The sequence below is a fragment of the Hyaena hyaena genome, unplaced genomic scaffold (assembly GCF_003009895.1).
Source record: "Hyaena hyaena isolate Hyena2069 unplaced genomic scaffold, ASM300989v1 scaffold_1224, whole genome shotgun sequence".
Classification (NCBI taxonomy): domain Eukaryota; kingdom Metazoa; phylum Chordata; class Mammalia; order Carnivora; family Hyaenidae; genus Hyaena; species Hyaena hyaena.
Window position 1 is genome coordinate 118544 of NW_024081846.1, and position 72089 is coordinate 190632.

At 35.8% G+C, this 72089-nt stretch overlaps 3 protein-coding genes across 3 annotated transcripts in view; 2 read left to right on the forward strand and 1 right to left on the reverse strand.

The window, feature by feature from the left end:
- Positions 1–2231: 2231 nt before the first annotated feature.
- MMUT (methylmalonyl-CoA mutase) lies at positions 2232–38360 on the reverse strand. Its single transcript, XM_039222907.1, has 13 exons — positions 38223–38360; positions 34504–34928; positions 32636–33003; positions 28070–28227; positions 26144–26315; positions 24659–24907; positions 21694–21805; positions 20525–20640; positions 16925–17040; positions 13682–13813; positions 12059–12206; positions 8128–8295; positions 2232–2558 (listed from the first exon to the last, which is right to left on the reverse strand). Exons 2-13 carry the CDS (start codon positions 34886–34888, stop codon positions 2430–2432), a joined length of 2253 nt encoding a protein of 750 aa, XP_039078838.1. The 5' UTR covers positions 34889–34928; positions 38223–38360; the 3' UTR covers positions 2232–2429.
- A 120-nt stretch (positions 38361–38480) lies between these two features.
- CENPQ (centromere protein Q) lies at positions 38481–53254 on the forward strand. Its single transcript, XM_039222904.1, has 10 exons — positions 38481–38563; positions 38949–39069; positions 43090–43231; positions 43982–44030; positions 45028–45148; positions 45707–45775; positions 49861–49990; positions 50799–50918; positions 51054–51128; positions 52365–53254. The coding sequence occupies exons 3-10, from the start codon at positions 43130–43132 to the stop codon at positions 52494–52496; spliced, it is 798 nt and encodes a 265-aa protein (XP_039078835.1). The 5' UTR covers positions 38481–38563; positions 38949–39069; positions 43090–43129; the 3' UTR covers positions 52497–53254.
- Positions 53255–63382: 10128 nt separating this feature from the next.
- The window catches only part of GLYATL3 (glycine-N-acyltransferase like 3), a 15438-nt gene continuing 6731 nt past the window's right edge, over positions 63383–72089 (forward strand). The window contains exons 1-3 of the mRNA XM_039222905.1: positions 63383–63460; positions 68188–68295; positions 69030–69156. Coding sequence (XP_039078836.1) covers positions 63383–63460; positions 68188–68295; positions 69030–69156 — 313 coding nt within the window. The remainder of the gene's footprint in view (positions 63461–68187; positions 68296–69029; positions 69157–72089) is intronic.

Consider the following 72089-nt stretch of genomic DNA (forward strand, 5'->3'; position numbering starts at 1 on the left):
GCAGATTCCACACACTGAATACTCAAGGATCAAGAACCTTTTTTTTTTTTTTTTTTTTTTTAAGATTCTGTCCTTAAAGAGATTCTGTCACTTCAGTCTTCCAAAATAAGATCTTATCTTCTCCATGTCTGTCGTCTCCGAGCAGCACCTGAGCAAGTAAGTTTAGGTACTGAGAATTTCCCTATTACATTATTCTAACAGTCTTCTCTCACCTCCAGTTTTGTCCCCATTAAAAGGCATCTTCCACACAGCTGTTGTGCTAAACACAAACCTTATCAGATTATTTCCTTAGTGAAAACCCTTATAAGATTCTGGCTTTATCTTCAGGATAAAGTTCAAATCCCTTACCTTGCCTCCATACACAATCTGGCTTCTGCCTACCCTCCCAGCTTCATGCCTTACCATTCTTTTTCAACAATAGTAAAACTACAATAACAATATTAGTAACATTTGTAAAATATGTACCATATGGCAAGACTGTCCTAAAAACTTTTATTTCGGTAGAATATACATAAAATTTACCTTCACCATTTTTAGATGTACAGTTCTATGACTTTAAGTTCATTCACATATTGTACAACAATTGTCATCATCCATCTCTAGAACTTTTCATCTTCCCCAGCTGAATCTCTAAAACCATTCAATTCCCTAATACCCCATTCCCTCTACCCAGGTCCTGGAAACCACCATTCTACTTTCTGCCTGTATGAGTTTGACTGTTCTAGGAATCTCATATAAACAAAATCATTTGTCCTTTTGTGACTGGCTCATTTCATTTAGCATAACATCTTCAAGCTTTTTCTATGTTGTGGCATGCATCAGGATTTCCTTTTTAAGGTTGAATAGTAATCTAAGTATACACTACATTTTGTTCATCCACTTATCTGTCAAGGCTACTTGGGTTGCTTCCACCTCTAGGCTATTGTGAATAAAGCTGCTATGAACATGGGTACACAAATATCTATTTAACACCTCACTATCAGTTTTTTGCATGTATACCTAGCAGTGAAATTGCTGGGTCATTTGGTAACTGTTCAGTTTTTTGAGGAATCATACAAGTTTCTAGTAGCGGCAGCATTGTACATTTCCATCAGAAATGTACAAGGGCTCTGTGATAATTGAGGTAATAGGTACCTATACTAGGTAATCAATTTGACTGGCTAGGGGGGTCTTGATTACATATTACTTCTGGGTGTGTCTGTTAGGGTGGTTTCTGGATGAGATTAGCATTTGAATCAGTGGATTTAATAAAGGTTGCTCTCCCCAACATGTGTGAGCATCTTCGAATCTATTGAAGGCCTGAATAGAACAAAAGGCAGAGGGCTGCCTGGGTGGCTCTGGTCATGATCTCCTGGTTCAGGAGTTCAGGTCCCACGTCAGGTGAGCAAGAGCCTCACTTTGGGTAAAACATAAGCCTTGCTTTGGGTAAGTCCCACTTCTCTCTGTCTGCCCCTTGTGGGATTCTCTCTCTCTCTCTCTCTCTGCCCTTTGTTCACTAGGGCCCTCTTTTGCTCTCTCTCTTTAAAAAAAAAAAAAAAAAAAAAAAAGGCAAAGGAAGGAAGAATTCACCCCTTTTACTTCCTGCTTCACTAACTGATTTGGGACACTTCATATCAGCTTCTCTGGCCCTTAAGCTGTGATTTACACCATGTGCTTCCTTGGTTCTCAAGCCTTAATTAAGACTTGGACTGTACCATTAGCTTCTGTACTCCCAGCTTACAACATCATTCTGGAGAAAGCCATATATTAACAACCCAAGCACATTCATTTTAGGGAATATTCATAAACATCCACTTTCCTGGGTCTTGAGCCAAGCCCAGCAATGACAAAGTCACATGTTCATGCCCAGGAAGAAAGTAAAGTCAGATATGAAGCAATATTTTGGCCGTTTCTCCCCCATTTCAACCTTTGGGTCTAACTTAATATTCTTATTGAAATATTCAGGTAGAGTTTGGTTGAGGACCACAACCACAATATGCTTCTCCACATAAATACGCTTCCTTATTTTTTCCAGGATAGCTGTAATTATTTTATTCATATATCGATTTTATTTTTTCATGCTCAAGTCAATATAATGCTAAACTGAAGAATGGGACCAATCAGATATTTTGGGGGGTAAACTTTAATTTTTTTAAATAAAAAGTAAATATTTTTGTAAGAAATCCTTCAAATAAATATGAGTTTTTAAAAATAAAATTGTCTAGAGTTCCTGATGAAGTATTAAGCATGTATTAGAGTTTTTAAGCATATTTAATTTTTAAAGTGAAACTGTACATACACACTTATCACAAAATTCTTAAGTCAGGCATTTTAATATAAAGTTTTAGGAAAGTACATATCAGGCATTGAATTAAACTGAAGACATAGTTTTACTCTTTGATCATCAGTGAAAGACTATTCTAGAAAAAAGCTAACTCAAAAAGAGGATGTTACATAGATTGCTGCTTCTTTTCCAAACACTTCTCAATATCACCAAGCACTTGAACGGCAGCCTTTGGAATTCGAGTCCCAGGACCAAATACATTGGAAACTCCGACTTCAAACAGAAATTCATAATCCTGTTGAAAGAATTTGTTTAATTAATAGAAGAGACAATATTTAATTTCAAGGAAATGAAACAAAAGGACAATAAATGCTGCCCTTTCTTCTTTGTCCCTGATGCCCCCGACTGTTTCAACTGGTATACTACTGGCATCTGGGGTTGAAACATTCTTCTTTCACTGGGATTGCTAACAACAGCCACTAGCATGCCTTTTACTCTAAGTCATTAAAAGAATAAAGCACACTCCACCCCTTTTCCAAATACCCCAGTGTGTAGTATGTGGTAGGAAGTTGTATGGCCCACTGATTGAGAACTTCTGAGCCCTAAGCCATATAATTTTCTCTTAAATTTTTACTACTTGTCATTATTTGTGTTAAATTTAGTATCACATTATACGCTTGAGTTTACAAGGCTATTTATTTACTCTAAGGTATTTTGTCTGCAGCTAGTGAACGGTGATACTTTTCTTTTGGAGAGTGTTTTGTTAAGTTGACACACAATTTATATTAGTTTCAGGTGTACAACATAGTGATTCAAGTTTATACATTATGCTATGCTCACCACAAATGTAGCTACCATCTGTCCTGTTAGATCGCTATTATCATATTATTGCCTATATTCCTTATGCTGTGTCTTTTATTATGCTGACTTATTCATTCCATAACTGGAAGCCTGTATTTCCCATTCCCTTTCACTCATTTCACCCAACCCCTACATCCTCCCCTCTGGCAACTACCAGTTGGTTCTCTATATTTAGAGAGAATCTCATTTTGCTCTTTATTCATTCACCATATTTTCTTAGATTTCATATAAAAGTGAAATCATATGGTACTTGCCCTTCTCAGTCTGACTTATTCCACTTAGCATAACACCCTCTAGGTCCATCTATGTTGTCATAAATGGCACAATCTCATCCTTTTTATGACTCTGTAATATTCTGTTTTTAATAACACACACACATATTCAATATAGTTTGAATCTTTTTCAGTGACTGCAGCCATATATTTCTCTCGTAACATATTTGCATATAAAAATATTTAGGTGTCATAATCATTTCTTTTGAAAATGAAGCCCTTCACAGCCCACACCTTCGTTATCATTTCATCAGTAGACTGACACTTATGTTGCTTGCATATCTTGGCTACTGTAAATAATGCTTTAAGAAACACAGAAGTGCATCTATCTTTTCTCATAAGTGTTTTTCTTTTCTTTGGGTGAAGGATGCTGCTTTGAATTTGGCTTTGTGAAGAAATCAGATTTCCTGGAAACAAAGATTAGCTAATTAAAAAAAAATTCTCCCATGTTGCTATTGCTATTGTTGGTTTATTTTACACAGTCTGAGTGAAAAGATTCTCAGGGCACAAATACTGCTCCAGGCTGTACTCTGTTTAAAAGCTGGAGTGTCTATAGCTATACTATTGAGTTTTAGGACATGCTCTAAATCCCTGACCCCCATCCACAAGGGTGATCACATGTCCTGGGACATTCTGGTTTGTGCTCACTGCTGCAGTACCCTCTCTGTCTTTAGAAGTCCTTTTTCTGTTGAGGTGTAACTGATGTAACATATTGGCACTAGGCGTACCACATGAAGATTCAGTATTTGTGTCCATACTGAAAAGTGATCAGCACAGTAAGTCCGGTTAGAAAACTGTGCATGTATATTTGTGCTGAGAATTTTTAAGATTTACTCTTAGTAAGTTTTAAGCATACCCTACAGCATTAGTAACTATAGTCATCACGGTTTATATTACATCCCCGTGACTTAATTATTTTTATAACTAGAAGTCTGTAGGTGTTGACTACCTTCGCTCATTTTGCAACTCCCTTCCCCTTGCCTCTGGTAACAGCCAATCTGTTCTCTGTATGTATGAGCCTCAGGTTTTGCATTTTTTAAAGATCTGCATGTAAGTGAGATCATATGGTATTTATTGTTGTCTAACTTATTTCACTTAGCATAATGTCCTCTAGTTCCATCCATGATGTCACAAAGATAAGCTATCATTCTTTCTTATGGCCAAATAATATTCCATGCTGTATATATACCATATCTTCTTTATCCATTCATCAGTGTAGATGGACACTTAGGTTTTTTCCATATGTTGGCTATTGTAAATAATGCAGGAAAAAACAGAGGGGTATATATCTCTGAGTTAGCATTTTCTTTCTTTTAAAAAAATTTAATATTTTTGAGAGAGAGAGAAAGAGACAGAGTATGAGCGAGGAGGGGCAGAGGGAGACACAGAATCTGAAGCAGGCTCCAGGCTCTGAACTGTCAGCACAGAGCCCGAGACGGGGCTCTAACTCACAAACTGAGAGATCATGACCTGAGCTGAAGTCTGATGCTTAACTGACTGAGCCACCCAGGCGCCCTGAATCAGTGTTTTTATATTCTTTGGATAAATACCCAGAAGTAGAATTGCTGGATGCCATGACAGTTCTATTTTTCATTTAAGGAACCTCTGTACTGTTTTCCACAATGGCTACATCAGTTTAGATCCACACCAACAGTGTACAAGGGTGCCCTTTTTCCACATCTTCACCAATATTTCTTATTTTTTTCCTTTTTGATAATAGCCATTCTAACAGTTGTGAGGTGATATCTCATTGTGGTTTTGATTTGCATTTCCCGGATGCATCTTTTCACGTACCCACTGGCCACCTGTATGTCTTTGGAAAATGTCTATTCAGATCCTCTGCTCATTTTTTAATTAAACTGTTCTTGCAGCACCCTTTTTAAAGCACCCATATTCATTCTCAAAAGTGGTCACATTTAGGTGATAAATTACATGGTCATGCGAATTATCCCCCAACAACTTTTTTTGCTGTCTCTATTATTTCCTTATAATATTCTTATAATACTATAATTCTGCAATGGCACTTAACACATCATATCAAACTTTTCTTAAGTCTGAACTGCTATGGGCAGAGAACATTTCTAATGATTTTTTTTAAATTTTTTTTTTAATGTTTTATCCATTTCTAGGAGAGAGAGAGAGAGACAGCGTGAGCAGGAGAGGGTCAGAGAGAGAGGGAGTCACAGACTCTGAAACAGGCTCCAGGCTCTGAGCTGGCAGTCAGCACAGAGCCCGACGCGGGGCTCGAACCCACGAACCGCGAGATCATGACCTAAGCGAAAGTCGGACGCTTAACCGACTAAGCCACGCAGGCGACCCTCTAATCATTTTTATAACCTTAATATTTGACACATTAAAGTCACCTCAAACATGTCATTATTCTTGGGCAGAAGCTATAGACTTAAGCGTTATAAGAGAATTTGATGAAACAATAACAATTATCTCCAAATTGATAAGTTATTTCATTCTATCTTTCCTAGTAATGCCACGCACCACTTGTTATCTCACCTGACTTGTGGTTTTGGAAGGTGAACTCACCGGGAAGAGGACTGTGAAATGTTGCAAATGGAAAAGGGCTTTTTGACTTACCTCAGCCTTAACATAAGCCTTGTAAAATACGCTTTAGTGAGGGGATAAAATGTGAGAAACAAGTAAATCTGAGTAAAGGGTATACAGGTGTTCTTTGTACTATTTTCATTATGTACCTTATCTATTAGTTTGAAATTATTTTCAAATAAAAAGCTGTTATTTTAGGGGCGCCTGGGTGGCTCAGTCAGTTAAGTGTTGGACTTCAGCTCAGGTCATGATCTCACAGTTCCTGAGTTCAAGCCCAGCGTCAGGCTCTGTGCTGACAGCTCAGAGCCTGGAGCCTGTTTCAGATTCTTTATCTCCCTCTCTCTCTCTGCCCCTCCCCTACTCTCTCTCTCTCTCTCAAAAAATTTTTAACAATTAAAAAAAAAATGTTACTTTAAAACATCCTCTACTGAGCTGGCCGGGCATATCGTATTGCCTTCATTATGAAAGAAGTAGGCAAGACGAGGCTGTTAACCTTGCTGAGAATATCTGGAAGCCACTGCTTTTAAGAAGATTAGAAGATACAGTCTATAGTAATACACACTGGTGAGGATAGGCCATACCTATTTAATCAGGCTGCAGAAACTGTGAGTTCCACAATGGCAGTGGCTCAGTCTGTTTGATTAACCACTATATATTAATGCTTCCTAATTTTAAATATAAATGACTTTCAACTGAGTAATAGCACTATTTTATGTATTTACTGCAAACAATGAAAAAAACGTAAAAATGTGGACTGCTACAATTATATTAAAAGGATACTAATGAACATACAGGTGTGTCATTATAGAAAATAATCTTTAGTCTTTAAACTGATAGGGATAAAGGTATGTAAAACACCTACAAATGTTCTGAGTAATTCAAATATCCAGAGAATTAATACAACTCGTGTGAAATATATTTCTTGAAAATGTCAGCTCACTTAGATAACAGGCTATTTTTTTTTTTCTCAACTCATATTTCATTCCAGTATTTTGTGTACCTTAATTATTTTGGTTCTTAAGTTTTAATATCATGTCTAAGAGCTCAGATATTATAGACTCTAAAACTGCAATATAGATAGAAGTTTCCATACGTAGACAATAAAGAATAAAAGTCCTTTATAGTCCCAAATAGTCAACTATATTTGTTAAAATAATAGGTAATTATGTTAACAAAAACAGTTTTGTGTTGGCTATATCACCTTATGTAAAGTGTTGTTAGAAAGAATAATATAGAGTTTGCTTACTAGTCCTACATTATCAATCTCACAACTTCATACATACAGTTTCTGATTTTAAGAGTAGTATATAAGTAACTATTTCATATTCTGAGTGGTATGGAGGAAAAAAATAGTAGACCTCGACATAAGATCATATTTCACCAACAGATTTTTGCTATCGTCTTTGTAGCACCTATCAATTATTTACTTAGAGCAATCGCATATATCTTCTAACTCTGTATTTTTTTCTGCTCTCAATAAAAAAAGAAAACTTGACATAATTAAAAAATGGATTGGAAACAGACCAAATTTAGATCTTAACTAATTATTTTAACCGACAGATAAGGTAATATGTGTAAAGTATCCTCCCACCCCATTAATAAATTAATTGACATCACTGATTGTTACCTAGCATTCATTTCTCCTTTTCTAAGAGGATCCACATTTTTGTTCAAGAATCCACTCCTTCTCCATCAGGGGAATTCAGAATAGGCTGACTCCATTTATTTCTGAATTAGGATATTTTTGGATCTAAGAAAATTATACCCCAATCAAATTAGCCTTAATGAGAAAGAGGTTTTATAAGACCATATAACTGATGCAGCTCTGAGTTAGGGCAACATGCATGGATGGAAACATGCTACTCTAAGACAACAAAAGCAAGTGCTGTTGATCTGTTAACCAAAGGACTCACTTCATAACCAGGACAAAGAGTGCTGACTCTATCTGTGGCTAGGGGTTGAGTATATGCACTGTGTTTACTATTCTTCTCAACACTGTCACTTCTGGACTCTTACTACAATGTACTTAATAAAATCACCAGGAAGTAATTGAGATCAATATCTACGACAAATTTATCTTTAGCAAAAGTATACAGTAAATGGGAACTACATATAAAATATTATTACTCAGGATTCCCATCATAGCACTAGAAAAATATAGGAGGTGAAAAATACCTGTGGTGGTATCACCCCTCCACATATGACAAGAATATCTGGCCGTCCAAGGACATTAAGTTCTCTGATGAGCTCAGGAACTAGGGTTTTATGACCAGCAGCGAGTGTGCTCACACCCACGGCATGCACGTCTGCATCCACAGCCTGCTGGGCCACTTCTCGGGGAGTCTAAATAATCAGAAAGTAAAGAAACAAATCATCACTTGGTCCAAAAAGTATTTTAAAACTGTGATCTACTTAATTAGCACTCCAAGGTTTTCCACTTCCTTGAAGTGACTATAACTTCATATTTCATCGTTCTCAAAGCATAAATACCAGTTCATCTAATTGATGCAATAAACACCAGTGTTGTATTGCTTCTAGCCCTAGAATTTATCAATCAGATTTAAGTTACATCAAAATATAGTTCCCCACAAAAAACTTTTAAGATAAAGAATATAGGAAAAATACATTATCGCTTCATTACAATTTTTGAAAAATACATCTGTTGTCTTCATTATCAACATTTCTTGAGTCGGTATGCAGTACAAGACAACATGTTATAGTCTCTATGAGGAAGTAAGAGACTAAACATACAATTCAATGTGAAAAGTGAATCTCCGGCTTTAAACTAGAATGAGAAAGAGGGAAGTTAGCAAGATGGCACACTTGGAAGCTCCAGGACCTCGGTTTCCCATGGAGACACTGAACCGACAGCAACATACGAATCGAAACAACATAAGAACTCTAGAAACTAGTTAAGGGGCTATAGTACCCAGGCAAATGCATAAGCAAGAGAAGGGATGATGCCAAGAAGACCGTTTTTCATGTATTAACTGGATTTAACCAGTGTGGCATACAGAATCATAAAGGATATTTTCATGTATTCGATTATGAATTGAGTTACCCAAGATCATATTCATTCTCTGCAATGAGTCTGTGCCATTTGCTTTTGATAATTTACATGTATTTAAATCACTTAGTATAAAAGATACATATAAGTTCCTCATTGTAAATATACTGTAAACTGAGAAACTGGTGAAGGATAAGGTTATCTCAGAAACCACCTGCACAATCCTAAGTTCCAAAAAATTACCAGAATCTGAGAATTTCTTAGTTTGGCAATAATTTAAGCCTCATAATTTCAGTGTGAAAACAAAAGACTCTATACTTTTGGTAATGAAGCCACATTCAAGAGGGACTCTAAGTAAATCACACAGCAGATTGGTAAAACCTAGACTGTGAAAAATATAACATATGAAATTAAGACCATTAAAAAATGTGCCTATTCTTGATATTGATTTGTTAAAAGAAATCTAATTGACTTACACATGATTGACCATTTATATCATCCATGTTACCAAAATGTATTAGATTAAAATTCCACTTAATTTGGTTCCATGTTTTATGCTTATATACATTAAACTGTATTTTACGTCAATAAATATTCAACATTTTAAAACTTCAAATCTAATTTTTAAAAAATTTTTAAAACGTTTTATTTATTTCTGAGAGACAGAGAAAGGGAGGGGGGGAGAGAGAGAGAGAGAGAGAGAGAGAGAGAGTGTGAGCAGGGAGAGTTTCAGAGAGAGGGAGACAACAGAATCTGAAACAGGCTCCAGGCTCTGAGCTGTCAGCACAGAGCCTGATGCGAGGCTCAAACTCACGAACCATGATATCACGACCTGAGCCAAAGTCGGATGCTTAAGCGACTGAGCCACCCAGGTGCCTCACTCCAAATCTAATTTTAATGAAATCAGACACGGAACTGCAGGATTGTACCTTCATCCACAAATAAGTCTTTCTTTCTTTTTAAATAGTATAGGATCATGTTAACGAATTTGTGGTACTAAAAGGCATACTTTATTTTTATATGTGGCATGCAATAGGGAAATGAACTTTCAGCTCTTTGAAAAATTCTTTTAAGTACCAATGGATGATCATTGTTTTTAATTACTTTTATTTTATAAAAAAATTATTTCCCCAAAGCTCACTATTAAATATTGGAAATGTATTATATTTGGTTAATATTTAAAGCAAACAAACAGAAATGTAAAGTAAAAGGGAAGCAGAATATAAATAAAAAACTAGAATGGGAAAGTCGTCAACTTAAAGGAAGAATGAAAGCAATCTCAATATATATATTTATTTAATCTAAAATATATTTGAGATTCTTAACAAAACCTACCTTAAACATATTTATCAATTTACCTACAAACACGGTTTAAGGACATAGCTCCACAAGTCCACGCCAACTCTTTACAGTAAAAATTTCTTCTACACACTCTAGAGTACGGGAGATCCTACAAAGGGCGGGCGTCTTCAGGAAGGTTACTTCTTTACTTGTAAAAACGTAATCAATACTTTTTAGTCTTCATCTTAGCTGACTCATCCACAGCATGGAATAACAGCACTTTCTTCTCCTTGAAATTCTTCTTCCTCCTTCCCACTACCTCCCACTACTCACGCCATTTCCTTTTCCTCCTTTGCTGCCTCCTTCTCTTTTTCCTTTTAATGTTCAAGTTCTCATATTGCTACATATACTCTTTATGGGAAGTTAAATCAGTTCTCATGGTTTCAAGTACCATTTACATACTGAGAAGTCTCAAAATCTTATTTATAACAGAGGCCTCTCTTCTATGCTCCAGCCATGTATATCCAATTTACATGGCTGTCTTCATCTGAATGTTCCATAAGCTGATTTTCTTAAGCCTACCTCCATTATCTGTAAATAGCCCCTTCATTACATTTTTTTCAATCTGAGCTGACTTCAACTAAGACCCTGACACTGTCCTTGGGTAAGGCCTGCATTGCGTCTCACTCATTACTGAACATCTTAACTGGACTCCCTACATCTAGGAAGCTTCTCTCAATCTGTTTCAGAAAGTGACTTTCTTGGAAAGTGAGCTTTCTAAAGTATAAATTTGATTGTCACTCTACCTAAACACCTTTGGGATAATGTTCACACTCTGTAGAATGGCATACAAGGCTGTATTCATTGTAATATACACACCATCCGAAGCACTGTATTCTAATGTTACTGAATGTCCTAGAGTTACCTGAAGGCATCGTGCCTTCTCATGGCTCTGCACCTCTGCTCAGGCCAATCCTTTTTCCTAGCATGCCCTTCCCTGCCTTGTTCTCTAAGCTTCCAAAAGGCACAGCTCAAACATAAGTTCCTAGGATACTTGGACAAGTTCTTTGTCCAAACTTTAATTATAGTAATTATTACTCTACTGCGTTTGCTGATAAGTAAATCTTTCTCTGTTAGGAGTTTATAACCTCCCTGATGACAAAAAGTGTCTTATTCAACTCAGAACCTAGCATCTGGTAGATGACCAATAAGCATGTAGTGGGTAAGGCCTTTACTATGAAAATTATTACAATGTATTCAACCAAAGATATGTTATAGAGAAAATTAATGTTCTATCATTCTATTGAGAATTCCAGCTTCATTTGCTTCCAACAAATTATTATCCTATTGAGTCAAATATTCTGACTAAATAAAATACTGTTAGAGAGTAACAAAAAAGAAAATCTAAATTTGAATCAAGCTCTCACTCTGATAGGTGATTTCCCTTTCAAAACATTTTCCGTCAATCTATGTGGGCTACCTTTCCCACACATTATCAGACAAATCTCAATAAACAGTACTATGAGATCTTCGAAAGTAATCTTCAGTTTTAGAACCCAATTAACAATTTAGTTACAGACACTGATTTTTACAAAGTGTGAGAAACAAGTACATTAACATAAATTCTATTTCTTTCTTATTTCTATCATAATTAACTGGATTACAAGCATTCAAAAATAAATTAAGGAATTTGTTCAATTCATTTTCTTCTTTTACACCTTGAAAAACATCATCATGGTTTATCATCTTTTTACTATTTTTTCTAAATATAAGTGATTTACTTCATTCTTTTTGAAGTTACTCCAACATTTTCAGTACCTGAAAAAGAGGACCTATGTCCACATCAAAACCAAGATCAGCAAATCCTGTAGCAATAACTTTTGCTCCTCTGTCATGTCCATCTTGTCCCATTTTTGCCACAAGAAGACGAGGTCTGCGACCTTCACGTTCCATGAATTTATGAACCCTGAGAATATTTTAAAATATAATCATCATTTAAAAAATAAAATAAAACAGTTATATATTAATTGTCCAAAACTAAGATATAAAATCTATAATTTATTCATAGTAAATCAAGTTTATTTAAAAATACCTATTTTATATATGTTACTCACATTTTATGAATATCTCTATTTTACATTGAGAATTCCATTAAAACCTGGATATGCTTACCACCTTCCCCACAGAGGAAGGTCCGAAAGATGGCCCAGCCTGTAAGCCCATAACACTTGAGAACATGAGAGTGAAGCAAGATGAGACAATGGCAATTTTCGGCCTTCCTAAACCAGTCTCTAGCATATAATATGCATAAATATTTAAATATAAACTTAAAAGTGCTTTCACAGTTATTTATACAAATGTAACTCACTGGCTGCTTTGGGCTGTCCATATCTCACCTACCCATCACAAGTGTGAACTCCTCTAAGCCGACTACAATGTGGTGATTTCTAATGACATATAATCAAAATACCTGTCAGCTTATGAGCGAAATAAGTCAGGCAGAGAAGGACAAATATCATATGTGTGCACGTATAGGAGGACTAGGAGGAACTTAACAGAGGACCAATCGGGAGAAGAAGGGGGGAAATGGTGGGGGAAAGGGAGAGAGGCAAACCATGAGAGACTCTTGAATGCTGACAAAAACTGAGGACTGATGGATGTGGGGGGGAGGGAGGGATGGGCATGGAGGAGGGCACTTGTGGGGATGAGCACTGGGTGTTATGTGGAAACTAATTTGACAATAAACTATTTGTAAAAAAAAAAAAAAAAAAAAAAAAATACCTGTCAGCTTAAACCAATAAATTTATAGCTGAGATGAAAAAATACTATATTTGTTTTTGTTAAGAGAAAAAAAAATTCCATTTTGATGACTTTCACCTTGGATGTTTTGGTATTTATCTCATCTATAAGTAGTGACATAAAAAGTGGAAAATTTGTTATAAAAGTTGAGAAAAACTATCATCAGGAAGCTAGATTTACACATGGAAAGCATGATCAATTTGTATTAATTTATAGTTCATAATCATGTTTGACAATGCTATTTACTGTCTGTTCAGTGAGACTGATTTTTAACTTACGCATAGATGGCAACCAAATATTTATTTTCAAACATGAAAATTATTTTACAACTATTTGACAATTAAACAATTCGAACAAACTTATGAATGTAAGTATACTGTAGTAAGGAGACTGAAATTTAAGCACCTGGGAGATATGAAGGAGTATCAATGTTAGTTCAACAAACATTTGTTTTAATTAGAAGCTCCTAAAGGGAACTATGGTGAAAAATCAAAATATTATTTTAGTAAACCTATAGACTAATGGGAAAATCAATTTAAATGCTTTCCAAATGTTATGTGAGAAAATTAAGCCCACGACTGATTCATAGGGATTATGTTAACAGAAAAGATGACATTCTGGTTTAAGAAATCTCAATATTACCTTTTGATAGCAAATGAGATCTCTTTACTTTCTCCAAATTCCTGGCGATAGGCTCCACTCACCATACGATCATTAGCTTTATGTTCACCAAATACCTTTTTCATAGCATCTGTGATTTCTCCAACTGTACATCTAAAATATTAAAATAATAAAATAGAGGTTGTGTTAACATCATTGAGATAAAAATATTTACTTCTTTAATGTTCAATAAAATTAGACACATTTTATCACCTAAGTAAAAATATCTTATGGTATTTGTCTTTCTCTGACTTATCTCACTTAATAAGAATGTTTTTTACTGCACTGATGAAAGCATCTTTCCTCAGAATACTTATGAAAAATGATTCTGGATGCCTCTATACATAGTAATCTCTCTCTCTCTCTTTTTTTTTGGGGGGGGGGTACAAAAAGATGATTTTATTAAAGCACAAGGACAGGACCTCTGGACAGGAAGAGCTGCCCTGGGATAATAAGGAAAGACTGAGTATATACTTGGGAGTTGGGGAGGTAAAGTCAAGGGGAAGTTTCCAAAGGGATTTTCATACGCTAAAGAAGAAATAGAGGGTACTGGAGGCCTGCTTCTGGTTCTGTGACTCCTTCTCTGTCTGCCGTTCCCCCCTCACCTCTTCTCCAAATAAGTAAACATTAAAAATTTTAAAAAAATAACAACTGGACAAAGAACAAGATTCCCACTGATACTTTTTGATTAAAAGTAAGTCTTTTAGCATATTCCATTCATTTGTTTATCAATTCATTCAACATTTATTGAATGTCTAATATGGGGCAAGCATGTTAAATGCCAGACACATGGTGATAAATAAGACCGGGGTGGATGGGGGGCGAGGAAGGAACCTACTCTCATAGAGCTTACCATCTAGTCATGGAATACAGACAATACATATGCACACAAATCAATGAATAAGAATTTCATATGATAGTAAGTACTATGAACACATGTGAAATAGGGTGTCTTGGAAAACTGTTCTGATGATAATGAAGATAAAACTTCTGAACCAAGACCTAAATAATGAGAAGGAGACACTCAAGGGAATATAAAGGAGAATGGAAAAGTGTTTGAAAAAGAATATTAAATGCAAAGTTTCTGAGAGATAAAAAACAAAACAAAACATGTTCTATTTTTAAAAATAGAAAGAAAGACACTGGGGACACAGCATAATGAAGGAAGTAGAATAAGGTTAGGTCAGAGAGAGAGGCCGGAGTCACATCTCACACAGTCTTGCAGACCACTGTTAGGTTAGATTTTAATTTAAAAGTGATGGGAAGCCACTGGAAGATTTTAAGCACAGAAGTTATCTTAATTTTTTTAAGAAGTTAGAACTGAAAAACAAAAATAAAAACAAAAACCCAACCCACATACTATTTATTCTACCTCTTAAGCACTTAAAACACGTTAAAAAAAATAGTTCATTATATTAAGGAATAAATAACAAAAGCAAAAATAATTCATTAGTGACATCATGTACTGAGAGAAGACTTTCTGTGGTTCACTTGCTTTTCCACAAGTCCTATGATGCAAAGCAATGACTGCCCTTTATTTTGGGAGATCTATTCAAAGATATCCATGAATAGCTTTGGAAGATAGAAGCATTGCCTACCTCTGGACAAAGGATAGTTTTGTGTGGTCAAAAATAAAAATGTCTATACTTGAAAATATGTTAAACCTTTCAACCTGCAAATGAGTGACATGGATTCTCTACAATAGCTTCAAATGTCCTGGGCCAGGGGAAATCCACAGTATTACTATATTCCACCCATCCTGCTGGGGGTGGTAAAGGAGGCTTAGCTGCCTCTAAAGGGTGTCAGTGGGTTTTTCTGTAATCACTTGCTGTAATTCTTGAAAGGCTGGTTCACCTTTTCTCATCTATGAATACTTTTGACCCTTTCCCAAACCTTGTTAGAAAGATTTAGTAACCAGAGCACCTGGTTGGCTCAGTCAGTTGCGCATCCGACTTTGGCTCGGGTCATGATCTCACAGTTTGTGGGTTCCAGCCCCGCATCAGGCTCTGTGTGAAGGCTTGGAGCCTGGAGCCTGCTTCAGATTCTGTGTCTCTACCCCTTCCCCACTCACACTGTCTTTCTCTCTCTCTCAAAAAATAAACATTAAAAAAATTTTTTAAGAAAGCTTTAGTAACCAGTTGCTAAACAGAAAACTAAGGACTTATGCGTTAATGAACTCTAAATCAAAATCTGCTTGTTGATTTTTAATACACCTTTAATAGCTCCACATGCTTCCAGAATAGGCAGGTGGGACACGACTGGACCCAGGAGTATCATGAATCAGGCTCTATCTGCTTAAACCCTGGTGCTGTCCGAGTATTGTGAATGAATAAAATGTCTTCAGAGGCCCCGCTGTTGGGCCAGCCAGCCGCCCAGCTGCATGGTGACCTGTACCACATTGTGGCACATGGGTTCCTGGGGTGGTGAGCCCACCACCTTCCATCCCATGAAGGAAAGGAGAGGGCTTACGCATGTCTGCTGCTCAGAGGTTTCATGATGCTCTTGGTGAAGAACATATATGAATCTATTCATAATTTGTTACCATCTAACTGCTGAGATGACCGACCTCACCTTTACTCTGGAGAGGAGAAATGAGCACACGCACCTCGACAGTTCTACCTTATTTTGCCAGTAACTGAATTTGACAAAAATCGATCACTTCTGCCCTGTTTTGCTCATCTATTTATAGTTTTGTTTAGATCTATATTAGCTAGTTACTAGTAAGATGGACTTTATCAACACCTGACATCTGTGTGCTTGCTATATTTTAAGTGTTAATGTTTCATTTTTAAAATTTTACTTAGAAGGATAAAAGCCTCTTAATGTTTACATGTTTAAAAAACATATGAATGCTGCAAGTGCACAGATACTTAAGAAAAACAAAAATTAACTTCATTTGGATTTCCAATATTTTCTTTTAGGCTCACATGGTTTATAGAAGCAACCTTTTATTTAAGTACACTTTGAAAATCTCTACTGGTCAACTTTTTAAAAATTTTCTTTATTTCAGAAAAAGAGAATGAGAGAGAGAGAGAGAGAGAGAGAGAGAGAATCTTAAACAGGCTTCACGCTCAGCACAGAGCACAATGAGGTCAATCCCACCACCCTGAGATCATGATCTGAGCCTAAATCAAGAGTTAGATGCTTAACCAACTGAGTCACCCTGGCACCCCTAAACTGGTCAACTTCCAGTATTTGGAAGTCTCCAAACTTAAGTATCCTCACCTTGCACGAGCTGCATCCACTGCAAGAGCCAAAATATTCCCATCTCCACTGGCAGCACATGCAGTCAATGCAGCAAGACATCGTTCAGCCAAGTCTTGATCCCTGCAGGATTTGACCTTAAGAAAAGGTCAAGAAAAGGGTCAATTTATATGAAAAAAGAAAAAAACAGAGATCAGAAATTAGACACTGATACATATGTAAATTGTTCCATATTCTTAACCTCAAAAACAAAATAAAAAAAGTAGAGAAAAATATGTATGCTAGGTCTGATATTCATTCAATTTATTCATTTACTCATTCAATAAACATTTAAAATAATACTGAATTCTGCATAACCCTGACAAATCAGAAATACACAGGGCAATGATTAATAACAGATTACAACACAGAGAATATTTGTTTTACATTGTTTTCCTTAGCTAACTAACAATATATTGGTAATAATATGTATGTATATTGTTTTTCTTCATTTAAGAATAATCCAAAGAGAAAGAGACAGAGATGATGAGAAATACTGCAATGGACACAGAAAGACAATAAAAAACACTGTCAAAACCTTTCCCCCTCAGATCCTAGCTCTACTCTGCTCTGCCAACAACCTGCCTAAACAAAATTACCTAAAATCCAATTTTTTACAAGTTTGCACCACCTATAAAACAGTCTAAATATGATACTACTCAAGATGCTACTAAAATCATATCTATAAGCAGAAATTGATCAGAAATCTTATATTAAAGGCAAGGAAAAACCCAACATCATTAACATTACTGAGTTTCTCTCTTGCCTGAAATAAAGTTTAACATCATTTATGGTAAATGGAATGCCTCAAGCTGTAAGGGTACAGAGTTAATAAAAGTGTAACATATAAGAGAGAAGAAAATGGCTTTTCCAAATATAATATATGTTGAGACTTTGGCAGTGACTCAAAATAAAATGCTATATCCTAAGGAGGACCTTTTAAAAAAGGTGATAAAAATGTGTGAGAGGAGTCATTATCTTTTGATTGGGGGTGAAAATGGAAATAATGCCATTAACTGTAATAGGAAAAAATAGAAGATGATAGTGGTACATTCAGTCTAACTGAAAAAAATCTTATATTCTTTTTTTCTTTTTTTTAAAGAGAGTATACTTGAGCGGGGGAGAAAGGCAGAGGGAGAGAAAGAGGGATAGAAAGAAAAAGAGAGAGAGAAAACCAATCTTAAGAAGCTCCACGCTCAGTGTGGAGCTGGATGCAGGGTTCATTCCCACATTTAGACTTGAGTCAAAATCAAGAGTTGGATGCTCAACCGACCTAAGCCACCAAGGTACCCACAGTTCTTAAAGAACATCTAAACTGAAGAGGAAAAAAAGTCATACCTTAAAATTTCACAAGCAAGTAAGCAGAGAAAAAGCATTAAGGATAACTAAAGAATTTTAAGTTCTTGTGGACTACTTTCTTTTACCATACACAAAAATAAATTCAAAATGGATAAAAGACCTAAATGTGAGACAGGAAGCCATCAAAATCCTAGAGGGGAACACAGGCAGCAAACTTGATCATGGCCATACTAACTTCTTACCAGACATGTCTCTTGAGGCAAGGAAAACAAAAGCAAAAATGAACTATTGGGACTCCATCAAGATAAAAAGTTTCTGCAGAGCAAAGGAAACAATCAAGAAAACTAAAAGGCAACCTAAGAACTGGAGAAGATATTTGCAAATGACATATTGGATAAAGGACTAGTATTCATAGCTTATAAAGAACTTATTAAACTCAAGAACCAAAAAATAAATAATCGAGTTAAGAAATGAGCAGACAACACGGACATTTCTCCAAAGAAAACATTCTCCAAAGACACATGACAACATGCTCAATATCACTCAACATCAGGGAAATACAAATCAAAACCACAATGAAGTACATCACACCTGTCAGAATGGCTAAAATTAACAACTTGTGAAACAACAGATGTTGATGAGGATGGAGAGAAAGGGGAACCCTCTTATTCTATTGGTAGGAATGCAAACTGGTGCAGACACTCTGGAAAACAGTATGGAGGTTCCTTTAAAAAGCTAAAAAGAGAATTATCCTACAACCCAGCAATTGCACTACTAGCTATTGATGCAAAGGATACAAAATTGCTGACTCAAAGGGGCACATGCACCCCAATGTTTATAGCAGCACTATCAGCAATAGCCAAATTATGGACAGAGCTGAAATGTCCATTGATTGATGAAAGGATGAAGAAGATAAGGTATATATTTACACACACACACACACACAAACAGAATATTATTCAGCCATCAAACAGAATAAAATCTTGCCACCTGCAATGATGTGGATGGAACTAGAGTGTATTATGCTAAGCAAAATAAATTAGAGAAAGACAAACACCATATGATTTCACTCATATGTGGAATTTAAGAAATAAAAGAGATGAATACAGGGGAAGGGAAGGAAAAATAAAATAAGATAAAAACAGAGAGGGAGGCACAAAATAGGAGATTCTTAACTATATAGAATAAACTGAGGGTACTGGTAGAGTGGTGGGTTGGGGATGGGCTAAATGGGTAATAGGCATTAAGGAGGGCACTTGTTGGGATGAGCACTGGGTGTTACATGTAACTGGTGAATCACTAAATTCTACTCCTGAAATGAATGTTACACTATATGTTAACTAATTTTAATTTAAATAAAAATTAAATAGGGGCACCTGGGTGGCTCAGTCAGTTAAGCGTCCAAATTTGGCTCAAGTCATGATCTCATGGGTTTTGAGTTCAAGCCCCACTTTGGACTCTGTGCTGACAGCTATGAGCCTGGAGCCTTGGGATTCTGTGTCTCCCTCTCTCTCTACCCCTCCCCTGCTCATGCTGTCTCTCTCTCTCAAAAATAAACATTAAAAATTTTTAAATAAAATCTAAAAAAAAAAAAAGAATTTCAATTTCTTGCTTTAGAAATAAAAATAATTATAAAAGCCAGAGATTAAAAGATCACAGTAGCTTCATACGAGAGAAATATATAGATTATAACTAATGTTTTATCTATTTTAGTATTTCTTATACTTTGATTCATCTCAGTAAGAAATTGGCAATAAAGCTAAGACAATAATCTAGTTTCAATCAAAATAAATATATTTCATTTACAAATGGTATCTTACTAAAGCACTTTTAAGATATATTTGAATTAAAAAAAAAAAACAGAAAGCAACTGATTCTTTCATAGTGGCATCAGAAACCATGGGCCAGTGGAAACAAATTAGTGAGAAGCCCTAGGTTCAGATATTCTAAACTTAATTTTGTTTTTAATTTTGAGTGAGTTACATAATCATTTCAGCCTTTGCTTTAATCTATGATTTATAGGAAGTATTATTATTACAGTGAGGTTTTTAATAACATAAATTTCACAGAGGCAGTTGTGTTGGTTTAAAATGAATTTGAGTCTTGGCTGTTCAATTATTTATTCTAGGCTAAATATTTATTTAGTTTTCTTGACTTTAAAATAATACCCACCTCATGGGGAAATAATAGCCACCTCATGTGGTTGTTGTAAGGATTAAATAAGACAATGTAAGAGCTTACACAATGCCCAGAAAGCACTCAAAAAACGATAGCTATTATTACCTTCTTGAGTTTTTCAATCTGCTTGTTACGCACTGAAGTATTATCAATCGCCAGAACATCCACAGATTCTTCTTTTTCCAATTGGTACTTATTTACTCCAACAATTACTTCAGAACCTATCAATTTCCCAGAGGAAAATAATATGTAGATTCTATTCACAAATACCTCCTTAATAGTAATGCTCTGATCATCACATACTTTGCTCACAAGCTTAATATTTTTAAATAGTATTCTTTAATCTTAGTGAAACTTCAATATAGATCAGCAAATACCAATAAAATGGGAGTGAGAGGGGGAAAAAACTGGTATATATCAGATCTCTTTAAGGGAGGATTTTTATTATTCTCTCAAACTATACACTTTCCCAGAGATTCTGATAAATTCTCTTCTAACACTACAAAATTGAAATAATAATAGCAATAAGTCAGGATTTATAAGGGAGAGAATTAACATCCTCTAATGTTTCCAATATCATCTTGAATTCTCTTATAGCCTATGGCTTTTAACAAAATGACTTTTAAAATCTATAAGTAATAATCCAGAATTATAAAGACATTTCCTTAACATAATAAGAATATATTTTACCTCAAACTACCAGATTATTACTATCTAAAGACATCCTGCCACCCATTTCTTTCCCCTATTTCCCTAGACCTCATCATAATCTCTAATTATTTTGTTTGTTATGTGTTCACTTGCTCATTTTCTGTCTCTTTCTTACCAAAAAATAAACTCTAGGGTCAAGAGATCACCTCTGTCCTGTTCACAGTTGTATCACAGACATAGTACAGTGGCCCCGAATGCTAATAGTAAAACAAAGTGTTCACTGACTGAATGAATAAATAAATACTCCAATGCAGAGCACAATCACCAATAATAATATCTTCAACACGCTGGAAATACCCACCTACACATGTACATATATACACATAGGCATACCTCCACACATACTCTGTACATATGCTTGCCCACGTGCATCCAAGCATACAAATTACAAACAGGGAGACAGACACACAGACAGACAGGTAGATAGATAAGAAACATCCAAGTTTCATTTTTTCCATTATTTTTGTTTTATTAACTATATGTGTTATCTTTAAATAGAAATTAATATTTCTTTTTAAATACAGTACTAGATTTCACATGTGAACATTTTCATTTTATCTTACCAGAATCTATCCTTGCTTGCCTTCGGGCAGCACATTCTTCAATTCGTAGTTTAGGTATTCCTTCTGCTACAGCTTTGGCCATTCCACCCATTTCTTCAATTTCATGAATAAGCTATTAAGAAAAATAGATTAATAAAATTGGAAAAGAATATAGTGATATTTTTATAAACTATACAAATTTGTTACATTACATAATTACCAGTATTAATAAAGTCTTAAACTATTTTAGTGGTAAGTTTAATGTTTCGTAAGAAAAGAAGTAAGGGAACATCAAGGTTTTTCATTAGAAATTCTATAGTCAGGAGTGCCTGGCTGGCTCAGTCAGGGGGCACATGCAACTCTCGATCTCAGGGTGAGTTTGAACTCCATGTTGGGTGTAGACATAACTTAAATGAATAAGTAAAAAAAAATTTTTAAAGGAAAAATGGGGCGCCTGGGTGGCTCAGTGGGTTAAGCGTCCAATTTCAGCTCAGGTCATGATCTTGCAAATCCTGAGTTCGAGTCCTGTGTCGGGTTCTGTGTTGAGAGCTCAGAGTCTGGAGCTTGCTTCCAATTCTGGGTCTCCCTCTCTCTCTGTCCCTCCCCTGTTTGTGTTCTGTCTCTTTCTCTCTCTCTCAAAAATGAAATAAACATTAAAAAAAATTTTTAAAGAAAAAATTCTACAGAGTTAACAATATTGTACTGTATATTTGAAAGTTGCTAAGACAGTAGATCTTAAAAGTTCCTATCACAAGAAAAAAGAAATTGTGTAACTGTGTGGCATGGAAAGTTACTAAACTTACTCTCTTAATCACTTTACAATTCACACATATATCAAATCATCATGTTGTATATCTTACACTAATACAATGTTATATGTCCATTATATCTCAAAAAAGAAAGAAATTATATATTTAAAGTAACTTCAAAAGACAACAGAAAAACTAAGATGTATATTTTGGAAAACACAAAACCTCTTACTCGAGTCTTAGGAGAAAACTAAAGAAATTTCAATTGCCTTTATAAAAATAAAGTTACATAAAGTTACATAAGTAAAGTTTTCATGGATACATAAATAAATACTCGTTAAGAAATATATTTCAAAATTCAATTTCATTTTTGATTTGACCAGCATAATAATAACATAACTCTACTGTTATTGACACTAGGATACATCTAAACCTTCAATCGCAGCCTTACTTATACATGATATAGTGGGAAAATGGTATATGGTGGAATGGTATATGACTTAGCAGAAAGGAACAAAGTAAAACTTGAGTTTGTATTCCTTGAATTCCAGGAATTTGTATTTCTTGAATTCCTTTGGATTCAAAGGAAGCCAAAGCTAAGATAGAAAGCTAAAAAAGGGAAGTACTACTTGAGAATTTGCAACTATCCCTCTTCCATTCTGTCAGGAAAACCAAAACTTACATCTGCAAATAATGGACCAAAATTTATTTCTTTAGAGATGCAATGGGCTATCAAACACCAAGTACAGAGAGAGGCAATAGTAAGATATCTTGTTGATATAAAAATGTGCATTCTGAATAATAAGACTAAAGATAAAAGCACATAGAGGAAACAGACAATATAAGATATAGAAGGAAACTTCAAAAAATATAATATCCTCAGAAAAAAAGATTATATTCTATATTAATGAAACAAGTACTATAACATATAAGGGAGAAAATTAGAAAACAAAAATGAGCTTTTGGACATTATAAATACAATATATGAATTTTAAAGTAAGTAGAAATTTAAAGTTGATGACTCTCCAAGAAAACAAAACAGAATCTCAAAGATAAGTTGTAGAACAAATAAGAACATCAGAGTATCATTCAAGGAGGTCCTTATCTAATAATTAAGAGTTCCAGCAAGAAAAACCACAGAAAAAATGGCAGGGAGGAAACTATAAAAAAAAAATAATAACACAGAACAATTTCCAGAGTTATGAAAACATCAAAAATAGGTCAGATAAAAATTGTTCACCAAAGGTCTAGTCCAATATAGGAAAAATATGCACATCAAAGTCTCCCAACTCAAAAATAGAGATCCTAAAACTGTTAGAAAGGTCCTGAGAGTGGAAACAGCATTAGATTTCTAAACAGAAATATTGGACATTGGAATAAAAAGCTAGAATAAAAAGCAGATCAATGTTTACAAACTCCCAAATGAAAATAATTTCAAACACAGTCAGACTATCAACCAAATACCAGAGTAGAATAAAGATATTTTCAAACATCCAAAGTTTCATATAATTCACCCCCATGTACCACTTCTAAGAGGCTCCTATCAGATATCGTTCAAAATAACAAGGGATAAATCAGCAGAGGTAGACATAGCATTCAGGATAAGGTTCAACATTACAGAGGTGAAAAGAATTCCCAGGATAATGACAAAAGGAAGTCAAAGGACTGCAACGGTCAGCAGGTGTAGAGAGAAAATAGTCTAAATCGGATGACAGCATTGGAGGACTTCAGAAAGATACATACTATTGAGATGTAATTATATTGGCAGTATTATGGGACAAAACAAAGAGGTAGGAATCAGCTAAACTACTAAACTACCATACTACAAAGCAACAGATAATGCCTAAAATTGATGGAATTAGAACTAGCATATATGTGTAATTTTTAAACATGGAGATAAAAACAAACAAAAAAGATGTATTTGATTCAAGGAAGCAGGAAAAAAGTAAGTAGAAGACAAAGGATGGCTTTTTTACATTACAACCTTTTAACACTAGTATTCTTTTAACACTAGTACTCTTTTTGACTCTGAATAAAATACTTTAATACAAATGCAATTATATTTTTAAATTATGTTTCAGTTTTATATACTATAAGGTCAAATATAAAACTCTTTTTTCTCGAACATTTTATAAATCTTGATATAAATCTATGATTTGATTTATAAATCAAAATACCTATAAACCTTTGTAAATCCATAAATATTAAAACCAAAATTTCAAAGCAGAGAAACTGACCTTCAAGGCAGCATCATAAACATCATTTGTGAGAGACTCCATCATATAGGAACCTCCCCAAGGATCAGCCACTTTGGGAATCCCAGATTCTTCTTGAATAATGATTTGTGTATTCCTGGCAATTCGGGCACTTTTCACTGTTGGCAAACCCAAGGCTTCATCAAAAGAATTTGTGTGCAAAGACTGAGTCCCTCCAAATACTGCTGCCATGGCTTCTACTGTAGTACGAATGATGTTATTATAAGGATCCTAAAACATTTAGAGGAAAGTAAAAAGTCAAAACAAGGGGACAGTTGATAAAGGACACTATGATTAAGCAGTGGCTGCTGCATATTTACTTGCCAATGCCTATATTAGGCTTCAGAATATCCAATAAATTCAGACAAATTAGTAAACAAGCCATACTTAATAGGCACTCAACAAATGATTTATTAATAAGTGATTAATAAAACAAATGAACAATGAATCCAGATTTCTTATCTGTTCCTGATTATGATTGAGGCAAGGCATTGGGCCTTTCTGAACTTTGGCTTCCTCAGCTGTAAAAACGAGGAGGTTAAGACAAAAATGATTACTAAAGTTCCTTCCAACCCTGAAATCTGTACTTCTCCATTTATAAGGAACTGAAGCCATATTTAGTCAGGATAAATTAGTATTTACTTTTAGATTTTTAAAAGAAGTATAGCTTTAAAGTTATGAGTTATTTTTAATATATCAAAATAATTTAATATGTAAAGAAAATGCATGAAAAAAGATCACACAATTTTTTAATAGAATGAAATTAAATTCTATAAATGAAAATAGTTATTTAGATCATCTGTTTGCATGCATATTTATTTAAACTAAAATAAATAATATAACTAAAATAAATAATATAGATGGACAAAATTTTAATGAGGTGATTTTATGTTCAGAATTTTAACTCTTGGGTTGTCTGGGTGGCTCAGTCTATTGAGCATCCGACTCTTGATTTCGGCTCAGGTCATGATTTCACGGTTCGTGAGATCAAGTCTCACACTGAGTTCTGTGCTGTCAGTGGGGAGCCTGCTTGGGATGCTCTCTCTCCGTTTCTGACCTTCCTTGCTTACACCTGCTCTTTCTTTGTCTCTCTGTCTCTCTCTCTCTCAGAATGAATAAACATTAAAAGAATTTAAACTGTTAAAATTATTTAAGACAATATTAACTAAGTTGTGGTTTTTACTTCTTCCTCATCATCAACATTTTTTCTTTACTTTTAAAAAGGTAAAACAGCACTGCATATAAACTAAGGTTTAACTGATTTTATATTATTAACCACTAGAGGGAGCCAACTTCGTTTATTATAATACACATGTAAAAATCATCAATGTGCATTACGCTTTAGAATAATTATAATTTTCAAATATTAGTAGATATGTTCTTAAATCTACTTCCTGACTATGCTATGTTTCTTGTAAGACAATATATGACTTAACTAAAATTCTACACTTTAAATCATACATATACCTGCTCAGTAAGTGACCATCCTGATGTTTGACAATGTGCCCTTAGTAGAAGAGATTTAGAGTTTTTAGGCTGAAACATTTTCTCTATTAAGTGAGCCCAGAGTCTTCTCCCAGCTCTCATTTTTGCTATTTCCATATAAAAGTTCATCCCAATTCCCCAGAAGAAAGACAACCTAAAATAGTAATATTAAGTCCATTATTTGATTATACTTAACAATATAAAATGGAAAATAAAATTAGTTGTATCGCACACTAAAGAAAACAGTATCCAGATTTTAATTTCACACAATGTAACTTGAATTCAAATCAAAGCATAAAACATAAGTAATTTTAAACTTAACAGATAAAAGTACAGTTTTAGGCACACAGAAGAAATAGCTGTGAATATCTGCTTCAGGTAGAAATTATTCACTTTACAGTTAGTTTTCTATAGAAAAGAAGTTCCTCTTACGTCTTTAAATATAGAATGAATCACTATCCAAAAATAAATGCTTCAAGAATACCCAATATGTAAGTCAGAGGTAAACCCATGAAGGGAATAGAACCACAAACTTACGGTTTGGGATGGCAAGAAAGTTTTCCTGTTTGTTTGTTTTGTTTTGTTTTGCTTTTAAGGAATAATAGTATATTTGGTCTAGGAATATATTTCTCCAATTGTCCCCAAATCCACTACTCCTTTTTATCTTATATTTTGTTGCTGATTTACACATTTAGTTTACTTGCCTGTGCCTAAAGGTAGAAGGGCTGTGTTTAAATAAAACAAGGTGAGCCTTAAGTAAACCAAAACTAATAAAATGTTTTGAAATGCTCTTGGAAGAAATTCTTAACACTACAGCCCTCAAAGATTTGTCCCAGGATACTTTTTCACTCTTAAAAATGACTAAAGATCCCAAGGAATCTTTATTTGGAAAATATCTATCATCATTTAGAAACAATAAACATACAACATGTTAACAGAACTAACACTTTTTAATGAAAAATAATTATATTTTGCTAAAATAAAAATATCGTAATAAAAGAGTCACTGTTTTACATTTTTGCAAATCTAATGTGCGGCTTAAGGGAAGACTTTTGTAATAAGTATCTGCTTCTACATTCAGTCTGTTGCAACATCACGTATCATGTAGCTTTTGGAAAACAATGTACACTCTTGAAATAATGAAAGTGGGAAAGGCACATAAAGCCTTAATACAAATGTGAAAACAACTTGACCTGAAAGTTCCTAGGAAGGGTTAGCGACCCTGACGAGCCCTTGGACCGCATGTTGAGAACCGCTGTCATATTATGTATGCAACAACCTCTGGTATAGAGTCCATGAACTCGCTAAGGGCAGAAGTTATGTTTTTTACAAAACTCATTCCCAGCATACATGTTTGTGCTTGACTTAGCAAAGCTTAGCAATTAATTACTCATCTGACCAATTTTTAATCACCAAATTTAAACATTTCTTAAACTTCAATGAAGCTTCTCCATATTTGTCATATAACTTTATTAACAAGCTATTTTGAAACAGAAATGGTTTTTAATAGCACTGTGAATTCCAAAATATTTATATTACAAGTGCAACAGAAAAAAATGTAATAGATAACTTCTTTTTAAAATGGAAAAATAAAGAATAAAAGTCAATATGACTTAAACATCATGTTTACATTTTAATTGACAAAACATGCCAGTTAATTGTGTTTTGTGAATAGCTGAAGACAAGATTCCTCTAACTTACCAAGAAGTAGAGTAAAATTTAATTCTAATTTTTCATTATCAATAGTATAGGTTTATTCTCTTAGCATTATTCCAATAAAACATAAGAGAATCTAGTGTGACATTTATATACACAAATGCATTTTATCAATATATTTACTATATACTCATAAATTGGTCCTAAAATTTTTCCTAATATTGAAACAATCTCTGAGGTTAATTCACTCACCTTGGTGCAAATTCATCAATTGTCAGACCAGCTTGCAGTCCAGTTCTACAGTATTCCAACCCATCTGCTATAGTATAGGCCAGTTCCAGAATGGCATCCGCCCCTGCTTCCTGCATATGGTATCCACTGATTGAAATTGAATTAAATTTTGGCATGTGCTGCATAAAATAATAAAAAATGTAACAGTGAATAAAAATTTTTAAAGGTTCTCTATTAAACCCATTTTCTAAAAGACTATTATTTTTAAATGATGTTCAACTCACATACACTAAATAGTCTTTAACATTAACTGAACATAGTTAATGCTTACTTTGTTCTATTTAATTCACTCCTCAATTTAAGTGGTGATTCAATGAACCATCATAAAAACTGCACCTATTTTATTTTCCTAATGAAAAAGAATTTGGACTAGACATTTTTTAGAGTTAAAGTTTAAACTCTGAAATTAGTTAGCTGAAGTTAAAAATGAACCTTCAGTCTGAATACTGAATAAACATCTTTAATTCTAAACCACTGAGTATAACCTCTTAAGAGGTCATAAGATCTCATAACCTTGGGCTCACATGCTAAGGAAAAATACACTTAAGGTTTACTAGTTATCAGTTTTCTTATTTGAAGTCTTTTTTGAAGTCACTGAAAATGACTATATACTGAAATAAAAAAGGATAAAATACATGACTTAGAAATCAAAGATTTCAATTGGAATTACTGTGATATTTAATGCTAAGCATATCCCAGACAGGTTTATACCAAAATCACTAAAAAAATGGCATTTCTACCACTCTCCTAAAATTTATTAGGGAAGGGTACATAGCACAAATATTCTGCCAAGCCCCAAAATCATCATCCTTCCCAGGAGTTGGCCAAATAAAATAATAAAAAGTAAATCACAGAAACTGAATACAGTAGTTAAGAGCACAGGCTCTAGAGTCAGAGTGCTCAAAGTCTAGTTGATGGCTAGTGTCACTTAACTAGCCATACGATTATAGGCAAATTTCTCAACCTAGTTATTTCCTGGTTTCCTAAAGTATAAAATAGAAGTAATAATTATATCTTCCTCATGGAGTTGTTGTAGGATTAAACAAAATGATTCACCTAAACCACTTAGCATTATTCCCATATGCATTCAAAAAATGTTACTTGCTTTTGCTAATGTATGCTATGGATTATCTGTAATTTACATTTTTGAATATTTATAATGAACCAAAAGCTCTTGAAAAATGTTCCATCGCAAAAACAGTAAGGGGATTAAATTACATAGAATTGAGAGACTACTTGAGTGCATTTAGAGTTTATAAATAAGAAGCAATGAAAGAAGGAGGTGCTTCTCTACAAAGAGGATTTTAGTAGCAGAATTTCTTTTTTTTTTTTTTTTACAAATGGTTTATTGTCAAATTATTTTCCACATAACACTCAGTGCTCATCCCCAAAGTGCCCTCCTCCGTGCCCATCCCCCCCTCCCCCCCACATCCATCAGTCCTCAGTTTTTGTCAGAATTCAAGAGTCTCTCATGGTTTGTCTCTCTCCTTTTCCCCCACCATTTCCGCCCTTCTTCTCCCCCTTGTTCCTCTGTCAAGTTCCTCCTAATCCTCCTATACGTGCAAACATATGATATTTGTCCTTCTCTGCCTGACTTATTTCGCTCAGCATCACACCCTCAAGGTCCATCCATGTTGCTACACATGGCCAGATTTCATTCTTTCTCATTGCCATGTAGTATTCCATGGTATAGATAAACCACATCTTCTTGATCCATTCATCTGTTGATGGACACTTAGGCTCTTTCCATGTTATAGCTATTGTGGAGAGTGCTGCTATGAACATTGGGGTACATGTGCTCCAATGCCTCAGCATTTCTGTATCCCTTGGGTAAATTCCTAGCAGTGCTATTGCTGGGTCATAGGGGAGTTCTGTTGTTAGTTTCCTGAGGAACCTCCACACTGTTTTCCAGAGGGGCTGTAAGTAGCAGAATTTCTTTAAAAAAATAATAGAAATATTGGAATATTAGAATATTATTTGGCCTTAGAAAGAGGCTAATTTTGATACATGCTACAACATGGATGAGCCTTGAGGACATTATGCTAAGTGAAATAACCCAGTCACAAAAAAGACAAATAGTTTATGTTTCCACTTATATGGGGTACCTAGAGTAGTCAAGTTCATAGAGATAGAAAGTGGAAAGATAGTTTCCAGGGGCTGGAGGGAGAGGAGGATGGGGATTTAGTATTTAATAGGCACAGAGCTTTACTCTTGTAAGATGAAAAGGGTTCTGGAGATGGATGGTGGTGATGGTTCCACAACAGTGTGAATGTACTTAATGCCATTGAACTGTACACTTCTAAACAGTGAAGATGGTAAATTTTACACTGTGTATTTTGCTACAATTAAATAAATTAAAAAAAAATTTTTTTAAGGTTTATTTATTTTGAGAAAGAGAGACAGAGTGTGAGCAGGCGAGGGACAGAGAGAGAGGGAGATACAGAATCCAAAGCAAGCTCCAGGCTCTCAGCTGTCAACACAGAGGCTGATGTGGGGCTCGAACCCATGAGCGAGATCATGACCTGAGCTGAAGTTGGACGCTCAACCGAATGAGCCACCCAGGCTCCCCAATTAAAAATTTTTAAAAATATAAAAGTTTGCAGTTTACAAAGTACTTCAATGTAACATTATTTGATCAGTATGTGAAACCAAAACTTTTACACTTATGTGAAGGATTATATCAAATAATTTTGAATTTGCAAAGGACATTTGAACCCTCCAAAAGGTGAAATGTCCAAGTACACAATAGCGCAAACTAAATAACCTGCTACTAACTGTTCAATTCTCTACTCTCTTCCTGTACTACGTGGGCCATAAATGCAGAGTGCTGATGTGCAAGGACTATACTTCCAATTTCTTCTCACTACTGTGTGTGTCCACTAAGATACAAGTAAAACTTTTGTTTGTTCCTTCTGGAAATTCACCTTAAATCAGAGGAACTGACCTGCTCATCCCAAACACACCCAGCCCACCCATTTTCAGCCATAAGTTAGCACAAGATAAAAGGAACCCTAATGATTGGAGCAACCCTACAACCAAGCTCTTGACAACCTACTTTCCAACTTCTTTCAGATGAAAGAGAATCAGTTCCTGTTTAGTTAAAGCTACTGCTATTTGTGTACATGTGCTTGTCATATAAATCAGTCAGAGAAATACAGATATCATGTTTTCACTCTTATGTGGATCTTGAGAAACTTAACAGAAGACTATGAGGGAAGGGAAGGGGAAAATTAGTTACAAACAGAGAGGAAGGTGAACCCATAAGAGAATCTTAAATACAGAGAACAAACTGAGGGTTGATGCAGGGGGGCGGAGGAGAGGGGAAAATGTGTGATGGGCATTGAGGAGGGCACTTGTCGGGATGAGCACTGGGTATTGTATGCAAGAGATGAATCACGGGAATCTACCCCCGAAACCAAAAGCACATATGCTACATATATACCAAGAGCATACAACTGTATGTTAGCCAACTTGACAATAAATTATATTAGATAAATAAATAATAAAACACACACACACACACAAATATTCTTCTAAGTTTTCTGTAAGGTTTAAAGGTTTAAAGTATTCAAAATAAAAAGTTCTGTGAAAAAATAAAAATAAATTTAACAAAAAAATGTAATCCTGCACATATGTTCTTGAAATTGGAAAGGGTGATAAAAATATATAGTTCTATACAATACAATGCACAGGGACAAATGAGATCTATGAAAAGACATAAAACTGCAAAGTGTAAAAGCAGAATATCAAATGAGGAGAGTAGGCAATGCTTGCAAGAGTTCTGAGATAATGGCAATTACAAGAAGTAAAAGATTTTTTTCAAAAAGGTTTCATGGTAGAGGAGATACTGGCCTTTTGCCATGAAATAATAGTCTAACTTTAAGGTAGGTAAAGAAAAGGAGAGCTTTATCATCAAGAAGCAAAATGTGAATGATGAGGGAAACTATATATTAATTTCTCAGAGGAAAATGAGATTTTATGTTTCCCAGTAGACGGATTGTTGCCAACATAGGAACACTATATGAACCTTCTTTTTCCACCACTCTGATTGGGGAAGATGAACCTAATTAAGGGGTAAAATATCAAGGACCTCATTGTAGATGCAGATATAAGTGATATCTTCTAATCTAATTTCTTGCAGAAATAAAGTTGACATTTTGATCTCCAACTGTCAGACACCCAGTGTGCACTTCAAAACTGAATCTGAACTCTGGCAAGAAATAAAGTGTAAATTAGGAGCCCTCCCTGATTCTAACAATTACCAGAGGATAAAAATTTTAACAATAAAGAAAATAAAGTAAATGTCTAATGCCGAGATTCCAATAGGTAATGAGAGACTGTAAAATGAGTACATTGAAAGCAAAAAAATACAACCTAACAACACACATACACATAAAATCCACACTCAAACTATATACTAAAACTATTATTCAGACTCACTTATCAAATTCAAACTAGGTTATGATATTTTATAAAAATTCCTGCATCCAAAGAATGAAAGCAAAACCTCTAATCAGCAGAAAATACCTTTGCTGTATACTGGAAGATGTCAGCGATAATTTTCATGGATGGTTCTGGAGGAAAAATATAAGTATTTCTGACCATAAACTCCTTTAGTATATCATTTTGGATTGTACCAGTGAGTTTCTCTTTAGGTACACCTTGCTCTTCTCCAGTTATTATAAAAGTCGCAAGTACTGGAATAACTGCTCCATTCATGGTCATGGAAACTGACATTTTTTCTAAAGGAATTCCATCAAAAAGAATTTTTGTATCTTCCACAGTGTCAATAGCAACACCAGCCATTCCAACATCACCGCGAACTCGAGGATTATCTGAATCGTATCCACGATGTGTTGCCAGATCAAAGGCAACTGATAATCCCTGCTGGCCAGCTAAACACACAAAGAAAAAGAAGGCTGAATTAAAGAGTCTGGCTTCAAAGTAAACTGATTTATGTTAACACTACTAAAGATGTCGACTCATCTCATCATAGAATACTTTTATAACAAACATTATTTTTATGCTCATACGTGTCAAAACAAATTTAAATAAAGACACTTCATCTCCTAAGCTGTTTTCCCATATGGCAAAATGTACAAACTGGGTTCCAGAACAAAAAGATTAAAACATCATTCTCATGTCTATTTGAGGATTTTTTTAACTTAGCTTTTTTTTAATAACATCAAGTTTGTACCTCTTAATCCCCTTCACCTATTTTGCCCTTATCTTAACAATTTTAGGTAAAAATGTATTTTTTAAGTTTATTTATTTATTTTTAGAGAGAGCACACACGTGCATGCAAGCAGGGGAAGAGCAGAGAGGGACAAAATCCCAAAGACTCTGAGCTGTGAGCATAGAGCTGGATGCAGGGCTCAACCTCACCAATCTGAGATCATGACCTGAACTAAAATCAGAGTTGGATGCTTAACCAACTGAGTCACTAAGGCACCACGCGGTAAAAATACTTTTTAAGATTCATGAAAAGATCTGGCTGTTCACAAATTGTTAACATAACATAGTATTTATATGCGCACTTATTTTTGTTCTTGTGTTTAATATGGTCGTAATAAGATGTCTTGGCTATGCAAATACTCTGGGAAACTGAACTATGAACACCAGGCAAAAAAAATAATAAAACAGTCTACACTAAATATAAGATCATCCTCCATGTGAAATACAGACAGATCCTCAAATCAGATCCTCAAATTTAGCATTCAAAGATAATTTTAATATAGATCAGAGAGTTAATATAATTTTTCGAGATATAAATGCCAGAATGCACTAAATATATTTGTACATTATCATTTGTGTGTTATTTTATTTGGGCTTTATTTAAGCTATTTCCTCTTCAATTCCTATCCTGACAATGTTAATTAAAAACTCAAAAAGGTGCATCTTGATGGTTCAGTTCATTGGGCATCTGACTCTTGATTTGGGCTCACGTCATGTTCTCATGGATTGTGAGTTCAAGCCCTGTGTCAAGCTCTGCACTGGCACTGAGTGTGGAGCCTGCTTGGGATTCTCTCTCCCCCTTCCTCTGCCCCTCCCCCTTCGCTTACAAACATTTTCTCTTTCTCTGAAAAAAAAAAAATTAAAAAAAGCTTCTCAAAGAAAAAGCCAATGTCTCTTTTTGTCATACAAGTTTAAATTCCTTTTATATGACATGAATGGAACTGTTGTTGGCATTCAAGAATTTAGCACCCTATTTTGGATCACTCATCTTTTTGACCATGGAAGTTGAAAAACATTCATATTTTTCAGCATATAGTCTTAACTACAAAATTATAAAGTGACTGTCAGTTTTAGAGATCAACTAATCTCCCTTCAAAAGAAGCCAAGAACAAGAAATGTATGGTTGATCACAAATATCATGTTTTGCATGAAAATCTCACCCTTAATATTGTCCTTATAGAACTTATTGCTTTCTTCCACAGTACTAAAACCAGCATACTGGCGGATGGTCCAGGGCCTAAAGGTATACATGGTGGGATATGGTCCACGTGTGAATGGCTTCACTCCTGGAAGTTCTTCAGGTAAGTCCTTGGTATCCCTTCTAGAATATAAGGGTTTTATGGAGATCCCTTCTGGAGTATGCCATATCAGGTCTTCTGGGTTTTTGCCTTTCAACTGCTTTTTGGCCAGGGCAGCCCATTCTGGGTGCAGGGGTTGCTGCTGGTGCAGAAGTCTCCGCCATATGAGTCTGGATCCTGATGACCCTTTGAGCTGCTTCAGGTGATGAGATGAAAACAAAAGAAGCTGAGTCTTAGCCCTCAACATGATGCAGCATGGAAAACATCCAAAAAGAACAAGATCTGGCCTAGAAAAAGAAGTACAGTATACATGTATTTACAAAAGGCAAAATGGGGATTATTGGTGAGAACGGAAAAATCAAGGCATTTTAGTATGATTTTATCACTTCTCCTTTTCTGCTTCCTACATCTCATATTTCATCTTTGGCCCTTCTTCTCCACAACTACTATCAGTGTTCTAGTCTTCTTCTTCAATACTTTGTTAGCTGGTTTTACTGGCCAATCTTAGAGCCTCTAGTCCATTCTAAACACTGACACTGAGGCAAATATGTCATGTCACACTTCACTTAGGATTTTTCAAACATTCTGCATTATGTAGAGTCTTCTAATTTCTTCATTGAAAATATTTTGAACATCTACTTTATGATAGGCATTGTGTTGGGTGCTGGAGAAAATAGTGGAGAACAAGAGAAATAGGCATTCAAGGTCTCTATGATTTGATCAATGCTTAGCTCAGACTCATCACTGTTCTAGAAATACTAAATAACCTATAGCTCCCTGCATATATCAAAGTTCTGTGATTTGCTCTAGCTCTTCCATCTTCCTAGAATATTCTTTGGCTAACCTGGCTAAGGCATCATCTCCAATACACACAGCTTTCTACATGCCAGGCACTGCTGCACTTTACACTGCTGCACTGGACTTTCTTTACACAGAACAGCAATTTTAATCCTCACAACATCACCAAGATAGGTACTAATATTACCCCCATTTTACAGATGAGGAAACTGAGACACAGAAGAGCCAGCATTTAAACCTAGGCAGCACTAGGTTTCAAAGTCCTAGCATCTAAATAATACACTCAAAGGTTTTCCCTGAACTCACGTAATGGGATAAATGGCCTCTTCAGTAGTCCATACCACAGCACTGTTTCTCTGTTTAGACATCTGTCATCTCTCACACTACTACATATTAGAACACTGTTTTGTACATTTCTATAGAATATATTTATTTATATAAGATGTATAAAATTATACACATATACGTATATATATATTTCTCTGCTAGTTTATTAACTGACCCAACATTAGGGCTGTATATTCCTAATAACTAGCACAGTCTTACACTAAATGACTAAGTGTGATTTCACCATTTTACACATAGAAATGAAGATCCAGAGAAATAAATGAGTAAAGAAGCTTGATCGAAATTCCACTGTTCATCTGAATTAAGTAAATACTTGCTATAGTCATACAGCTTCAACATATAGAGACTAGTATTTTAACATGTTTTGAGATGCAAATTTTATTAATATAAATTGTGCTCTATAATGTATAAGGTAACAAGAAAAGTGAGCTTAAAATTCTATTTTCCATACCATTTCTTACCTATCAATTTAATGAAGCTTAAAGGAAAATAAGAATACTCAACATTTGTTAGAGGGTTGTGAAACAAAAGACAAACCACTGGTGGGAATACTAACTGCTTTAATTACTTTGGAAAGCAAATTAGCAATATGCACAAAAAGTGTCAGGGCTGATTATGCCATTCCACTGAGGAACAACACTGCTAGGAAAGTTACTAAATAAAAATACATGTTTCCTATAGTTTTACTTGTAATAAAGAAAATTTAGAAACATCAATGTCTAACAATGTAGGAATAAGTGAATAATAGTATATACAAGTGATAGAATTTTACATAGCACTAAAATATATTTAGAAAATAGACAAAACCAATGTTTAATGTCAGAAGTCGGGAGAGTGGTTACTTATGGTGGCTAGGACAGAAAGGGAACAAGAGAGGTGCTTTGGGGTGATGGTCTTAATCTGAATGCTGATTATACAGATGTATTCGGTTTGTAGAAATTCGTCAAACTGCACAATTATGTGCACTTATAGATATGTAAATATATTATTATACATAAGTCAAATTTAAAATATATGTTACGCAGTTTCTTTAAAAAGGAGACAGGCTCAAAAAGTATTACGTGAAAGCATCAAGACAAAACACTGTGAATGTGATATGTTCAACTGGGTAAAAAGTACATAGTACAAAGTGTAAAAAGAAATAGAAAAGAAGAATTCCCTTTATTCTTTCAAAGCTATGATTTTTATTCTATTATATCCATGGGGTCCTTGTCATCCATCTTCTTGCAAGTATAAACTACATGTACTAGCTTAAAAATACGTGAGAAAAATAAATTATGACTGAACCTCTACGGAAATGATATAAAAGGTAATTTGAAAACTGCCTGATATGAGATTGTAGACAGAACATATCACACTCGTTTACATAAAATACTGGTTCCCCAAACCTGGACAAATGATAGGAAAGAGCCCTCTATTAAGTGACTTACAGAAAATCACATGGCAAATTGGTAAAGGCTGGAACTAGACATCATTTTTAGGTAAGAACACAACTACTACAACTACAACCGATGAAAAGAGGACTTCTGACTTTTCTCAGAAGAGCCGTGAAGAGGCTTCAAGCATCCAAAGAAGAGACATGTAAAGCAAATATGTTATTGATGATTACGATATGTTAAATAGTAATGATGAAGCTCATCCCTACAAACCCCCCCCCCCAATATGGGTAAAATACCTACCATTCTGAATCAAATAACTTTCAAGTTTTGATTGTTAGTATGTGGTTGCACATTAATACTTCAGGAAAGGCTAACCAACTCCAATGTTCAACCAATTTGTGTTGGAGATGACAATACACAGCATGCAAATTGTATTTAATATTAACATAAACATATGGGAGAAAATCAAGTGATTTAAAATACACATACACACATTATCCAAGGTTTCGAGCATCTCGAAGATTGCTATTTCAAGATAAAACTGAACAAGTTAGTAATTTGCAATTTTATGTCAATTTAGACCTGTCTTTCCTACTTCACCTCTTACTCTTAGATCCACAAGTATACACAAAGTCACTTTCGGTGCTCCACCTCATACAAACAACCTCACAGTAACAAGAGCTACAGCCTAGAAGAGAGACAGCTGTGGAGCCAGCGCGCCCCTCTGCAATCTTGAAAGCGCCCCCTGCCTAGCGGCATCTGGGGGTGTTGGGGGTGGCCAGGGAAGATGGCGACATAGCCCCCGAGGCGAACAAGCACCTTCTTTCCCGAAGTACCTCCGAATTCCCACTGATCACGCTTTAGAGAAGTCGGTGGAGACTTTAAACCCAAGGAGAAGTTAGAGGGGAGCGGGATGCCGTCATAGTGGGAAGGTAAATAAGGAAGTTGGGAGGAGGAAAAGGACAGGCTCAGAGGACATGGGTAAATGGGGAGAAAGGAGTCCGAGAATGGAGGGAAGTGAAAGGCTGACATCCCTAGGTACACAGTCTTACTCACTGGCCTGCCTGTCTCGGACCTCGGCTGTGAGGGAGGGCGGCTAGACTTCAGACACCAAAGCCCGGGAAGTCTGAGATCCACACACTTGAGCCCCTCAAGGAGCTTGCGCACAAGTCAGCTGAAGAAGTCAAGGGGCGTAGGCGGACACCGCCCTCCCTGCAGCCAATCTTGTCGCGCTCCCGCGGGCGCGCTTCTGATGACGTTAGTGCGGCTGGACGCCCGCCTCTCTACACCCGTGTTCCGGTTTCTACGCGTCCACTTCCGGGCCTCCTCGGCTTTCAGTGGTTTGGGCGCGAATTTCTCAGCGTTTGGCTCCTTGGAGTGTTCAAGAGGCACCTTTGGTGAGTAGTGAAAGCTTTTAGTCGGCCGGTGCGTCCAGCTTGCGGAATGAGTTTTGTGGCCAGTGCGATTATGGCAGTCTCCGCGGCTTCTATTTAGGGAGCGTGAGATGATTTTCCAGTGAGAGGGAAATCATTTTCGGGGCCCAGGATTGAACTATTGGTTTCGCGAGGCCGGAGTGAAGCCACGCCTGGTTCCTCCTTTCCTCCTTTCCTCAGTGCATCCTTCTCCTCGTTCGTTTTCCTTAACATCCTGCGGCCCGTCGTGGGGCGAAGTGCAGCTCTAGTGATGAGGGTCTTTTGGCATTGATGTAACTTGGGTCGGCAGCGCCGCTATCCCGATGCATTTGTCAGGAGGTAAACATAGCGTATTTTTGTGTTTTGCCAGACCGTGCTCACCCTGTGCGCCTCTGTAGAGCCCTAGACCGAGAGATTTCGTTTCCACGAATTTCAGCAAACCGGTGAGGAAAACAAGACAGCTGAGGATGCCTCCCTGTTTCCTACTAAGGGTAAATTCTTTACTGCAGTATAGAGTCTGGGCGCAAACTACAGTTCCAGCCCTATTTCTGTCCGTTACTCGAGTCTTATTTGTGCCCATTACGGCCATACACCTTAAAGTATCACTGAATTTTCCTTGTCCCCGACCAGTTTCTTTTAAACTGTTCTGCATCAGGCTTTTGCTGTTTTCTCTCATATACTTCATTCCTGGTCCTTCTGGCTAAATATTTCAAAATGTAATTAACATATTACTTTTTTTTCCGGCATACCATATAGCATTCTCCTCTCAACCCCCACCCCCCACCCCACACACATCAAATCAAGATAGTCATTCACTTGTCTTTTATAGTTTTTTCACGTGGTCTGTGATTTTATATAGCATTTGTTTTCATATCTGTCTCTACCCACTACCGCTAGGCTGTGGTTTCCTGTGGATTTAAAACAGGGCAAAAATTTTTTTTTCCATTTACATTAAAATTTCTATTTTAGTTCCTTTACAACTAGCCCAAAAGTGATAGAAAATTATGACTTTTCTTTATTGAATCTTACTATGTTCTACGCACTTTACGTGTTTTGTACAACCTTTTAGCTTCACAGAAGCCTTCAATGTTGGTGCTTTTAACTTTAACCCATTTTACCAGTGAGGAAATTGAACAAATTTACTTGCCTAAGATTGTACAACTAGTTAAATGGCAGAGTCTGAATTTGGAACTAGGCCATTTATCCTTATCCCTGACTTGCTCTTGGCAGTGGTTCTCAATCTGAAGTGCATTCATACCAGGGGACATTTGATAATGTCTGGGGACAGTTTTGGTTGTCACAACTTGGGGGGCCTGCAAAGAGAGGGTGCTGGCAACTAGAGACCAGAACTGCTGCTAAAGATCTTACAATGCCTCCTTCACAACAAAGAGTTACCCCATCCAAAATGATACAGCCGAGGTTGAGAAACTTTTTGTGCTATGGTTTAGTGCCTCAAATAGGTATCGATGAAAATGATGCATCTTCTCTTGCTAGTAATAAAGGACCAACTTTTTTTTTTTTTTAACTTTTAATCAGTCACAACTGATTCTTTTGTAGACTACAACGCATAATAAATTACTAGTCAAACCCATAGAGTATATAACACCAAGAATAAACCCCACCGTAAACTTTGGGTGATGGATATATCAGTGGAAGTTCATAAGTTGTAGCAAATGCACCACTTTGGAGTGGGATGTTGGTAGTGGAGAAGGCTGAGAGTGGGTATAGAGGGTGTATGGGTACTCTGTATGCTTGCTGCTTAATTTTGCAGTGAACCTTAAACGTCTCTAAAAAAAGAAAGTGATGGGTTTTTTTTTTTTTAAATAAATTACTGGGAAAATGACATTTAAAAAGAAAAAAACAAAGCCAATTATTTTATAATCCGGTTCAACACACATAAAATTGTTGCCAAATTGCGATAAAAGTTTCTAAATGTATATACTGTCAGTATGTATATTTAAAAGGACTGTCACAGTTTGTAAGTTAAATTTGGCATAACAGTAAATTACATGTTCTTGAATAAAGAATATCAGGAAAAACGGATTAGCAGAACCAAACTATAAATAAGTGCCAGCTGAGAGTTAGAGGCCACAGGATCCCACAGACTTTTAGAGTGGAGTGAAGTGGTTAGGAGTCATGGAAAGCAGGTGGCTCATGCTCTGGGAGGGTGGACAGAGACAGGAGACCAGCTCAGGTAGAGGGCATAGTGTGTTCAGGAAACCATCAAATCTAGCTAGAGAGAGAGAGTCTTATGAGGAGTAGTGGAAGAAAAGTATGGAAACCTAGGCAGAAATAGATTTGTTTTGTTTTTAATTTTTTTCTAATGTTTATTCATTTTTTTGAGAGAGACAGCATTAGCAGGGGAGGGGCAGAGAGAGAGAGAGGGAGACAGAATCCGAAGCAGGCTACAGGCCCTGAGCTATCAGCACAGAGCTCGACTAGGGGGTCGAACCCACAAATCTTGAGATAATGACTTGAGCTGAAGTCAGAAGCTTAATCCACTGAGCCATCCAGGCACCCCAGGGCTAGATTGTTAAGGACTGTAAATGGCATGGTAAAGAGTTTGGGTATTGGATGCTAGATATTAGGGAAGGATTTTTTTTTTTTAACTTAAGAAAATAATGTATTTTGTTCCGGAATTTGGTTGGGATCAGAAGCAACTTGGTAGGGCTGACTCCTGTCTTTTCCAGGCAGGGTCAGCTGCAGCATATTGATTGGCTCAGGTACATGCCATGCTGGCAAGTTGGTGGTGGATGTTCGTTGGGAGTTCATCTGGGGCTTTGGCCTGGGGCTTCCATTCCTCTCAATGTTAGCCTTCCTCATACCATGGTAGCTGGGTTCCTAGAGCAAATATTCCAAAAGTGATGAAGTTGCAGCTGCCATTCTTTTCATGTTTAGGCCAGTAAACTGGTACAGAATCATTTCCACCGTATATTGTATAAGGGCATGGATGTCAAGTTGAGAAAATTAGGCATCTCAAGAATATAACACAAGAGACTGGGTGTAAAGTACCACATTGTTCAAGAGCAGGGTAAAGCATATTTTAGCATCCACTGCTTTTTGTAAACGATCTTACAAGTAGTCCCCAAGTGTAGTTTGTGATCTTTTAATTAATTATGTCCCCCTATTTTTGTTAATTTTACTGAAAAAACTCTTGAAACTTTACCTTTTAAAATTTAAAGAAATAGATTTATCCGAAGTACCTCCTTTGTTATTTCTCAGTCTCCATATATATTTAAACTCTGAATTTTTAGAAAAGAAACGGTGACTGAAACATCTATATATGCCTAGAAAACATATATATGTAATTTACACACCACATGCATGTGTGTGTATACAAGCATACCTCATTTTATCACGCTTCACAGATACTGTGTGTTCTTTACAAATTGAAGGTTTGTGGCAATCCTGCATCAGCAAGTCTTTAGACTCCATTTTTCCAGTGGCATTTGCTCACTTCCTGTCTCTGTTACATTTTGGGAATTGTTGGATATTTCAGACTTTTCCATTAATATTGTATTTGTTATGGGGTTCAGTGATCAACTTGCTGAAAGCTCAGATGATGGTTAGCATTTTTCAGCCATTAAGTGTTTTAATTAGGTATGTACATTGAGGGTTTTTTAGACATAATACTATTGTACATCTAACATAACTTTTATGTGCAAATGAAACCAAAAATTTCATTTGACTCATTAATTGCAATAATCACTTTATTGCAGTGGTCTGGAACAGAACCTGCAATATCTCCCAGGTATGTCTACAAATACACACACACAAACACACATACCCCTCCATGTATACTGTACCTAACTTCCAAGTTATATACTCCTTATGGTCTAATGCAATTTCTCTTTCCTTTTAATAGTAATAAGTATGGTGATAAAGGACTATTAGATAGGGAAAAGGAGTCATTCTAAATGTCGTCACTGACATCTTCATCCACTCCTGTGTCTGTTTTGTAATTTGTGGGAGGATAATCCGTATACTTCTGTGCCTTTTTAAATTGCAAAATAGCCCAGGCAGTTATGGCTTAAATTCTTATAAGTGAATTTTCCACGTGAGTTTCCACAACATAGATTAATAGTATGATCCTAAAGATTATTTCCTTTCATTTTTGGCATAAGGTGAATGAGAACTCCATTGGGCTTAAAATAAGAAGACTTGAGTATTACTTTTCAAATTGATAATATCTGTGACCAGAGTAAGACAACTTATTACCTCATATTTCCATTTTCTTTTATCTAAACATGGAGATAATGTTATTGTATGGGGGAGTATAAAGTAAGAGATGCAAAAGCATTTTCAAGTAATTTTTTAAAGCCATAAAAATGGAAGATATTTTTAGGAATGAAATTGAATTAGGCACACTTATAATAATAACTGATGTTGTTTATTTTGAAATATGTTTAAATGTCTTCAAGCAAATTTACAACATTTATAGGTAGTTCTTCTTAACAAAATATATTATGCAAACTTAAGCTTGTTTTTCTGTGTCATTTTTATCTTTCCAGATTTTTTGAAGCACTGTTATGATTGTTCTGTTTAATCAAGATGTCTAACAAAGCAGGTGCTTCCAAGAAAAGATCTCAACAGTTAAAAAGAAACCCAAAAAGAAAAATTGATGATGAGGAAGTAGAGTTACCAAAGAAAAAGGTAATGAAAATATTGAGTTTATCATTCAGAACTTTGTGATTAAAAATATCATCTGTTCTATGTAAAGGAGTATGTGAAGACTAAAGTTCAGTTTTACTACAAATTGTAGTAATTCATATTATCGTGTGGGAACTGTTGCAATATGATTTGTAAAAGTTCTCAGATGAAAATTATTTATTTCAGTTTCTAAACATATCAGTCAGAGAATTATTTGTGGAGGAGGGGGTAATGGGGCATTGCTAGGTTTAAGTGTGAAGATAGAAATTAAGTGTATACAAATTCCATGTTAAAAGGTAGGAAAATCTGTGAGTTAGGAGATTTTTATTAACACAGAGAAAAAATTACTTTGGGAGGAATTAGCTTCTACCATAATTTTATTCCTCTCTTCCAAAATTTTTATTATAAAATAATTTTTAAAATGTGTTTACCCCTATATTGGACAGTGCCTGTGTTTTTCTGTAGGTGAAGTATATAACACTATTTCATAGGCAAAGTGACTAATGATTTCTTTAAAACATTGTTTGACACTGTGGAATTCTGTTATACGTTATCACCATTGTCCAGGAATTGCTTTAGTATAGCCATTGCCTGTGATAAATACACACTCCTGCTCTGTAGAAGTGGCAATATACTTTTTCTATCTAGCCAGAAGATATATGAATACTCTTCAACATACAGGGCAAATATATTGCAAAAGCAGTATCTTCTTATCTGATGTTTTATTATGTGTGCACGTGTTTTTTCCTCTAGGTTAGAAACACGGCAAAAAATAAAAATCCAAAGCATCTGCCTTTTGAAGGTATTTATTTTCTCTATCTTGTTTAACGTGTCTGTCTGTCTCAATACTATAGTTTCCATGAAAAAATTCTCAGCATCTTGTTGATAAGTTCTGCAGAAGATAGTGATAAACAGCTGCATTCTCATTTTTGCAAGAGTAAGTAGTACTAGTTAGTTATTTTCCTCAACTGAAATTTTACTTAACCACCTCTAGCAAAATATGGTGTAGGATTCTAAATTGAGAGGAACTAGAAAAAATCGAAGTCTCCCACAGTATGAATTACTGCTGATTTTTGACATGGAGACACGTCTACTGATTTCTCTTTAAAACAGATATGCAACAGTCCAATTTTGTTGAGAGTAAACTAGTTTGGAGCAGTCACCGTTACTTAAGCATCACTTCATCGAAGAATTCCTTCCCTCTTCTCACCAAGACCAAGCTAGGTCCTCTGGTTTTATATTACCACAACGCACATAGTGCATAGAACTTTTTCTTTTATAATGCTTTGCATTCTTCTAATTATAATTATTTAATCTCCCTTCTCTCCAAAACTAATCTTCAGAGGAGCTAGTAGCATATCTTTTGTTTATCCCTTATAAGCAGAACATCAACAACCTAGGAGACCTTGAATATTTTGTTGCAGTTGCCATTCAAAATTTGGTAAAAATAGCTTTCTAGTCTTCTCAATGAAGCTCTTTAATTCACATCATGTCTGGAAACCACACTTTTATATTGAATTGTAATAAGTGTAGCCTGGTTCTTTATTTAGTATTGTCATGGGTTTGTATCTGCAGTATCAGCTAGTAGTATTTTATGTAACATAATAGCATATTCATATTTGACACTTGGCATATTATGGCTGTGCAATAAAAAGGAAGTTAAACAGTTCCTGCAGTTTTATAATATTTTGCTTCTTGTAATTCTATTAGCTTGTTAAATTAAATTTATACTTGAAACTCTTCTTAAGTAAAAACATAAAACTGAGATTGACCAGAGTCTCTTCCTTTACCAATAACAGGACAAACCGAGTTTACTAATCTAAGACAGGTAAATATAGCATCCAACAAAAGAAAAACCTGGCAACCTCTTTCAAAAAGTAGCAGAGAGCATTTACAAACTATGATGGAATCAGTAATAATGTAAGTATGAAGTTTTTTCACTCCTGATTTCTACTCACCTTTCCTATAAACGGTATCCTATTAACTCATTATTTATTTTATGGTGATAGGGTATTATTCTCTTTTAGAAGAAGATATAAGTAATGTCCTCTGATGCTATCAGCCTTAAGCAAGAAGTCTTTTCTAATGTCAGAAGCTTAGTAATTCATCAAAGAAAGAAAAAGAAAGTCTATGTGGCATGATCTGCTATTTGTAAACTTTAAACTTGTTCTATCACTGGGGATATTTAGGAATAAGTTTAGTTGAATTGGCACTATATGTAAGCCACCATCATGCTAAAGGGGATACACAACAATGGATTCTACCATTAAGAAATTGAACTTGTTTAAATTAATTACAATGAAATATAATAAAAAGAACTTTGATTCTGTTTCTGCTTAAAATGTATTTAACATAAAAAGTGATTGATTCTTCCTGGCTAGTAAGAGACATATGAAAAAAATCAGGGAGAAAAAGTAAACAGATTGTATTAGTTGTGTTTCAAGCTATTATTTATTCAATATCTTTTTTCTTTTCCAGAGCAGTTTTGAGCAACAATATTAGAGAACATGAACAAGTTCAGTATCATCTTAACTATCTGAAGAAAAGGTAATACAGTTATACAATAGAAAATTGTTAAAATATAATTAGTCTGTTCCTATGTTACCAGAACAGATGTTTGTGGGATACAAAGTTTTTCTTTCATTTTGGGTGTTAGTTGTTGGTGTTGTTGTTTTTATTGTCTTAAGAAGATGAACAATTTGGAAATGTGTATTCCAAACGGCTGCTGCATGAGATTCTGAGGTTCAGAGAATTTATATAAATAGAGTCTGAAAATCACAAAATGCCTACTTCCATAGTTCATTATTTTGTATTGGGATTTGAAAAAATATTTTGTCAGTTTTAACTTCGTTGATCTTCATTTTGTCCAATTTGAAGTTAACAGTTTACCATTCTTATCTGATATTTATTTGGTGGCTATGTTTTTTCTTCACTTCATATGTTGCATTACATTGTTTTCATAAGCAGCAAATGTAATTCTCCTGGGCATTACTGCTCTCCATCTTGTGGCAAGTCACAAATGGAAGCTTCTTTTCAAGTGTTCTTAGTAGCCAGACCACTGCCAGTGATTTTCAGTGACTACTATTTGCACAACTTTTTCTTTTTGTACAGAAATGTTCTGCATCTTATTTTCACATTTGCCTGGAAATGATCTTGACCTCTTAGTTATTCTTGGGAAACTAAATACAAATTCTGCTCACTTGAAGTATAATATCAACAATAGTAGAAAAACAGAAAGCATGGGTGGGGGCTGGGAGTTTGTGGAGAGACTGGAGAGAGGAGAGAAGGACTGAGAGAAGCAGATCTGCCATCTGCTTGTGGGAACGACAGCCTAATATTAAAGGGGAAGGAAGTGTACTAAAAAGCCAGTATAAAAGCTGATATATAATAAAAGCATAGCCATTTATTGCCTTTTTAATATAGAACAAATAAGTCATGTCTGTGTGAATGAGAATATCACACTACATAAATGCTCTTCACAGTGATGGATCACCCTGGGTCTTCAGAAAAGATTAAATTCTGTTCAGCATTTAAGCTCTCTCTCTACCACGTAGCCCTATGGAGATACATATTTCAGAGACTGCCTGTTGTCTCATTTTTGCTTTCACAACTCAGTCCTTTGGTTTCCAAAGTAACAATCCTCAAGATACTTTTCCTTCTACTGATATATAGCAGAGTACTGCCATAGTCCATTGATTCTAGTTGGATCTCTGAATAAACTTCCTGTCGTGGCATTTTTCAAAGTCTATTTGGAATACTTGTTCTTAAAGGTACTCTGAATAAAACTGACATATAATGAATTATGTTTGGGTGCATTAGCATATTATAAAAACTCGATAGTGAATAAATATATTTCATTTTGTTTAACCTAGCACCTCCAGAATTGGTATTTACCACAGGAACTCTTTATTTCATGTGTTAGTCTCATCTCTGCTTCTGGCCACATGTTAGCTTCATTCTTTGAAAAAAAAATTTTTTTAATATTTATTTACTTTTGAGACAGAGACAGAGAGTCCAGAGTAGTCTCCAGGCTCTGTGCTGTCTGCACAGAGCCAGACGCAGAGCTCAAAACCATGAACCATGATATCATGACCTGAGCCAAAGTCGGACACTTAACCCTGGCTTCATTCTTTTAGATAAGTTGTCCTCGCTAACTTAGAACTGTAAACCTAGACAGGTCCCTATTTATTTCTTTAGCCTTGTGAAGAGGAGAAAGAACTTTTTTTTTTTTTTTTTTAATATTTTTTATTTATTTCTAGGAGAGAGAGAGAGAGACAGCGTGAGCAGGGGAGGGTCAGAGAGAGAGGGGGAGTCACAGACTGAAACAGGCTCCAGGCTCCGAGCTGGCAGTCAGCACAGAGCCCGACGCGGGGCTCGAACCCACGAACCGCGAGATCATGACCCAAGCGAAAGTCAGACGCTTAACCGACTAAGCCACCCAGGCGCCCCGAGGAGAAAGAACTTTTATCCTCTTAGCTTCAGCTAGAAAATTCTGGTAATGGGCTTTGATTGGCCCAGCTTAGGTGCTACACCTATCTTTAGAACTGATTTTGTGGCAAGAGCTATTAGGATTCATACAGACTGTATCATATACATATCCACCACCAGACAAGCGGGGTTGCTAGTCAAACAAAATGGCTTAGCTACTACAGTTTCTAGAGGAACATGCCCTATAGAAAAATGTTATAAATGGTAGTTAGGTGTTGTTGGCATAGTAGGTTGTATTCATGTTACACTATTATTTTAATGAGATTTTGTAAATATCCTGCAAATCTGACCACTATTTAGAACATTTAGAATAGTGAGTGACCCGGGGTACCTTGCTGACTCAGTGGGAAGAGCGTGTGATTCTTGGCCTCGAGGTTGTGAGTTCAAGCCCCACGTTGGATGTAGAGGTTACTTAAGTAAATAAAACATTTAAAAAAAAATAGTGACCCTTCCACAGAATTAACAATAAACTTTTAGAAGACATTGTTCATAAATGGATCTTTATTTTAGTTAAGAAATCAAGAACTTCCCCCTCTTAGAAAGACTTATACACATAGGTGTTTATTCTTGAAGATGATGGACTAATGATTGGATAACTGAAGTTTATCCTAACACTTTAATGAAAATTATATTTGCTGAGGTTTACATTGCCTACTTTTTTCTTTACAAAAATTATTATTTTGAATAAGATACCAGGAAGATGAGTTTTGGTTTTCACTGTTGTTTAAAAAGGGACAGAGGCAAACCATGAGAGACTCTTGAATGCTGAGAAACAAACTGAGGACTGATGGATGTGGGGGGGAGGGGGGAGATAGGCATGGAGGAGGGCACTTGTGGGGATGAGCACAGGGTGTTATATGGAAACCAACCTGACAATAAACTATTTGTAAGAAAAAGTAAAAAAATAAAAAGAGAAAAAAAAATGAATTGCCTGCAAATCTTAAGTTGTAGGGTTTTTGAGAATACCAAAATGCTGCTATTAGGTAGATGCAACCAAATTTGCTTTCCCTCCTTGATTTCTTCCTTGAATTCAGTAATCAAATCTAGGAAAGCTATATTGCTCCTGGCTACAAATGAAGGTAGTAATAGATTAGTTTCTATTGGTGATGTAATCAACCTGATTTGAAGGAGGATTTCTTAGCCTTGTTTTGTTGTGTTAACTTTATTATGTTTTTAATTTGTATTTTTTCTTTTTGTTTTTAAATTTTTTCCTTTATGTATTTAGAAAGGATTTAACTTTAATATTGAATATATTATATTTATATTTATAATATATTTAATAATATTGACTAAGCATTTATGTTGATAGTACTTTTGACAAAGCACTTTATTTTTTAAATATTTATTTATTTTTGATAGAGAGAGAGAGAGCATGAGTGGGAGAGGGGCAAAGAGAGAGGAGACACAGAATCCAGAACAGGCTCCAGGCCCTGAGCTGTCAGCACAGAGCATGACATTGGGCTCAAACTCACGAAACAAGATCATGACCTGAGCCAAAGTTGGACACTTAACCAGTTGAGCCACCCAGGCACCCCTGAACAAAGCACTTTAATCTTAATGTTTTATTTGCCTTAAACTCTATGGCACTCACTTATCTTTAAGGCCATTGTTAGAGTAACTCATATAGAAGTTCTTTTTCATTGGTCACATTGTCTGAGACAACTGGAATATAGAGTCCAGGGTCGTAATTATGACTTACAGAATAGTGTTCCATCTCTTATTCAATAATCACAATAAACTATAGAATTATGTGCCATAATAGTCCAGGAAACAATTTCAGAAGATACAAGGAAAGTTTTACTTTAAAATATGTATAAATGAAACTGTATAAAAATTCAATTGTATAAATAAATGTATATAATAAAATTAATTGTTAAACGTGTAAAATAGAATTTTTTCCTTTCATGAAACAGTTTAAGTGCTTTATGATTTCAGGTTATTGAAAGGTTTAAAGATGATGTGTCACGGGTTTTTATGGGTGCTTCACTGCTAATGTTAGTCACTGTTAATAAAAGAATATTATAGTGCTTGGGAATCTGAGGGCAGAGAAAAGATGGCAACAGTACTTCCAACACAACAGAACAAAAAAACAAAAAATAATGGTAAGAAAGGAAACATAATTATGTTTTTATTTTATCTCTAAGATTGCTACAACTGTGTGAAACTCTTAAAGTCCCTCCCAAAAAGCTGAAAGACTTAACCAGTGTGTCAAGTCTACTGAAAATGGAAAGGACACAGCACAGAGCTAATGAAGAAGGTCTGGCATTATTGCAGGTATGATATTTGAACAGAGTCCATAATTAGGGACATTGGAGAAAGGGGAAGAGAACAAGAAATTTTTTTTAATTATCATGATATTCTCTGAGTAATCAATACTAGATATTAGAACAAGTTTTTCATTAAATTATTATTATTAGTCAAAGCAAAACCTTTGCCTAAACTTTGGGCCTCTAAAGTTAAAAGTATTTCTAATATATTAATGATTAGCAATTCTGTTTTTTTCATCTGACTCTAACCAAACTACTGTTTTTGATTATCAAATTACAGGAGCTCATCACAAAATGCTATAGAATTTAAAAATATATTAGTTGTTCCATCCTGAATATGATACTTTATTGACAAGAAGAGCATGTTCTTTATTATTAATATTGCTTATTATCATTACAGCCAACATCTAATGAGGGCTTTCTATGTCCTCTCTAGTTACCACTCTAGGCTCTTCTAGTTCTCCCTTAATTCTTAAAGTGACTTAATTCAGAATTTAGGATTTATTCTGATTTTTCCACATGATCAACACTGGATGGGTTTGATTCTGAGCAACAAATTTACATATATTATAAATAATTTATATGTAAATGATACTGTGATTTTTATAATACTTGAAAGCATTTCTGTTTTACAGCAAAAACTGGACCTCCATATGCCAAAAGGGTAAATATAGTTAAATGGAAAAAAACAGTTTCTTCCAAAAATGTTTGAATATATGAGGTATTTAAAAAATATGTATATGTATATTAGTACCTATTTGTTCCAATTAAAAATATATTCAGTTTAAAATATTAACTTTCTTTTTTGGACTCAGGAAGAAATAGATAAAATACTAGAGACCATAGAGTCAATGACTGGGAATATTCACAGCCTAAAGAACAAAATTCAAATTCTGACAAGTGAGGTGGAAGAAGAGGAGGAGAAGATAAAACAGGTAATTGTTTAATAATACATTGCTAGAGTGTGGATAAAAGTTTTAATACTTACTTTCGACCAAGACAAATTTTGAATGTAAGTAGAGAGAAAGGGATCTTTTGAAATAATCTGTAGCTTTCTTTTTCAACTTCAGATGTTTCACATAGATAGTGGGGTACTCTGTCTTCCAGAACTTTCTCAGAAGAGTCTCAAAGCACCCACACTTCAGGTAAATGCCAATTTACCATTTCAACTATATCACCAGTTATGAATTGCATATATAAAACCATAATAACCTTTTCCTTTTTTTTAACAAATAAAATACATGATATAAGTTTTTAGTGAATGTTATTTTTCTCATTTGACAAAATGGTTTGAACATCTTTCTTTGTGAGCATCTTTCTGGTAGATCTGCCTCATTCTTGTCAATAGCTTTATAACTTCCCATTATATGAATAATTTGTGAATTATTCTATAATTTGTGAATTACTAAAATAAAGAATATATGCAATTATTTGCTCAGTACACCCTACATATGCATCTTTACATATTTGTGTGGTCATAAGTGTAGGCTAGATTTCTGGAAGTAAGTTCCAAAAGTTGAGTTTGTTTATGCTTCTAACAGTGGCCTATAACTCTTCATAAAATAGTGCTGTGTTATCTTTAGCTGACTGTATGCTGGTATCTCCCTTCACAGGTTCCCAGTAGGTATTATAGCATAAATGTTTATAACAGGGCACGTGGATGACTCAGTCGGTTAAGCATCCAGTTCTTGATTTTGGCCTAGGTCATGATCTCAATGATTTGTGACATCAAGCCTCCTGTTGGTGCAGAGCCTGCTTGGGATTCTTTTCTCTCCCCTGCTCTCTGCCCCCTCCCCCACTCATGCTCACCTCCCCACCTCTCTCTCTCAAAATAAATAAGCTTTAAAAAGTAATTTAAAGTAGTCTTATCTATAATTCATTTAGGGTGAAGGGAGAGGAAATGGACAGAGAGAAAACAGAATAATACAAATTTGAAAGAACAGGAATGAGTTGATGAGTACTGATGTTTGGGTGGTGGATATATGAGGTTTATTGTACCATTCCCTCTAAATAACATACATTTGACATTTATCATAATAGAAGGTTAAAAACTAATTATATGGGTGAATATGGTCAAAAGGTATAAACTTCCAGTTATAATATCACTGTCATGGGGATGTAATGTAGAACATAGTAACTAATCAATAATACTGTACTGTATATTTGTAAGTTGCTACGAGAGTAAATCTTAAAAAGTTTATAAGAATAATTTGTAGTTATATATAGTGATGAATGTTAACTAGACTCATTGTGGTGATGGTTTTGCAGTATATACAAATAGCACATTATTGTGTTGTATACCTGAAACTAATACAATGTTCCATGTCAATTATATCTCAACTATCAAAAATGTTAAACTAATTGTACTATTATACCCACAGAAAGAAATTCTGACGTTAATTCCAAACCATAACGCTCTTCTGAAGGACTTGGATGTTCTCCATAATTCATCCCAAATGAAGAATATGTTAACTTTCATTGAAGAAGCCTATAAGAGACTGGATGCCTCTTAAAGAGTTTCTTTTAGACTATTCCATATTAATTTAATGTTTATGAATTTATAAAACTGTTACCTGTGATGATATTGCAGAGGGTGAGTCTTCTTCAGGATTTATTTCCAATATGCACTTAAAATCAGCCTTACAGATCTCTTAGCATCTAATGTCCTAAAAACTGTGTTTGAGTAGTTGCCCAAACTAGGGACTCACATTTCTGTTGCTGTGTTTCTGGTTACTTGCCTGAAACCATGAAACAATGAACAGCCACAATCTGATGATTTATAGTGACTGAAGAGAACTCATTTATTGGTTAGTGCAGAGGAAATGTGATACTATCATATGTAAAGTGTGTGTAGTACCCGGTACATAGAAACATAATTGTTGGCTAGCATTATTATTCTTTACCTTATGACTTGCATTTTCTCTGTGGTTATCTGGAGGTTGAGAAATCCCCAAATGTCTTTATTCTTTTACATAACTCCCTCAACTTTTGTGGCATAATTAAGATTTGCCAGTTGTCTTTACCTTTGGAGGTAGCATGACCATTTTATTTCTTTAGTGGGGTTATTGACTAGATGTTGAATATTTTCCACTGTCATCAAAGGATACTTTTATTTAAAAGGAACCTAAGCACATTTATCCCTTAAAAGAAAAATCAAACAAAAAAACCTTTTTTATAAACCTTTTCTCATTGTAGCAATAAGTATATGTGTATATATATGTGAATAAATTATCATTTGAATATATTAAAAAACTTTTCTGGTCACTACAGTATGTTGTCCGATTTGATTTTATTTATTTGTAAAAGAAAATAACTGCAATTTCTCAGGCACCTGGTGGCTCAGTCAGTTAAGTGTCCAATTTCAACTCCGATCATGATCTCACAGCTCATGAGTTCAAGCCCCACATTGGGCTCTGTGCTGACAGCTCGGAGCCTGGAACCTGCCTCACATTCTGTGTCTCCCCTTCTCTGCCCCTCCCCCACTCCTGCTCTGTCTCTCTCTTTACCAAAAATAAATAAACATTTAAAATTTTAAAAAATAACTGCAATTTCTCATTAATTTTCTTTCTAGCCTAGACTGTCTTGTCAGTTAAGGTAGAAGGTGGCATATTTGTGTTGATAACCTCCAGACAGAAACATAGCCTTAGTTAAACAAGTTTGGTTTAAAGCTCATTGCAGTAAGGGAGACCACACTGTCATAGGAACCCTAGGGAGCTTTAGTAAAAGGGTCAAAAGCAACATCCTCTTAGGAAATAATGGTCAAGGAGAACATTAATGGATCTTAAAGGAAAAGCCTTTAAGAAAGGAAACCTGCAATGCAGCATTTAAAGAAATTTTGTTGTATTTTGGACTACCCACTACATGGTAGACAAAGCAACTAAAAGTAAAAAGTAATACAAAATCTCTCTAAAACCCCTCATTTGGAACTTGGAGCTTCTTGTTTTTAAAGTGACGAATAGAGAGCCCCAGCTCACAGATCTTTCATTAATCGTGACGTTTATAATAGCTTTTGATGGGAAAGGAGGAGTTAGTTAAAAGTCTGCTGTTTCTCTCAGAGCATCCATTCAAGGTTATTGTATGTCAACTGGAATTTTTATTCACCATTTTTACTGAGTAATCAATTCACCATGTGCATGAACTGGTCATATTACCCTCTTACAGCTTTGAAAAGTATGTGATGTATTTTGAGAGATCTACAGTAATCTGGCAAGTGGTAGGCAATCGAAAACATACACGATATTTTCTTCAAAGGCTAAATTTTGGTATACCCTTTGTGAAAATTCTAAGAGTTAATTACAGACTCAAATTAAGTAAAAATTAACTGCACAAGGTCCCAGTAATTCAGGTGACTGTCCTATAAAGTATCCTCACTCATTTAAGTGTTCATATGCACAGACCATGCCAGCTATGGCACACTTCCTCTACAGAAGTGTAGCATGCCACTTGCCACAAACTTTCAAGTCTAAAACATACACTTTGGAATGACAGATGGTGTAAATATATAGCATGAAAGAAGCAAGGTATCACTGAGTGTTATGTGGAAACTAATTTGACAATAAACTAATTGTAAAAAAAAAAAAAAAGAAAGAAAGAAGCAAGGTAAATTATGATTTGGGACGCGAACGGGGAGCCTGTACAGCTATGTGGCAGAACTTAGTGCACTGTCACTTAAAATTTCTATTTTATAAGAGCCCTTCCATTGCTCCGACTTTCAGTTGGGCATATGTTTAGCAAACAAGTTTTGTTTAATTATGAGACACCCGCACTGGAACCTAAAATTAAGGGATTTACTTTCTTTTATTTGGTTGGATAGAATTTCCTGGCATTCTCAACCAAAAATAAATGCAAGTGCACCTGTCAAAATTAGTATGTGAATCATTCAGGTTGGCTTAGTTTCCAAACATAAGTCTTCTAAATCCTCTCATGTTTCATTAATTGCCAAGAAATACTCAGCTTTGAGGAAGGGAGAGGAAAGAAGGAAAGCAAAAGCAGAGAGATTCAGATTTCCCATTTAGACTTCATCATGTCTAAAGTAACCCATTTTTATATTCTAACCAGCTTTTCTTAAAGAGTTGCTGCCACTGAATGTATTTCTTTGCTACTAAACCAACATAGAACCACTTTATCTTGGCTTAGATGTTTGCTCTCATTAAAATGACCTGCTGTTATCAAGGCTATGAAATTGTATAGCAACCATATCCAAAGATGGGTGATAGTTGTTAAAATTGTACAAAGAGGAAGATGAAGAGGCGACATTTTCAAAATTCAATAAAACTACTATAAACAATTTCATTTTTCTTCCTTCACAATTGAGTATTTATTGGTTGTTCTGAGGACCAGTACAGACAATTCAATTTGTACAGGATCCTGAACTTATGTACCGAAAATCTGAAAAATCATGTAGTTGTGATTCTTTTCTAAGTTATTCCAGTGACCTTCCAGATTAAAATTTGGAGTCAAATTTTTCTTAACAGTATATCAAATACCAATATCTTCAAATGTTGATATGCTGTTACATTGTTAAGTCCCATTAATTCACAATTTGATATCACATATACATGCTCAAATTTTTAATCTTGCACAGCACATTAACAAAGGTACTAGGAAACCGGACTACCACGTCCAACATGTTACAGAATTCACACAATTCTGACAGTGAGAGCCAAGACCAAGGAGTGGTTTTCCTTAGGAAACAACCCTACCAAAATCAACATGGTAATAGAAGTAATTTAAAATGTTCAAGACATATTAGATGCATGACTGGCTCCAAATTGCCATTTAGTATGCTTGGTATTATAGTATATAAAAACTATCCCATCTATGGAATGTTAAGCTGACAAGACAATCAAAGCCTCTCCCATATTCAATATCCCACTATTTACTGGTTGTACCAAAAAAAAATTCAGCAAATTATTTCACCTCTTAAAAAAAAAAAAGTACACTTAAAAAAATGGGCTAAGGTGGGATTCCCTCCTTCTTAAAAATGTTTCTAGAGCTACTAAAAAACTTGGATTTACAAAAGAGTTGATAGAATTATTCCTGTGAGCTGTACAAGAAGGGAGGCAGGGACCACGGATTAGACGTGGGATACGATATTAATCAGACATAGCTTCTTTTTCTCGGGCTTCATCAGAGGCTGGGCTCTCCTCATTTTTAGTTTTTCCGTTTTCTGCAGGTAAGTCTCTTCGTTTCTTGGTCAGCCAATTCAGCCTGTTTTCCCTTTGCTCCCCTTTCCCCTTTGCACTTTTTTCTCTGAAGATTTATCCTTTCCCACCGCCTCTTTTGGCTTCCCTTCCACTTTTGCAGCTGCAGGATTTGTACCTGACAGCCTCCCCTACCTCCTCTTGGGCTCCTCCTTATCTGCGCCCTCAGGGAAGCTGGAATAATTTAGCAAAGAATCACAACTACTGGAGATTTTAGATTTTCCTCCGGAGCTTCGCGGTGGGTGGGCCGGCGCGTGCAGGTGCCTGCAGGCTGCAGCGCCCAGAGCCTTCTCGAAGCTGGGCTGCCCAGCCGCTGCAGCTCTGCTCCTCCCGCCGCGCCTGCCACCTCCGGAGCTGCTGCGACCCATGGCCAACAATTTCATTTTTTAATAAAAGCAAATGTGCCTTAGTCAATTTCATCCAATTTCCATCCCTAAATAAGTCCTTAAAATTAAGGTAGGTTTTTCAAATGGGAAGACAGGGTTATATAACGATAATTACAACGATGAAAATGGCATTTATTGATGTGTGCTATGTGCTAGCCACTCTTCTAAGCCCATTGGATGTATACATGCATTTATACCAATGTTTAAGCCTAATAACAACACTAGGGATTAAACTCTATAACGGTCACGATTACCCCCATCCAACAGTAAGGAATCTAGGGCTCAGGGAGGCCAAGTACCTGCCTCAAATACTATTGCTCAAATAGTAAATGATGGCATTAAGAAGTGAAAAATAGTCATCGTAATTTTGACGTAGGTATTTTCTAATAAACTACAAATAGAAGAGTTACTGAGGCTGATGAGTGAATTCTGTTTACAACAATGTAAAAATCCATCTGTTTTTCTAGGTATAATGATATTATACATTGATAATATGTATGAATGTGGGTTTGCAGAAGAAAATCTCTTTAAATTTATCTTAGTCTCAGGGTTAACAGTTCACTTTAGCTTGATGGACATATATAAAATTTAATTGCTTTCAACCAATGTAGTTTTCCTGGAAAAATAATATGCTTTGGATATTTTTCCTTATGGCAAAAACTATTCTGCTTAGTTTTGATATTTTATAAAGAGCAAAGAACTCCGAAAAAAGAAAAGAAGTTTCTGTTTTGTATACATTTGGGAAAAGGATGAAGTCTAAATCTGGGAAGACTTTTATATGTCTCTCAGAGTCTATAAACTACTTGATTCCTTTTAAAAGGGTTTTTTTTTTTCTGACATTGTACATCATATCTAAAACAGTTCCTATTAGATAAATAACAATATCTGTTCACTTTTTAGTTGATTTTCCTCATAATATTTAGAACATACTAGATTTATATAGGATCCCTTAGTGCCATGCACAGGTATGTTGCCATCAGTAGTATCCTTAAATTAAAAAAAAAAAAAAAGTTATCCATATACCCAGGTCAAAAACAGTCTGATTTTTACATCCAGTAATTGTCATCTAATACAATTTTTCCAGTCACTTTCAAGTACCAGCTACCCATTGTGTTACTTAAATAAGCATCTTCAGTAAAGAACGCCCTGATTTTCCCCTTCATTTAATCTGGACTTTATGAGACATAAAGATGGTAAACAGTATCTCCCATGTGAACACATTCAGATTGAAGTGCTCTTCATATATCATTGAGACATTCGTACTGTTGACTATCCCAAAACTCAGGAATTATGTTGTGGGCACAGATGCCCAGGTAAGTATTTATATGTCACTTGAAATTGCAGCCATTTGAGGGAAGCGGGTAAACTCTGACTGACTTTTCATTTAAAAGAATAGGGTAAAAGAATTAAAATTTCCAAAAATACTCTCAATTCCACAAGTATCCTTTTTATAGATTACCCCTTTGTCAGACTTGAAAGTTTAGGGCAGCCAAATCATTTTCTTTTAGATAAAAATATATAAGGGGTCAGTGCCTCTCTGTCATTTACTTATTGTACCCCCTTCACCTGGGTCCCATTCCTTTTCATTCTGTTTTACAAATCTTAACAGATACATAGGTTTTGTGTCTAGAAGATGTCCATCTCTAAATCAAGATTAGTATCCACTGGCTTTTACACCGTAAGTCTAAATGTGATAGAAAAAAAGAGATGGAGTGAAAACACCTGTGCTGTATGCGTGATGATTTTCACCTGACACCGTAAACTCCTCCCCTTCTACAGGTGTGGACACTTTTTTCCTCTCCCTCCTCTTTCCACTAAGGATTAATTAGGGAAGTAGGCTTGAAGAATAACTCACCAATTACTGGAAAAGAACCACTGTCCTGATACAAACTGAACTCTCAACATCAGGTAAGCATTTGTTCATTAAAATCATAAGTTTCCAATCATTAATTATAATTGTAAGAAGAAATGGGAAAAATACAGGGGGGAGGTGAAATTCAGCATTATATAGGAGGAATAAAACATAATCAGGTTTACAGAAAAATATGCTTTTGTTTTTTGGTCTTTTTGTTTTCCTGTTGTAAATTTTGATATGTGGAAAACAAGCATTACAAAATATAAAATTATTTGCACTGATAGGGGCATGACTAGAGAAACAGGTAAGGAGGAATCTCTAAACAAGAAAACCTATCATCTGAAAAATAATTACAATCATTGGATCACAACTGCTTTAAAAAATTTCTTTCTTCATTAACAAACATCCACCATTGTATTGTAAGTGGTATATTACCTTATAAAAACAGAGATCTTTATTATAAGAAAGTTCTCTCAGGAGATTATGCTTTTGTTGCTGATTAATATTAATAAAATATTTTAGGTGCTTGTCATGTGCTGATGGACACTTAAGTGTCTGGAAGAAACTTCGGTTTCTAAAACTTAAAATGAGTAAAATATTTTCCTTGACAAAGATTTCAGTTATTGAGTCCATCATTGATAAAAGTTCAGCCAAAGCAATTACAAATCTTCTCCTTCCAATTCTAGAAAACATATGAATTGTGGAGAAACTATAATTGATAAACCTCGGTGAGGTTATGACATTCTGACCTTGTAGCTTTATAATTAATGGTTGTCATTATGACTTTCTAATATAATTCAAAAATCTATAAAATATGTTTTCTGCATCTATGAGAATGTCCATATTCTGTTTTGTGGCCTTTAAAAAATATCTTTGTATTTCATAAAAGAAAGATCCTCATGAAATTCATCATTGTTTACTGAAAGAACATTGTCTGGTGGTGTAATTATAGTGCCCTCTTTGTGTTCACCCATGGGAGAGATGTCTCTCTGATTTTAATATCACCAGTATTTGTCACTCTGTGTAATTTGTGAATTGAAAGAGCTTCTTAGTCTATAAAGGTATACTGAAGCCAGGTAGAGGAGGGTTTTCATAATTTAGAACTTAGGGAACTTCATTTAGTGATAGTACAAGTGAAAAGTCAAGCAAATGCTATGGTAAAGAACATATGGATAATTTTATGGACAAACTGAATCATGTAACTACTCATGTTTGTTTTTTCTTGTGTTATCTGCTAGAAAGCTTAAGGTACAAATCACCTACTGTGAGTACACTTGATCTGCATTGTTTGTGGTAGCTATGTTTAATAAACTCACAGGAACACTGTCACAGTGAGTTCTGAAACATTGCTTCCAGGGAAAATATAAGATTAGGTTCCTGAAACCTCAGATCACATTTTTATCGGCAGATCAACGTATAATGTTTTATGTGTATTTCTGCTTAAAGACATTAATATGTATTGTCGATTTATTATCATTGAACTCACAGTGAAGAACATTATAATTCATGCCCAAAGAAAGCTTATGTAACACATGTATTTTCTTGGCAAGACACGTCAGTCTTTTTGCACTTAGGACCATGAGGCAGCACCTAAGTACAGTAGAACCCTGGATTGCGAGTAACTTGTTGTGTGAGTGTTTCACAAGACAAGCAAACATTTCTGATAAATTTTAATTTGATAAACAAGCGATGTCTTGCAATACAAGTAGTATGGGATGCTGAACATCACATGATCACCACTGAGCCAAGGGTTCTTCTCTCTCTTGCTCACTGCAGGATTTTGGGTGATCATCTCCCATGCTTGGATGCTCGCTCTCAGGCCATGGTGTTTGGCAGAAATCAGTGATTTTTCAGAACATTGGAAGGTGCCCACAGCTGGCACTAGTATACTTTTAGTCACTTCAAAGCACCTATGAACAGTCTTTTACTTTTCCATATAAGAAGAAGCATATGAATGCTTTGCTTCATTCTAGGTCAGGCTGCCTGCAGATATAGCCCCTTTCCTCTGCTGCCTTATTGCAGGTACATTAAATACAGTATATGACAAGAGTTTATTAATACTGTACTGTAGTCAATATCTGTTAGCGAGAGTGAAAGTTGTCCTACACAGTAACCCGCCTCTCATCTTCCTCATACTCGCCACAAAGGTTTGCAAAGGTAAGTGGGGATTGATGTTTATTTTTCTTTATATTTTGTATTTTCTTTATTGTTTTGTATTATATTACAGTATTGTAATCATTTTTATATGAATATTTTGGGGTTGTGGAATGAATCATCTTAGTTTCCATTCTTTCTTTTGGGGAAATTCTCTTTGATATACAAGTGCTTTGGATTACAAGCATGTCTCCAGAATGAATTATGCTCACAAACCAAGGTTTTACTGTACTCTGCTTGGGGCCATCTCACAAATGACTGAGAAAGTACTGTAAATATTGATTCTGGAGGTTACAGATAAATTTGAGCAAGTAGGTGAACTCATAAATATGGAATCCACAAATAAAGAGGATGAACTCTATATGTAGGACTGTATCCATATGCTGTGCCTACTGGTCTCACTCTTTTTTTTTTTTTTTCTAATGTTTTATTTATTTCTAGGAGAGAGAGAGAGAGAGACAGCGTGAGCAGGGGAGGGTCAGAGAGAGAGGGAGTCACAGACTGAAACAGGCTCCAGGCTCTGAGCTGGCAGTCAGCACAGAGCCCGACGCGAGGCTCGAACCCACGAACCGCGAGATCATGACCTAAGCGAAAGTCAGACGCTTAACCGACTAAGCCACCCAGGCGCCCCTGGTCTCACTCTTTACCCCATATTACTTTTTTACTTCTATTTTCCCCTTGCCTGAATTTTAAACTTAATTTTTCTTCATATATTTTACCTGTGTATAAGTGGTTTTAGACCCTCTGGAGAACAAATCAGGCAATAAATAATCAAATCATCAACAAGTACTTAGAATTCCTACTGTTTGCACTAGCTACTTAGCTACTAGCTAAGATGTGTAAAGACACAAAAACATCTTTAGACATCAAAAGCATCTCTTATTACTAAGAGATACATGATCAGTTCCTCTATGAAATAGTTTTATTTCATTTTCTCTCAAAAATATTTCATTAGAATAAATTGATATATTTAACATAAGGATCTATTAAGAAGTTAAAATTTTACTTAGAGAGAGCATGAGTGAGTGAAAAGTCAAGCAGATACAAGGGTGACAAGATGATGGCTCAACCTCTCCTGCTTTTACTACACCTGAACGCTAGAAACTCTCGATTTCTGCCAAGCTTCTAATATTGACCCAGACTATGAGTACTAGACTATGGTCCAGAAGCCTGCTTGTCTAGTGCTGGCCCTTAGTATCTCTTCTGACTCCCATAGAGAATACAAATACCTCAGAGGTACCACTCAGCTAACTGGTGTCCATAGGGCCTGATCACAAAAAAATATGATTCTTAGAAGTTCAGACTCACATAAACTATATGTAGAGTTTTATGGTGGATTTTAGGTAAATCATAATCAAACTCTGAGTATCTTATAGTCACAGAAAGCTGCCACATAAGGAAATCAAATAGTAGCTTTCTCTGCCTGGAAATGTATTGTACAGGAACAGTCCACCACAATCCCAGAAGCACCAGCTTCCCCTGTTGAGCTGAATTATCTTTACCAACCTAGTGCCTGGCTGCTAAGAGCAAGTAGGTAATCTCTACTACACTGAATACGGAAAAAAAAGAAATATATTTTTTATTTCAGCCAAAACCTGATTGGAATGCTGGGAAACAAAATTTTCTTGGGGACAAAAATCAGGTGATATGGAGCCCCCCAAATCTAGAAAATATAATTACATATGAATGGTTGAATTGCATACATTATATTAAGGCCCTTTTTCCATTCCTTAATTTTATCTCACTAAAATGAGCCTGCCTGCGGCACCTGGGTGGCTCAGTCAGTTAAGCGTCCAACTTCAGCTCAGGTGGTGATCTCACAGTTCAAGCCCTGCTTCAGGCTCTGTGCTGACAGCTCAGAGCCTGGAGCCTGCTTCAGATTCTGTTTCTCCTGCTCTCCCTCCAAAACAAACATTAAAAATATAAATAAAAAATAAATAAAATGAACCTCAGCCTTTGCTCACATCTGATTCTTCATCTTCAATCTAGATGTTTCTATGCAAGTTGTTCCTCATAACCACCCGACACTTGACCCGTTCAAGTCTTCCTCTGGTCTTTGCCCCACATCGTAAAAAGAAGTTTCCCTACTTAACCCTATGATTCTTACTCTGAGCTTCCTATCATCCTTTCAGCAACTACCTAGAATGTCTTTACTATGTGCCAGGCCATGTAGGTGCTGGGGGATACTGGAGCACAAAGCAGGTATGAGCCCTTCCTTTCTTCCTTTTTTTTTTTAATGTGTATTTATTTTTGAGAGAGAGAGAGATAGAGCAAGTTGGGAGGGGAGAGAGAGAGAGAGAGAGAGAGGGAGACAGAGGAAGGCCTGAGCTCCCAACTCATGATCTACGGGACCATGACCTGAGCCGAAGTTGGCCACTTAACTGACTGTGACACCCAAGTGCCTCACGCTGCCTTCCTTCTTGCAGATCACAGTCTACTTGAGACAGACTTAATGAAAACACAAACAAATGTGAAATCACAACTGTTACGTGCCCTAAAGGACGAGTTGATCACAGAGAATATGTATAATAAGAAGGCTTAACCCAGTATAGATACTCACCTCTTTCCAGGATTAGGTCATTAACATTCTCTATTACTACATGTTCTCTGAGTTACACACTCCAGTGGCCCTCATTGTCCTTTCCTTCCCTCTTCCGAGGGAGCTACAACATTCCAAAGTATACCTGGTGAAAAGAGGATTTCAAGGATACTCCTTAGGAGATTCAATGTTAACAAGCAAAAATTAAACATATGCCTTCAAATTTTTCATTAGGTGTGGAATTGTTAGAGCTCTGCAGAAGATGTTGGTGTTAAACTGTTCTACCAAATTACTGACACTGGAAAAAATGTTGAAGAGTTACTTTCCTGAGTCGCTCAAGGTATTACACATTTAAGAGTTTGATTTTTATTTCTTCCTTTTATTAATCTGTGAAATAATGTCAGACTTGTGGCTGTTTCCCAAATTTTTCTGATGTCAAGACTTTCTTGGAGCACTTATTAAACATATGGTTTCCCTGTCCCCTCCTGCTAGAGACTGATCCCCTGCATTGTAGATATGGCCCAGGTAATTATATTTTTGACGGCCACTTTAGATGATGTCTAGGAAAATAGAGGGGGTACTGGACTACATTATTTCTAAGGTAAAATCGAATTTTGAACTTTTTTAATGGCAGAAGGGTATGGATTAAGTGGTATTGCTCACAAGAACATAACCTAGGTTCACGATGAAGCTGAGGTTCAGGGGTCATTATAAAATTTTTCTGATTACTTCAAGATCATTATTTTTGAAGTTTCTTTACAATGGCCTTAAAATGACCTCTATTTGTCAAAGTCTTCTCAAAGTCCATGAGGGCCTGCTCAGACCTACTATGGAAGATGACATTAATCAAAGATTACAAATAAATGTGAGATTAAAACATTTGAAGCACTTGGAGAAAAAATGCAAAATGCAAAGAAATTGTCTTTGAAGGCTGAGTTTCTTGACCAAGGAGATAGCCCTACAACAGTGGTTTTCAAATGTGAGTGGCAAGGTTATAGCTCGATGGTAGAGCACTTGACTGCAAATGTGAGTGGCATGCTGATAGTCCAGAAGAGATATAATGAAACAGGATTTCTAAGGATGGAGACCAGGGAGCTGTATTTTTTAGTACACACACTGGAGCACTGTACTGGGTTGATGAAATCTAGTCATCTTGCCCTACTGATCATGCTTTAACTATGCGCGATAGAGAAAATCTGAGTGATGATAATTTGTGATCTTATGGCTAAAAGAGTATCAAATGGACAATCTGCCTCAAAATTCCCCATTCTGAATGCAGACACCAAAATGAATAAATGTTTGGCCAACTCTTTTGCCGGAGAGAACTAAAAAGGTTTTGCTAACCTTCACAGGGTCATCCAAGATGTTATAATCATCAAGACAAAGGATGGGCCCCTATATTATAAATATCATATTTGGATAGTACTTTAGCATACAGATATTTCCAATTTATTTTATCCTTCCACCAGCTTTGTAAAATGTCTATTAATCTGCTTTAATGTTTTTGTTTTTGTTTATTTCTGAGAGAGAGTATGTGTGAGCAGGGGAGAGTCATAGAGAGAGGGAAATACAGAATCTGAAGCAGTCTCCAGGCTCTGAGCTACCTGTCAGCACAGAGACCGACGCAGGGCTTGAACCCACGAACTGGGAGATCATGACCTGAGGCGAAGTTGGATGCTTAACTGACTGAGCCACTCAGGAACCCTCTAATCCATTTTAAAAATGAATTAAGATGGAGTCCAAAAAAAGATTAAAGCAAATAAAGAATCAGTTAAAACCCAGTTCTCAGTTCCTTTGATTTCATATCTACTGCTTCTCCCATAGCGACTTAGCTACCAGATGCCTAAGGGTAGATGTGTTGTTTTGTTTTGTTTTTACTTTTTTTGGACTCCTTGTTCATACAGTGCTTGCCATGGGGCTTTGCTCAAAATAATTACTCAATAAACTTTTTTGTTTGGTCACTGGCAACATTATAAAATAATTACTTATTAACCCCCACCTCTTCAAATCTCATTTTTTAAGGACCTCTGAGTTCAGATTAGTTGAGTTGGTCTGAATGATATGTATCCTTTTTCAAAATATCTTTCACACGATCTCATTTGAGATTTAAAAAGTTTATTAATCCCTCTGGAATATTAATACTCTGAATAGGCAGGTATTTAATTATGATTTTGCAGATGATGTTACTAAATCCCTTCCCCATATCTAAGTGCTAGAGTTCAGATTTAAATCCATAATATTTGCATCTCATAACACCATTTGAAATAAGAGTTAAAGAAATGAAGCCTGTAGGCACAAATCAATGTCTTCCTTGTATAATCTCTTTAAAAGCTGCTTAGCTTGGCACTCTCAATGTCTTGCTTTCTATACACTAAAGTCTCTTTATCTTTTACTCTCTTTATCTTACTTCAATTATTTCATTGTTATGCAATGCCTGGCTTGGGTTCTGTGACCTTACTTTCAGAATGCCCCTTCAGTTACACTGTGCCCTTTAGAGAATAAAAAAGATAAAGAGAAAATAGTCTTGTTGTATACATGCTTCCTCCATTTTTTTTGTAGGGTATGGCTATGTATTTTATAATCTCATTTTTTTTTCTTTTTTTAGGTTTTTATTTACATTCCACTTAGTTAATATACAGTGTAATATTAGTTTCAGGTGTACAATTTAGTGATTCCACACTTCCATACAACACCCAGTGCTCCTCACAAGTGCCCTACTTAATATCCATCACCTATTTTACCCATCCCCCTAGCTACCTCATCTTAGTATTTCAGTGATTAACTGTCCCTCCAAATTTTCTCCACAAACTCCAACTGCTCATTCCTCCAGCATCCTTACTTCCTCTAGCTACTTCCCCCCTCCTCTCAACACTCACCTTTCAAATAAACAGCTGTTAGAAGAGTTTGTTTCTTAGTTTTCAACCAATGTGAAATCTTGCAGTTGGTTGCAAATCTCTTACAAACAAGTCATGTTGGGGATTTTTTTCGTTCACAATCTGAATATTGGAGAGATATTTTCCCTTTTAACCTTCTAAACATTCCAAGCATATTTAAGTTCCATTTTGGAATAAAGATGTATGGTTTCTTCATGGAAATAAACATTTTAATAAACGTATGCCTATATATTGTAAGATCAGCAGCCCCAGAATTTAATGATTAATGGAACAAGCATGACCCTTCCAGGTTGCTTTACTTTTCAGATTTTCACTGTGATCCATGTCGCACATTAGTATTAGCCAGACTAAATTTGTAAAGATACAGTCTATGAGAAGATTTGAGTGAGGTCCCAGACTTGGTAAGACAGAAGGGAGCTGAATAATGTTGTAGTCATTGAGGGGAGTGATTTGAATCAAGATGTGATGAAAGAGGTAAAATGTAGGTTCCAATGTCCTTAGAATTTAAGTTGGTTTTCACTGAAGTATAACACATATTAGAAAGTGTAAATAATTATGTAGCTCAATGAGTTTCTCTTTTTTTTTTTTTATTTTTTTTTATTTATTTCTAGGAGAGAGAGAGAGAGAGCGTGAGCAGGGGAGGGTCGGAGAGAGAGGGAGACACAGACTCTGAAATAGGCTCCAGGCTCTGAGCTGGCTGTCAGCACAGAGCCCGAAGTGGGGCTCGAACCCAAGAACCGCGAGATCATGACCTAAGCGAAAGTCGGACGCTTAACCGACTAAGCCACCCAGGCGCCCCTCAATGAGTTTCCACTGAGCAAATATCTATATAACCTGCACTCCAGTCAAGAAAGAACATTACTTCAGGCATGCTTCTCCCTACCCTGCAAAGCTCCTTTCCAAACACTACCTTTCCCTGCTCCCCAAAAGCAATCACTATCTTGACTTCTAAAGCCATAATTTGGTTTTGTCTGCTTTTGAATGTAATGTACATTGGATCACAGTAAGTATCTTTTGGTGTCTACCTTCTTTAGCTCAACATTAAGTTTCTTTTTTTGTAATCCAGAGTATAAATATGGCAAAATTCGTTCATTTTTTCTACTGTTGGTGGGCACCCCAGTTGTTTCCAGTTTTTATCTGTTATGAAGATGCTGCTATGAGCACCAGCTCTGCTCTCCTTGTTGACACCACAACCTTCTCTTCTCTATAAGCTACACACATAACATATGGAAGCTGTTTTATAGGGCAGGCATCTTTGATTCTTGGTGGAGAATAAATATGAAAGGCCACAGAAAAGAATTCTAATATTCAGTACTGTTTAGTCAACAAGCCATTGATCCACCCTATGAGACTCCATGGATATAATAATGAATGAGACATAGTTACGACCCTCATGGAATGCTTATAGAGCCTTGCTCCATCAAATCTGAAATGTAGGGGTCTTTTATTTGGAAAGGGGGCTACCCTCAGTGATGTTTAATTGTAATTCAGGATTAAAAGAGTAGTTGCATTTAACAGGTTATTTTCAGATAGTATAATAAACTTCAAAAGTACCTGAGCATCAAAATTATCTGTGGAATTTTTTAAAAATATTTTTAATGTTTTATTTTTTTCTGAGAGAGAGAGAGACAGAGTGAGCAGAGGAAGGTCAGAGAGAGATACAGAATCTTAAACAGGCTCCAGGCTCTGAGCTGGCAGTCAGCACAGAGCCTGACGCGGGGCTTTAACCCACAAAGTGTGAGATCATGACCTGAGCTGAAGTTGGAGGCTTAACTGACTGAGCCATGCAAGCACCCCATATCTGTGGAATTTTTAAAACATATATAAGCCCTAAATCCATACATCAGATTCCAATTCATTCTGTAAGTATTTATCACTGGCCTGTGTGCCAAGCACCCATCTACTCACCCTGTTGTTTTGGTACCTCTCACTGCTGTGCAGTAAAAACCTAAGTTTGGGGAATGTTTTCATAGGCTTTCATAGACTATCAGTTTTCATGTACAGTGATGAAATAACAAAAGTTTGTATGTGTGCATGTTGTATATATGTGTGTACATATTTATAATTTCCCTTCTCGTGCCTCAATTATACAGTAGAAGAAGTGAAAATGGTAACCTGCAACTGGAAGAGTTAGTAATGTGATTGGCTTGTCTCTCTGGGTTCTCTGGCTCAGGTTTATGGAGCTGTGATGAACATAAATCGTGGGAATCCCTTTCAAAAGGAAGTGGTAGTGGAGTCATGGCCAGACTTCAAAGCTGTTATCACCCGGCGCCAGAAAGAGGTACAGATTTGAAAGGCCTAAAACTGTAAGAGTTGACATTAACTAAGAAAGAAAAGATTAGGTAAAGGTGATATAACTATCATAGCCATAAATGTTAGCTTAACACGCTACATATGTCACCACTAGTTTCTAATATTTGGAGTTATAGACATATGGAAAACCATTAATCTAAATGTGTTCAATTAAGTGCTTCTGTAGAGTTTCATAATCTCTAGAAGCATGAAGCATACATACTTGTGCATACTAGTTTTTCCCCTGGTTTGATGATTCCTTGTGACCAATGACTTTAGGTCATCTGGAGAAAAATCTAAGAATGTTGAAAAGGATAACATCAGTCCTATTCTGCCTCAAGACCAAAGAGAAGCTCCCATGATCAAAGGCGTGCTGCTCTGACCACACTAGGAAAGTTCTGAGAGTTCTGTTCGATTCTTGTAGGCAGCTCGATTAAGTTGTACTCATTTTATTTTTATAAATAAAGAATATCCCAGAAAAATGTGAAATATCTTAAAACCTCCTGAATACCAGAAGAAATATCAAGTAAAATCTCCTAAATTTCTGTTATTTCCCTTGCTATAGTATATTCGCCACATTCCCATCTAGCCATTGTTTATAGATGGCTAATTTTGGTACTGGGAATGATCTAGACATATGCAACTAATGGTATCTAGTGTCTATAGGATTTGAGTGACCTAGAGGATGTATTTGTGTTTTTATGATTATGTCTTCCATCCTAGGCAGAGACAGACTACCTGGACCATTATACTAATGCCTATGCTGTGTTCTACAAGGATGTCAGGGCTTACCAACAGCTCTTGGAAGAACATGATGTTATCAACTGGGATCAAGTTTTTCAAATACAAGGTAAGATCAAGTGTGACTCTAGGCAGTCTTTTTTGTTCTCATTTTTGTCATATATGTCAGATAGATAGATAGATATGTCCTATATTAAGTGCACAAATTCATATATATATGTATATATATATACATATATATACATTTCATGTAGTTACAATTTATATATTACAGCTTGGTAAGAACACTCATGTTTTACTCCTAATGAGGCTTGACCTTTCGGGTGTGCAGAGACCATTTAAATGGGACTGCTTTTAAGTGACATTTTCCCCCCACTGTGACTATAATATGGATATCAGTGAGTATCAACATATTTTTATTACTCTTAATCATTTCCTGTCACAATCTTTTAAAATGACTCTAAGTATAAGCCAATAGGTAGGTCTTCTCTTCTTGCTGAAGCAAATGATTCTGGAAAGAGATAGTTAACTGATCTGCATAGGATATCCTGGCATGAGTTAGTAAGATAAGAGTATATTTGGGGTGCCTGGGTGGCTTAGTCGGTTAAGCGTCCGACTTTCGCTTAGGTCATGATCTCGCGGTTCGTGGGTTCGGGCCCCGCGTCGGGCTCTGTGCTGACTGCCAGCTCAGAGCCTGGAGCCTGTTTCAGTCTGTGACTCCCTCTCTCTCTGACCCTCCCCTGCTCACGCTGTCTCTCTCTCCTGGAAATAAATAAAACATTAAAAAAAAAAAAAAAAAGTATATTTGAGCTCTGAGTAGATAACTGCATGGTTATCGATGCTAGTGGAAGAACTTTTGGCCAAGGCAAAATTACATTAAGAGCTTCTAAAAGTGTGATGGGGGTGACTAGGTGGCTCAGTCAGTTCAGTATCTTGGTTTTGGCTCAGGTCATGATCTCACAGTTCATGGGTTCGGGCCCTGTGTTGGGCTCTGTGATGACAGCACGGAGCCTGCTTTGGGTTCTCTATCCCTCTCTCTCTCTCTCTGCACCTTCTCTGCTTGCTGTCTATCTCTCAAAATTAAATAAATAAGCATTTTTTTAAAAAAAGAGTTTCTAATAGTGTAGATGGATGATTTCAGCTTCATTATATCACTTTTTCAGCTTTTCATGATTGGTGGGTGATATAGTCAAAAAAGTTTGTTTCTACCTATTTCTTTGAAAATGAGTTTCTTGATCATTTGACAGGAAGACAGGGTCCCCCATGTTAGAAATATAAAGTCTGATAATCTTTTTCGGCAACAAACAGCTGAAGCCCTCTCACAAGGAAAAGTTTGTCTGCCTACAAACAATGACGTCCTAAGTGTTCACATGGTTTGATGTTGATCTAGCTGTGTTTGAGGGACAAGGCAAACCCAGGGTCTCCCTACTACTCTGACAGCTTAACTACTCCCTCCAACCTTCAAGCAATGACTAATGCATATTCATAACCCAAAGACTTGGGGTGTTTTGTAAAATCCATTTGGAAATGCTCAAAAAGACCTTACTATGGAAGTTCTAAACCGTCTCCTGTCTTTACAGATTTACCCCAGTTGGTTGGAAGTGAGACACGGTTCTACCACTTACTTAAGCAACCTAGGAAAATTTGTTCATCATTATTACTTTGATGTGAAAATGAGTATATCTCTTCCTTAGTGTGAAAAATCATGACAGTAACCATATACATTATGGTGCTATAGACCTACTATCCTCAGATCACCTGAACCCATCATTAGGAAGAGAACATCCCTGTAATTGCCAGTATTTTTCCCCCAGAAGGGTGAGTCACTTATAGTCATTTAAATTGACACAACCATCTTTCCTGAAGTTTGATGGGACAGATGTAAGTTAATAGCACCTAAAATAGCTGGAGTGGTAAAGACCCCTCATTTAGTATGTAATCAGTGCAGGCATCACCTTTGGCTTCTGATGTGGCCTCTTAGCTATAGGCTTCTATGGTAAGAACTATAAAATTCTCTTTGGAATATTGATTTTTTAATGTTTATTTATTTTTGAGAGAGAGACAGACAGAGCATGAGCAGGGGAGGGACACAGAGAGAGGGAGACACAGAATCTGAAGCAGGCTCCAGGCTCTGAGCTGTCAGCCCAGAGCCCAATGTGGGGCTCAAATCTACAACTGTGAGATCATGATCTGAGCTAAAGTTGGACACTTTACTGACTCAGCCACCCAGGGGCCCTTCACTTTGGAATACTGAATAGCTTTTGAGAAGTCATCAGTATCTTTACCTATTTTTAATCAGAGCACCTAAAAAAGTGCTGCTTCCATAACATCTCCAAATCATGAACAATTTCAAAAGTCTATCTACTGCCATAGAAATGGTCAATCTTTTAACTTATGCCACAGAGCCACTGTTGGGCTGCCAGATAGGTTAGGCAGTAGGCTATGGAGCCCCTTCAGTGCTGGGTGTATGCAACAGCATACTCTGCCTAGGAATGCCTTTGTTGTCATTTTGAATATAAGAGCAATCCGTAAACAATATTAAATCAAGGTTAACCCACTAACCTACTAGGAAGAGCCAAATTCCTTGTGTTGGCCATGCAAAGGCAGGGAACAAAGAAATATGCAGCAGACAGACAGACCAGGCCCTTTTGTTCACTACTAGCTGCAGGGACATGAGAGCTCATTGACATAAGCACTAACCTAAAACTTTCAGAAGCCTCTAGTTCCCTGCTGGAACTAGACTCTAATCAACTGTGATAAGTGGCCTGAGTTTTGTCTTAGCCAATGAGCAACTCCTCCCTTTCGAAGGAGGTAGGATGGACAAAGGCAGGACAATTAGTGAGCATTCCTTCTGTGAGAAAGTAGAAAGTCATTTGTTAAAATGGTAATCTATACAATGGACAGAAGGACATGGTCAACAACACCATGGAAGGATAATCAACAGACTCCAAACTATGGAAATCCTACCTAGCAAACTGGATTCTTTACAAATAAATTGAAAGAATTTTTAAAGGTGGGTGTAGGGGAGCTAGGCATTGAAAG

Bases quoted from the DNA above. Each gene is read 5' to 3' on its own strand.
- CENPQ (XM_039222904.1), top strand. From the start codon at position 43,130: ATGTCTAACAAAGCAGGTGCTTCCAAGAAAAGATCTCAACAGTTAAAA. The intron at 44,031-45,027 runs GTATTTATTTTC...TACCAATAACAG, and splicing joins AAAGCATCTGCCTTTTGAAG to GACAAACCGAGTTTACTAAT. The intron at 50,919-51,053 runs GTAATTGTTTAA...TTTCAACTTCAG, and splicing joins AGGAGGAGAAGATAAAACAG to ATGTTTCACATAGATAGTGG.
- MMUT (XM_039222907.1), bottom strand. From the start codon at position 34,888: ATGTTGAGGGCTAAGACTCAGCTTCTTTTGTTTTCATCTCATCACCTG. The intron at 13,814-16,924 runs GTGAGGATACTT...TTAATATTTTAG, and splicing joins GTGGATGCAGCTCGTGCAAG to ATGTACAGTTGGAGAAATCA. The intron at 8,296-12,058 runs GTACTGAAAATG...CTGATTATTTAG, and splicing joins ACATAGGTCCTCTTTTTCAG to ACTCCCCGAGAAGTGGCCCA.